This window comes from Hydractinia symbiolongicarpus, chromosome 2 (genome assembly GCF_029227915.1).
Source record: "Hydractinia symbiolongicarpus strain clone_291-10 chromosome 2, HSymV2.1, whole genome shotgun sequence".
Lineage (NCBI taxonomy): Eukaryota > Metazoa > Cnidaria > Hydrozoa > Anthoathecata > Hydractiniidae > Hydractinia > Hydractinia symbiolongicarpus.
In genome coordinates, this window is record NC_079876.1 from 13,904,944 (window position 1) to 13,958,051 (window position 53,108).

Consider the following 53,108-nt stretch of genomic DNA (forward strand, 5'->3'; position numbering starts at 1 on the left):
TGAACCCCTTGTTAGACTTAATTTGTGGAAGTCTGCATCAAGGTATAGTATTCTACTAATTGTAAAACCACTTTGGGGGTAGTGTTGGATGTTCCACACCTGTTTTGATTTGGGCAAACATCCTATCCAGCAGGTCATCTACGTTGCTACCCTGGAATACTGAGGCCATATTACTATGGAAGACCTTCTTCACCTCAATGTACTCATCGTTGGCGCCCTCTATATTTGACGGCTTCTTCCACATAATCCATAGTTACAGCTGTACCGCATAGTGACAGCTGACCCCTTCACCTGCCCTTCAACCAAGGTTTTCACGTCTGGTCGCACTATCCCTATATACACGTCAACATCGGCCCCTCCTATACCGGGAATGCGGAAACTTCGGAACGTTCTGTGGAGAGCATGCTAATGTTATTGAGGTGTGAAATCTTGCCCCGGCTGTTCATATAGATAGTCTTCCTCGGCCTCTTTTTCCACCTCTTCATGTAGTGTAGGTTTTGTCTTGGCTGTCCCATTATAGAGATTCATCACCGTGCGTTTAAGGGTGGCATATGTACTCTTGACACCCTCTTTTATAGGTTTGAGGACAGCATCTACAAGCAAATTATAAAATCCCTTAATTCCATCAATTACAATGGAACGATTTTTCGACAACTCCTGTTCCCAAAAATTTCCATGGCCTCTGGCGTTCTTAGTATAGTTACGGGCCTTACCGGCTTTCGTTATCCATCACTTCTGACCGGTCTCTGTGGTACCCTTTTAGGTGGCCTCCAAGCATACTACGGTACGTCCACCGTTGTTTTAACTGGAAGTCTTTTAGGTGGCCTCGGTGGGTATTGTGATACATTCTCCAATAGTGTAACCAATTCAGCCTTGCGTAGCTTATAATACCCCATAAGTCCACGGCTTTTGGCTTCATCACATAAATGTATTCATTCTTTATTATATAGAATTTTCACTTTGTCGGAAGATATTATAACGGTCAAAAATACCAACGCGGTTATTTTCCTTTTAACTGCGCATGCGTTGATTTTCATCACTTTTTAGGGAATTCCCGTACTCATGTTTGTATGATAGGGACTTAACCTTGATATGCGTAGACTTTTAGGAATTGCGCTAGAAAATTTTGCACTCCTACTCTGCATACTTTGATGACGTCACTACATTTGCAATGATTATTAGGGATATGTCCTTAAATTCCATAGCTCAATATGGTATGGTGCTGGATTTGCTGTGACGTCTTTGTGGTGCGCTTGCGCGACTGCGCTAGAACATACATTTCCTTATCTCTTCCTCCGCAGAGGTCAGTACAATCTAGTCCAGTTTTTTTAGGGCGAAGTTCCAACCAGTAATTTTACCTCCAACAGAGAACACTATAGAGATTTTTTAATGAATTTTTTTATGTATGTCTTGTTTAAGTAAAATATCTTTAAAATATATTTTGAGATGCGGAGAAAAACAAGTTCCCTTTCACGCATCTGTGCTACCACGGTTTTTTATATTAGACAAACAGCGGCGAAATTACGTTTTACCGTCAGAGTTGCATATTTCTTTGTTATCATGGCCACAAACAGTCCAAATTTTAAAATGAAATTCACTTTTAAATTATTATTATTATTATTATTATTATTATATAGCGTATGAAATTATAATGGTCCGTGATTCTATGTGCGATTATCTTACACCCTAAACACATTAAATACTTTACATGTTCCAATTTTTTAAAAAAGAACCATTTTTAAGGAACTTGGTGTTCTTTAACAACTTATTAAAACATTGTTATAAAAGCGGAATGTATTGTTCTATTGTTACTCACAAGACAAGAACGTGTCGTTCCCATAGGGAATTTGATGGAATTTATGTGACGGTATATATCGTTCCACTCTATTTGTTCCGTTGAATTCTTTTATATATCATAACGATAATATATGCGAAATGATTATCTTGAGGAATAGTTATTTAATTATGAATACTCTGCAGTCTAATTTATATTGTGCCACTTGAAATAATTCCGTTTTCGCTGCTACCTTAACTCTGCTATGGAGAGCGTCCTTCATTATAAAAAGGAATTGTTTTAATGAGAAGTTTCTCAACTAATACTTTGTATACGAAGTAAAGTATAAGGTAAGTTGTTCAAACTTTAAATTTATAGTTAATAGGATTCTTTTTTTATTCAAATGAATTCTTTTTTTTATCCTACTTTCTATGCTTTGTTAAAAACTAATATTGTTATAAACTTTCTATAAATTTTGTTTCTAGAGAACTTTAAAGAAATCGGAATGACAAAACGAGTCTTGCAAAAGCCTGCGTGGAAAGAGGCATTGGGAGCCTCAATGAGATCGAAAAGGCTTAAGTTAATGCCTGATAAAGATAACCGCTTTTGTTGTCCTGTGGCTGATTGTGACAGCGAGTCGTATGGAAGTAAAAGAGGGTGTAGAAAACATGTCTATAACCGTCATGGATGGTTTTATTATTTCGATAAAAGACCGAATATCGACGAAGTACTTCCCCACTTCAGTACGAGAAATCGCATAAAAGATCCCCAAAGAAAGCGCGCCTCCACATTTTCAATGCCGTCTTTTGCTAAAACATGTAATTTGGCAGTTGCATTTAGGACATGGTTAAAAAGTCCAGGTGGTGGTGGTAAAGATCATTCTCAGGCCGATCAAATAACTTGTAAAGTTTTAAAGTATGCCAAATATTGCTGCGAGGATTCTCCTTCGGTATGGGAAGTACCATTCCCTGTTATCGACTACTGTGTTGGCTCTATTAATATGCTTTCTGATTTCGTAGATTTTTTGAGAGACCAATGGAAGGTTGGCTTCTCAGGAATAATTGGCTACATGAATGCTATTGGGCACATGCTTGATTACAGACGAAGCACAGGTACGACTGAAAAAAATTTGTCGGTATTTGTTGCTGCAGAGATTTATTTGCACCGTGTTAAGAAATTCCTCCTTCGTAAAATGAAAGCTGAATGGAAGTGTATCTTAAGTGTTGAATATCTAAACAGTATAGACTGTTGGGCGACACTATATGATTTACAAAAGGTGATACCATACCATAGTGAAAAATATAAACAAATTGTGTTAAATGCTAAAAACGCAAGTGCATGTGTCGCAGCACACGATTTATCATTTTCGACTTCCTTCATAGTAGCTGTATTATTTTTAATGGTGAAGGCTTCAAGACCCATGACGTATCAAACTCTTACAGTAACAATGATTAAAGGCGTGAAAGAGGATGGTTTTATAGATCAGAATGTCTTTAAAACTGCGGAGAAATACGGATTTGACTCTCTTTATTTTTCCATAGATGTACTCACACTAATAAACGAATACATTGACAATGTACGACGAAGATTGAACCCCACCAACGATTATCTACTAGTGTGTCGAAATGGTAAGCAGTTGACGCGTATTTCGGACGTATTCGGTAGAATTGTTTATCAAGCAATTGGTAAGTATATAAATCCTACACGATATAGGCAAATCATCGAAACCGAAAGTGTTGCACACTTAGAAACAAAAGAACAAGCAATTCTTTCTCAAGATCAAAAACACACGTCGCAGGTAGCTAAAGTTCATTACCAGAAGACTGAATCGCGCAATATAGCTGCAAAAGCCAGGTTATGTATGGATAAATTACGAGATCAAACAACGTGTACTTTAACTGTAAGCGAAATCAATAGTAACACCAAAAATGTGAAAACGTCTGGAAGTACTTTGGAACACGAAACACCTGTTTAAACGAGACAGAAAAAAGTTAGTTTTAGTGCCATGGAGGACAAGTTTTTACAAGCTGGGCTACAAAAATATGGCAATGCAAAATGGACTTCCATTCTCGCAGATCCTAACTACTCCTTTCATTGTAGCCGTAAAGCTAGTACATTGGCGGTTAGAGCGAAGACAAAACAATTTATATAAGTTTAAATTGTATTTATAATAAAAATAACTTTGTAAATTTACAAAGATTTTTGAAAACCAGAATATTTAAATAGTCTTTTAACTTTGTTACAGTCAAAACCGGCGTACACATAAAGGCTTTTTTTCCTCTTACGATTTGGCCAATAATCTGGTGTATTAAGTACCCTCGTGTGTGAAGGCGGTTCGCAAAAACTTGGTTCTCCCTTCAAAGCCGCTATCGGTATAGTTAGGAAAACTTCATCATCTGATAGGCAAACAATATTTTTTTCCACGGAAATTGCCAGCGTTGAACAGGAATGTGAGAACGGTAAAACCTCCTTAGATGCTGAGCATTCGTTATCCGAAACGTTTACCACAACTGCCTCTTCATTCACCATTTTAGCGTACACATAAGCGTCCACACAATTTAGGTGAAACTTACACGCTGTAAGCCTTTAAGTATGCAAATAATGGCGCAAATGCGACATTCATTAAACGCACACTTATCCCCATTCCTACTTAAAATGACTAAAGTGATTCTTGTAACGCCTTGTAACGCATGGACGTGCTGATTGTAACGCCTTGTAACACGTTGTAACGCTTTGTAACCTATTTCCATGAAAAAATGACTGTGAAATTTTTGGAAATGGCTAGAGTGATTCTTGTAACGCCTTGTAACGCATGGACGTGCTGATTGTAACGCCTTGTAACACGTTGTAACGCTTTGTAACCTATTTCCATGAAAAAATGACTGTGAAATTTTTGGAAATGGCTAGAGTGATTCTTGTAACGCCTTGTAACGCATGGACGTGCTGATTGTAACGCCTTGTAACACGTTGTAACGCTTTGTAACCTATTTCCATGAAAAAATGACTGTGAAATTTTTGGAAATGGCTAGAGTGATTCTTGTAACGCCTTGTAACGCATGGACGTGCTGATTGTAACGCCTTGTAACACGTTGTAACGCTTTGTAACCTATTTCCATGAAAAAATGACTGTGAAATTTTTGGAAATGGCTAGAGTGATTCTTGTAACGCCTTGTAACGCATGGACGTGCTGATTGTAACGCCTTGTAACACGTTGTAACGCTTTGTAACCTATTTCCATGAAAAAATGACTGTGAAATTTTTGGAAATGGCTAGAGTGATTCTTGTAACGCCTTGTAACGCATGAACATGCTGATTGTAACGCCTTGTAACACGTTGTAACGCTTTGTAACCTATTTCCATGAAAAAATGACTGTGAAATTTTTGGAAATGGCTAGAGTGATTCTTGTAACGCCTTGTAACGCATGGACGTGCTGATTGTAACGCCTTGTAACACGTTGTAACGCTTTGTAACCTATTTCCATGAAAAAAATGACTGTGAAATTTTTGGAAATGGCTAGAGTGATTCTTGTAACGCCTTGTAACGCATGGACATGCTGATTGTAACGCCTTGTAACACGTTGTAACGCTTTGTAACCTATTTCTGTAGAGAAAACCGCTTTTCGCATGTCACTTTAGAAAAGGAGTATGTGGTGGGATATGAGGGAAGGAAAACGCAAAAAAGTTTTTTTTTAATTGTCTTCTTCGTCCGAACTAATGCAGATAACATCACAATCGAGAGAAGTGGTTGAATTATCTGCGGAAAATAGCTCTAATTTTACTGAAGAAATTTCAGGAACACTTTCATCATCTGACACGAGGTCTATAAAAGCAGTACTGTTATTTGCTGGACAAAACGGCATATATTCTTGCTTAACAGTGGAAACAGGTTTCGTCGACTGAGCATTGATTTCATGTTCTTCTGTTTCTTCTTCTTCCCTATGACCTTCCTCCTCTTCGTTTGTTTCCTCTTCTTCTTCCTCGTTCTCTTCGCGGTCGTGGCTACTACCTTCTCCTTCGTCTTCGTCTTGCTCAATTAGTTGTGCCCAATCAGGGTAGAGCTCCTTCATTTCTTTCGTCGGGAAGCAATCGCGGCAGGAGTTTGTAGCAAGCAACCACGTGTCGTAGAACGTGTCACTACCCTGCCAGTTGATCCTTTTACGGCGTTTGAATGCTACCAAGGTCTCATCGTTATTAATTAATGGGCAGATTTCCTCCCATGCCCCAGCGGCTATCTCGTACATTTTGCGCATATATTCAGCACTGTGTAACTTGTTTTCTATGTCAAACAGTTCATGATCAAAGTTAAGCGCATGGTACAAAATGCCATCCCTATCGTCGGCCGCAATAATGGCATAGTCGATAGCCTCTTGCGGAACTGCATTCTCAATCTGAACTCGTGTGCTTAGACAACTGCTAGATGCTTCCAATGTTTGCTCTTCGTCCAAGAAGACCGACGGATCGCAATCAACGTCGTTGTACACAGCGCCTACTTGATTTTTCTTCGCAACATTGGTTTCGCTGGTGAAAAGCGAGATGTCTTTCAACTGGCTGGCAACGTACACAAATACTTCCATGCAGTGCATTCTCATCCACTCTACGGGAAAAAAGTCATTACTTATTTTTATGCATATTGATTTACACCATTGTTATCATTTATTCTCATGAGATACTTACTTGTTATGCTATTGTCCTTCACTCGAAGTGTCTTAGTTTCGAAAACTTCAAGACGACGCAGGATAGCCTCACCATCTACACCATTTCCGAAGTCCGGCATTATATTAGTTGTTATAAAAAAACCCGAATTGTATTGAAAACGGGCCGGTTCTTTGTGTTTTTGCGGGATCATAACCAAGCCGCCTATAAGAGAAAGTGGTATCCCATCTGCACATTGCCACATTTTATTCAAAGTAAATGTTCATGTACTGCATCGACATCGACTTACCTTGCAATATTCTTTTTGCATCTTCACAACATAGACTGTCGCTAGTCCATTCATCCATAAATACGACTTGTGTATTTCTATTTATCAGGTGGCCTGAGAATCGACCATCCCGAACCACGCCAGCAATGTACATTTCTGGAATAATGCCTAAAAGGACAAATGTATGTCAGTAAGTGCCGTCTAAAAGTCAGAAGTTTTCACGAACTTTATTTAATTACCTTGAAATGGAGCAAACCAACTAGTCTTTCCACTATCAGGAGGACCTACCAGCAACAATTTCTTTTCTTTCATGGGATACTGACCGGCGAGCAAAATTTGGTACCATTTTTGATAAAAACGCAACCGCACATTTCTATCTGGGAAGCTATTTTCGACACCTACAAATGTAGTTCAGTGCACCTTTTTTAGAACTACGTTACAACAAGTTACAATACGTTACAACACGTTAAAAGAAAAAGAGCCAACATTTTCACTGAAAATGCGTTACAACAAGTTACAATACGTTACATCACGTTACAACTACCACCTTGATATGTTACAACGCGTTAAAAGAAAAAAAACACATTTTCTTCACTGACAATGCGTTATAACAAGTTACAATACGTTACAACACGTTACAACTACCACCTTGATATGTTACAACGCGTTAAAAGATAAAAACATTTTCTTCACTGACAATGCGTTACAACAAGTTACAATACGTTACAACACGTTACAACTACCACCTTGATATGTTACAACGCGTTAAAAGATAAAAAAAAACATTTTCTTCACTGACAATGCGTTACAACAAGTTACAATACGTTACATCACGTTACAACTACCACCTTGATATGTTACAACACGTTAAAAGATAAAAAAAAACATTTTCTTCACTGACAATGCGTTACAACAAGTTACAATACGTTACATCACGTTACAACTACCACCTTGATATGTTACAACACGTTAAAAGATAAAAAAAAACATTTTCTTCACTGACAATGCGTTACAACAAGTTACAATACGTTACAACACGTTACAACTACCACCTTGATATGTTACAACGCGTTAAAAGATAAAAAAAACATTTTCTTCACTGACAATGCGTTACAACAAGTTACAATACGTTACAACACGTTACAACTACCACCTTGATATGTTACAACGCGTTAAAAGATAAAAAAAAACATTTTCTTCACTGACAATGCGTTACAACAAGTTACAATACGTTACAACACGTTACAACTACCACCTTGATATGTTACAACGCGTTAAAAGATAAAAAAAAACATTTTCTTCACTGACAATGCGTTACAACAAGTTACAACACGTTACAACACGTTACAACTACCACCTTGATATGTTACAACGCGTTAAAAGATAAAAAAAAACATTTTCTTCACTGACAATGCGTTACAAGTTACAATACGTTACAACACGTTACAACTACCACCTTGATATGTTACAACGCGTTAAAAGATGAAAAAAAACATTTTTTTCACTGACAATGCGTTACAACAAGTTACAATACGTTACAACACGTTACAACTACCACCTTGATATGTTACAACGCGTTAAAAGATAAAAAAAAAACATTTTCTTCACTGACAATGCGTTACAACAAGTTACAATACGTTACAACACGTTACAACTACCACCTTGATATGTTACAACGCGTTAAAAGATAAAAAAAAACATTTTTTTCACTGAAAATGCGTTACAACAAGTTACAATACGTTACAACACGTTACAACTACCACCTTGATATGTTACAACGCGTTAAAAGAAAAAAAACACATTTTCTTAACGCGTTAAAAGAAAAGTAAAAACAATTACCTTCTATAAATGGCTTTGGTTCGGGATTTTTTTCCTCACGATGAAAGTACCGTACGAATGCTCGGGGAGATCCCTTTAAATTTGGCTTGACATCGAAACATTTTTTGGCGATGTTATAACAAACTCCATTTGGCAAGCATTCAATGTAATTGTAATCCAGAGTTATTTGATCAATTATTTGACACTCGCCGTCCGACAGCAAAAATACCAACTCTCGTAAATTTGGCGTAATTTCGTTGGCGATTGCTTTGTTTTTCAACGAGCGATAGAGATAGCTTTTCACCGAACAACAGTAAACGTATGTGTATCTGCTTTCTCCTATTTTTTTGTATACACCTCCATTGCACAGTCCAAAGCTATTCCTCTCCATCATCCTTCGAACTATATCCACGGATTGACAAAGTTTGTTAGTTGGCTTAACGGGAATAGTTACTTCTGTGCCTATGCGTGTAACAATGTAAAAACATGTTTTAACTTCTACAAAAAACTTGTCTTATTATTGGAGAAGTAAGTAAATTTGTTCGTGGCAACTTACCTTCCGATTTATCAATTACTTTTAAATCAAGCGATGTAAATCTGATTTCGGATAAACCACGAATTACATCTTGATATACCTCTTTATCAATATTTTTTGTTAGAATTAACTGACAGGGTTTCATCGAGTACTGTTCGCTTTCCATTACAGCAACGTGGTCAAGTTGAACACCTTCATCTCTAGCTGCACTCCTAATCATTGTGCGATGGGATATCTCAACTATCCGTTTTGCTTCTTCCCTATTGTGGTCTTTCAAGACTTGGTATAACGATCCTGAGAATGCTTGCAATGCACTGGTTTTGCCTACAAATATCAAATGTGGCGTAAAATATTCGAAAAACATTGACAGTATTTCAAGTACTAAAAGGTTCAAGTATTTACCTCTTGTCTGTATAGCATTGCACGTTGTTAAATTCAACCCGGCTTGCATAAAAGACTTCGACAAATTTGTTTCAAATTGACTTAAGGTACAGTTTGGCAAGTCGCACGCGATCCAGAAAGAAATGCCAGGAAATGTTTCAGGCGCATTTGCGCCGTTTCTGTTATCACCTTCACTGCTAGAGTCGGCTCCTTCTTCTTCCTCCCCTTCATTCCTCATCGACTTTCTCTTACGAGGTCTGGCCATATAGGTAATACAAGAAAAAAAACAGGATACTTGTTCGTTGCTAAGCAATATGTTCTCCATCTGCATTCTCTTGCCCCAAATGACCTCGCGGGCATCAACATCACTTCCCCACATCGCACGAACGGCTACTACCTGATATTTTCTTATTACCGGTTGGACGATGCATGCCTTCAGGGCGCGTTTCAAAACTTCACTTCGCAGTTGCCTGTTAGCCATGTTCTGCTAAGTAATACAAACGAATGCTGTAGCGGAACAAAAATAATCTCCTATGGTTATATATTATTATTATTATTATTATTATTATTATTATTATTATTATTATTATTATTATTATTATTATTATTATTATTATTATTATTATTATTATTATTATTATTATTATTATTATTATTATTATTATTATTATTATTATTATTATTATTATTATTATTATTATTATTATTATTATTATTATTATTATTATTATTATTATTATTATTATTATTATTATTATTATTATTATTATTATTATTATTATTATTATTATTATTATTATTATTATTATTATTATTATTATTATTATTATTATTATTATTATTATTATTATTATTATTATTATTATTATTATTATTATTATTATTATTATTATTATTATTATTATTATTATTATTATTATTATTATTATTATTATTATTATTATTATTATTATTATTATTATTATTATTATTAAACAATGTCTCTCGAAAACATAATCCTATTCTCAGGGTCACCTACATTCTCTTTGCGCAAACCGATCGTGAAAATCAACAGAATATCCTAACTTCGTTCCCAGGCGTTTGTAGACAAAAGTCCCACTGCGTGACGCGGATCTTGTCTCATTCAACATAAGGTTACAATAGTGTTGTACTATCAATAACATGTTACATGAAATAAATAATGCAATATATGTTTTTCAACTTTTTTTGTACATTGTTTCTAAGAACAAACTACAACAAAACACGATGCTCTGCCTTATGTTTATGTATCAGATTTGTGACAGGTAAAGAATATCGCTACGTAAGAATAAAGTATAAATCACATATATTTGGGATCCTTTGTTATTCATTTTAATACTTATCTCCTCTGAACAGGGAATGTTGTTCAGAGGAATGTTGTCGCTTGGTAAAAAACCTGGCATAACACGGTCTGTCATACAATGCATAAAGTTGTTTTTCCTGTGTGGTAATACTGTTTGTTTGTTTATTCTAGCAGTGTCTTAATTAAAGTGCTTTTAACCGAGTTTTATCTTCATAAATAATAGTTTTGTTAATTATAGATGTCTCGATCTCCCAGAATTTTATTGTTGGACACTTCAGGTAAATTAAGAATATTTCTTAGGTTTTCAATGCAACGTTTTTAATACGGGAAGGGCTGATCTGAAGAATTATAAGTTTTATTTCTGTGGCGTTGAATGACTCGACACATACATTGCTATTTCAGCAGGAACATTTCCCGATCACGTGATTGGAGAAGCGGTTATTGCTGACCACTTGCTTTATGCTCTCAACAAACAAAAGAACGCCAGGTTAGCTATAATACTAGTCATCGGTTTATACTATAAACTAACTTCAATAACAGTAGAGCCTTGTAATTGCTATCGATGCACAGGATAAACCAACTTAAATTACTCCTAGGTAGCCTAATATCAATTATCAAGCAAGTTTAATAAAACCAGGTTAGCCTTAATACTAATAAAAATCCCGAGCGTGAAACAACTTAATTTGGAGTTTCTTGTCTTATAACAAAAGTAAATACAACATAACTTAATTCATTATATTCTTTTATGAGTATTAACTTGGAGAATCTTTATTTCTTGTGCTTTATTTTTATAGATATTTAAAGATGTTTGCGCTAAAAGAACCGTGCGAAGAATTTGATAAAGTTATATGTTTACTAGGTCAACAATGAGATCTTATAAGGGGTAATGTGGATTTTCCCAATAACATGGCGCTTTCTTAACTGAGAAAAGACTTGGAAGGCTTAACTTTAAATTTTTTTACCTATAATTACAAGACATTAAATTTTCTACTTCGCTGTCACATGTGATTACATTGGTTGTTTCTATATTTGAGTCTCTATATTTGAGTTGCATGCTATGAAATCTTAGGTATTAGGTTACATGGTTAAATTCATAGTCGTGAAGGGTGCTAATTGTTGCTAGCGACATCAGTATACATCCATTTTTCCAAAAATTACAATGAGGGATGAAGGGCAGAATTTTTTTTTCTCTGTTTAATGGAATTATTATCACTATCATCATCATTAATTCTCGCAACGACGCTTCTATTATTTGTAACGGGTTTTTTAGAAGTTACTCATTCAACATTTTTTAAAATGTAACGTAAAATTCAACATTTTCAAAAAGTTTTAAATAAACACTCCTTAAAAGAGACGGGATTTGATTTATTACACGGGTGTCTATAGAAAAGATTGAAAATGAGGTGACCGATAAGGAGTCTCAAATAAAAGGGAAGTGTTTACCAGAGGCGGTGCAGAATTGAAAAAAGTCAAAACTATTTGACAAAAAAACTGATGTTACTTTTGTCTTGATTATTCGAGTTTAACATCTGTTAGATAAGTAAGTAACCGCTACTTACGCTGGTGACGTAACTATACTGTTTTAATTTTAGATTCTCGACCAGATTACCGACGTTGTTCGATATTGTTAATACAAGCTTTCAGAAATAAAAAGGTTTCGTCGTATTACTCTCGACGAAACGTCAATGTTACGATGGATTGTGTTACCGTAAATTCTCTAATTTTCCGCGTGTTCTAATTAACGCGTGGCACCAATTTTTTTAGGAAAAATCGTAATTTATTTCCGTGTACTTATTAACGCGTAGCCGAAATTCAGAATAATTTATTTCCATCCAATTATTAACGCGCAGCCGAAATTCAGAATAGTTTATTTCCATTCAATTATTAACGCACAGCCGAAATTCAGAATAATTTATTTCCATCCAATTATTAACGCGCAGCTGAAATTCAGAATAATTTATTTCCATCTAATTATTAACGCGCAGCCGAAATTCAGAATAATTTAATTTGTGTCTAATTATTACGCGTAACCAAACCGTAACGATAAACATTTCCTGGTTGCAAAAAAACACTCAATAAGAGATTCTTTTTTATAAATTTCAACTTTCCAATTATCAACCCAGATATTTCTGGATATTTTACAAATCAGTTAAAAATGGATCATCATTATCGTCTTCTTCATCGTCAACACATTTTAAAGCCTTTTCCCTCGAAGTTTTTAATCCCCACAAATACAAGTTTTAACGTCCCGCAAACTTCCCTGTATTTATATAAATAAAATTTTTACGATTTGTTATTCTTACACAAGAAAATGCTTTCTGTAAAATATAAAATGTATTTTTCAGCAGGATAATTAATGCTTTACATTTTCTAAATGAAACATTGTTTTTCTCACGACACAAGAGTTTAAGAGAGTTGAGAACGAGACTAGTTGACTGTAACAAAACCACATGACTTTAAACATGCATCCATCCATGATACGAAAATACATCAAACAAAATTTGTTTCACAGTACACTTGCTAAAAATACGTTATTTTATGAGAACTATGAAATTTGGCTTCATGCTCAGATGTAATTTCTATAATTTTTCGCAAAGTAAACAAACTTGAAAAGCTACAACAATTGACTCTGCGAAAATTTCTTTGCATTGAAAGATATATTTCTTCATATTTGTTGTGAAAAGAATATCGGTACAAATTCATCCTTTCCATTCTCAAAATTTGTTTTTATTTCTCAACCACATCCAGCTTCCTTGTTTTTATTAGTTGATATACAAAAATAATAGTTTAAAAGGAAAATAACATGGATTTATACTTACAAATTAAATTAATCCGTATGAAATAAATATATATATCAAATAAATACATAGAAATCGAATATACATAAAAAAATAATGTATGTACAATAATAAAATAAATAATTCGAGCTGCAATTTTTTTTCTTCATCTAAAAAATAAAAGTTCATTAAAAATGTGAAAATTTTTCCCAAACATTAAACTCAAACAGACTGGCGAAATTACACTCTCGAATAATTGATAAAACATTTTAAACTCCCAGAATTTTACGAAATTTCACTAAGAAATTATCTCACCTGGTGAAACGATTGTTATTTTTTCATATTAATTTCCTGAGACATTTATCTCCTCTTTCCATCCTATAAAAATATTTTAAAATATTTAAATATAAACTCGTAACATATAACTAGCTGTTTGATTGTTTATTCTCGTTTCATCTAGTTGATAGAGGTCTGGGTACGAAGTTTTATTTTACCTAGTATTCAAATTATTTTTTTATAACTACATGTTTTTGTTCAACATTCTATTTCATCTTTTTCATCTGTTTAAACCAAAAATATCACATCTAAATATTTAAAACTTTATTCATTAATTTAAATTATTTTTTGTTAAAATATTTTACTCCGCTCGAAAACTGATCATTCCTTCCTGTTTCTTTTATAATATTTATATATACATTTTTATTCCTTATTAGCAAGGTAACAAAAATGATTAAATTAATTAAATAAATAAGATACAAAATTTACTCTTCTTTCTAATTTATTAAATCAACTTAATAACTTACTTCGTATTCTTTTATTTTTCGTCTTATTATTTCCCGCTTTTGTTCATTCTTCAATCTTCCAGCAACATCATAAGCTGTTCTTCCAGCTCCATCTTCGATCGTCACATCAATATTTTCATGACGTAACAAAACATCAACACATAAGATGTTACCAAGCGCTGCAGCACGATGTAATGGTGTGCGGTTGTTAACATCTACACGGTTGATGTTTGTTACATCATGTCGACATAACATATCTAATCTTGTGTGACGATCATGATATGCAGCGTAATGATAACTGTTTTCTTTCCATCTATTTCCCGCCCAAACATCACTCCCATATGAGATGAGTATTTCCACCATTGATGTATTGTCGGTGTGAAATACTGTCCACATCAATGGTGTGTATTCATGTTCATCTCTCATGTGAACGATGTTTGGATGAATGGATAGTAATTTTTTCAGTTGCTCGATATCGTTAGATCTAATAATTTTCACGATATCTAAAAATAAAATAATAAATGAATAAAAAATATAAATTTATAAATTAATGAAATATCATAACGAAAAACTTATGACATCGATTTTAAGATGTTTCTTCTTATTGTAATAGATTAAACATTTGATAAACATAAAAATAGTGAAAAAAAGAATGTTAATATATTAAACATTCGCAAATAATTATAAAAACACAAAAATAAATATAAGAACAAACGAAATTCGAGTATATTATTTTGATGTCACCATTGCAGATTAATTTGCGCAAGTGTAATTTTTTTCAAATAAAAAATATTTTGAGATAATTTGTTCGTAGTGACAAAAATAAATAAATATCGAAGAAAATAAACAATTATACAAATTAATACAAACATTGATAAACAGATGAAATTAAAATTGTAATAACACTAATTTAATGACGTCATCATGTATGGGATAATTTGCAAATGGAGAAAAATTAGAAACACAAAATTAATTGTCTAAATCATGATGACATTAGAATTTTTGTTTAACTAATAAATTCTTTATCACAAAACGGTTTCATAAAAAGAACAAGTTTAGTGAGAGAAGATAATTTAAATCTTCGGTACAAAATTTTATGTCGAAAAAATAATTTACTGCATAATAACAAAAAATACGAGCGATATTTTTTCTCACAACGTTGAAAGTAATTTAGCTACCATTCAAAAACATTTAAAAATTTGTACAATAGAAATCATAAAATTTTTCTTAGGTTTCTTAAAAAAGTATTGTCTCGTTAAATTAATTCTTCTACACAAATCATTTTTAAGATGAAACGAGAGTTTTTTAACGATTAGCGAAAAACCTTTCTCACCTTATTGACGTCCTGTTGTTATCAGAACTCGTTGTTGAATGAAACATATTCGTTTTGGTTGAGTATGATATAGTGATATAAATAGAACAAATTGTACTCAATATATTCGATTTCGGCTGCACGAATATTTCAAAGATTGTTTTTCGACACGCGATCGGTTATTTATAAGAACAAGTTCTAAAGAACACGAGACTTAGGTACACAGCTCTTAGTAAATACTCCGTTAATTGTAAACGGGTTTCTCAGGAATAAAAATAATGTATAATAAAAACCAGCTACTGCTTTTATCAAAATTAAATTTTCTCTACCCTCAAACGACCAGTTTCTATCAACATTATTTGTTGAATGAAACATATTCGTTTTGGTTGAGTATGATATAGTGATAAAAATAGAACAAATTGTACTCAATATATTCGATTTCGTCTGCACGAATATTTCAAAGATGTTTCTCTGACACGCGATCGGTTATTTGAAAACATGGAGTATCCCAACCTCGTCCCCAATACCTCTTCTTCTTCGCGCCGTCTCCAATATAAAAAAGCGAATAGGGGTCCTGATGAAGATGAGGTTGGGGTAGTGTTTGTGGTGGTAGTTTCATTCTACAGACCAGTTCATTATGTGCTTTCCTTTGCCACTGATAAGTTATGCAGATGGAAACCGTCCCATAAGATTCGCACTGAGTTGTTTGTATTAGCGATAATTTTCAAGTGTAAGAGACTTTTACAAAGTAAGAACGGGACTATCTGCACCAATGTTGACAATAACTTTTCATAAAAGCCCGTTGTATGAATAACGCGCCAAAAATTGTTTACGAAAATTTAAACGAAAGTGACAACTATGGCTACTGTCACAAAATGACAACAAAGCGTTGAAGGAACTAAGTTCAAAATCCATACAGTCAAACCTTTATAGCTATGGAGAATGGGTTGTATTATACGTATTATACTGCGCCATTCAACTATAAAAATCCTAACAAGTCCTGGCAACCATCCTATAGGAACCGAACTGCTCGTCGTTTCGTAAAAGTGATCAATTTTACACGGAGGTTTAATTTTGCAAAGGTATAGGCCGAATAGACGGAACAAATTTGCAGATCAATTTTCAAAATAAAATTGATCTAAAATTGTTGTGTATATATCGTTAAAAAATAATAGAACGGTAATACTCAAACGACATAGAAACACAAATCAATTTTCGAAAATTGATCCAATAAAATCAAACTGATAAATTAAATTCAGATGTTTCTATTGTATCGTGTATGTACGCAAAAATATTAAATCAATTTAAGAATGGAATAATTATTGACCTAAAATCTTTGCGTGTATTGTTTTCAACAATATTCCGACAAATAATATTTTTCGAAAATTGATCTACAAAATTGTTCCGTCTATTCGGGCCTTATCAGATCTGCAAATTATTCTGCAACATATAAATATTGCGGAGCTACGCGTTGTAACCTAAATGTAAAGTTAAAACTTCTTTTTTAAAACTGGGCGTCAAATTCAAAGAGCCGTCGTATTACAGTAAAATTGAATCTATTATAATGTGAATTTACAAAATATACGCTTCGATTATGACAGTTAGCTAGTCCTATTGCTACCCCAAATGCTACCGCAATGCTTTTAATAACCCCACGCGAAAAAATTATTTTCATGCGAGAAGAATTATTAAATCTTTTTATGTAGGATTACACCATATTTTTACCGTTTTTTAATTTGCCACACTATCCTTATAATAACATATATTTATACACCCTAACAACTTTTCTATTAGCCTGCGATCCAAGACCCAGGACCAGAAAGAAACGCATTGTTAAGGTATCACTATTTCAAATTTTAGCCTCGTCTTTTTCTCAACCAACTCCTAGCTTGTTGTTTTTCTTCATATAAAAAACTGAGTATGTGGGATTTAATAGATGTTGCTGTGTAATGCTTATGAAAATTTCACAAAAAGGTTTTTCGGTTTTTCACTTTACTTATGTCGTCATTTTTTGTGTAAAGAAGAATACACGAAACAAGCGCTCGCAGAGAATCTGTGCCTCCTGCTTCATATTTAACTTGAATTTGGAATTACTTATGGATAGTAAAGTTGATAGTTTTTTCAGATATGGTCTTTTTTGCTTTAGTGTTAAAATAATTTATTTTGAGCTAATATGGTGGACAACACCATTCTAAACCCTCAAATTTCCGTTTATTCATATGCCTGGCCATAGCACATCTCCATATTTGTCAGTCATATACTTTAAAACTTTGAATATTGGTTTAATTCAGGCTTAACGATGTCCAAAGAATACTGTAGACTTTTTTATAGGAATAATACCTCCTAAAAGACAATTTCAAGTGCTCTAAAAGTATAGCGAGCATAGTCATACGTGTCAACAGCTAACATGCTATAAAGTTCAGTGAGAGAATTACATCCCTTTAAAGTCAGGTGATACCATCGTTCATATATTTTTAGCTAATTAGTTTAACAGTCAATCTTCAACAGTCTGAATTGTTGACTGGTACCTTAGAAGTTTATAATGCCTCTGAATTATTTCTGTAGACCAATTCTCTATTTTTTTTAGTTTTAAGCCTTACAATTTTAAAAATATTTTTTATCAGTTATACTAATGTTTAACAAACAACGTATATGGCTATCTATTTTGAATCTGGAAAACTACATTGCAATAAGTGCTTAATTAACCACCTTCCAATAAACCTTCCCTTTCATCAAGCTCTAATTCCCAAGAAGACCATTTCTGACAAAAGAACTTTATAGTATGCTAAAAGTTTGTATCCTCGTCAGCAAAAAACATTAAAGTAAAAAAAAAGACAGTGAATTGAAGAATCTGTTGGCACTAGCCTTCACCGAGTACTAACGTGGATTACAAAGGGTGTGTTTCTTATCAAAACAGTTTCAAACTGAAAACTTTCAAACTGAAAACAGTTTCAAACAAACTCTTTTTGAATCTACATAATTAATTATGCCACTGTAAATATATTTTCTTGAGTATAAATTTAACCAACCTCTACCAACGCAATTTATTGAAAAGAAAGTTAAATTATAATGAAAGCTTTAAACGTTTCCGTGCATCCCAAACACTTGCCTCGTTTTGATTAACCGCAAATGGATATGGAAAATGTGGTATTGTAATAATAAGAAACAGTTGATTTGGGAGTAGCGTTTTGACAATAGTAGCAAAGTTAGAATTTCATGATTTTATGGTCAATATAAAAGAATTCCATGTTTTACTTTAGGCACTAAAAGCATTTCCCGTTGACTTTTAAGTGGACGATATGTTACGATATGTTACAGTAATTATTAAATATTAAAATGTTTCACAATCACTTTGACTAAAATCTAGATCAAAAATATATGGCCAAGTTTCAGTTTCGTTACTATTCTTTAAAATAAATATACAGCGTTGACTAAAACTTGCTGATACAAATTCCCTGGTCTAAACACGTTACTTACGCAATCTAAAAATCTGCTCGAGTACAGAACAACTCACTTTACGCGATGTGTAAATGCCCTAAAATTGGTTCAAAGAGGTCATGCTTTCGTTTTCGGACTTTGCTGAATATCGAAAGATAAAACCGGAAGTCTGTTAAAATTGAACTTTGATGTTAAGAACGTGCAATAGTTACTTTTATCAAATGAAATCATGTATATCTTCATCATCACATCATCACATCAGATACATCTTCATCATCACATCACATCAGATGTACATCTTGTACATCTTCTGTTTAAATCATGGATTTTAACAGAAGATGAACAACTTCAACCAGCCTTCATCTGAAGACTATATTATCATCCCTTAGTTTGACTGTGCAAAGATACCCAAATTTTCATTCTTAGCAAAATCAAAACCTTTTTTAATGACACTACACGGAAAGCAATTAATTCATTTTTTAGAAAAATTAACTCTCTTAAATATTTAATACTCTAATTTAATACTCTAATTTAATACTCTAATTTAATACTGAATATTTAATACTCTAATTTAATACTAAATATTTAATACTCTAATTTAATACTCTAATTTAATACTAAATATTTAATACTCTAATTTAATACTCTAATTTAATACTCTAATTCAATACTAAATATTTAATACTAAATATTTAATACTCTAATTTAATACTCTAATTTAATACTCTAATTTAATACTAAATATTTAATACTAAATATTTAATACTCTAATTTAATACTCTAATTTAATACTAAATATTTAATACTCTAATTTAATACTCTAATTTAATACTCTAATTTAATACTAAATATTTAATACTCTAATTTAATACTAAATATTTAATACTAAATATTTAATACTCTAATTTAATACTCTAATTTAATACTAAATATTTAATACTCTAATTTAATACTCTAATTTAATACTAAATATTTAATACTAAATATTAAATAATACTCTTATTTTTTTGGAGCGCTAGTCTCCATACAATTGAACTCACCTTTAAAAGTGACAGATTTATCTACATGACCTGATGGGAGAGTATTTCTAAAAATAAAAAATGAAATGCCCAATGAAATAAAAATAACCATACCTTTAGAAAACCAATAGTAAAGCCGCAAAAAAAAACTTACACATGTCGATACGATACAACACTTTGAGCTTGACCAGAGTCGTTACTAGCCAAAACACGAAACTTGTATTTATTTCCAATAACTAAATTATTGATAACACATCCACCAAACGTGATGATATGTTCTATGTTCTGCCATTGAGATCTGTCGTTTTCCATTTCAATTACGTAACGATATCCTTCCTCATTCCAATTAATTGTACAGGAATTGTCGTTTGAAAAATTGCAGATCACGTTAATTGTTGGAGGCTGGAAACTAGAAAATAAATTTGGAGATTATAAGGGTATAACAGTTTATATTTTTTAGGAAGGATGGAAGGAATTAGTCTGATGATGATGTTGTAGCTATTTACAATATGGTTTACAATACGGAGACATAGAACAACTTTATAAAAAAAACGTTTCTATAAATCCAAAATTGCAATAATTATTATACCGACTGATAACCTCCTTATACTTCAAATAAATAACAAAGATATATTTACTTTTTACGTATGATTTGTGCGAAATTAGGCGTGTCTGATTCATCCTTTTTATATTCGATCTTCTTTATCCGTTCCATGAGACTTTTGCATCTGCACGAATTTGTATTCACATAACCTATCGATTTTCTGTCATTAACTTCCGTTTCAAAGTAATCTTCATTTGAATCTTTGCAACATTCCACAGAAACTTCATTCAGGTACTCTGGTAGCAGATCTTTAATGATATGTCCAGTTGATGAATTAATAGCAGCAGACTGTATGTTACATGCGCAAACAATTATCAGGCGTTCAGTTACTCTGGACATGCCTTCTAACGTCTTATGTCGCAACATAGTGTCATTTATGTCAATACAACATACGGTTTCACAAAATTCTGTTCCTCTACTACCTTCTAGATTAGTAATTAGATCATAACCTTTGTTTTTTGGAAGATTGGTAACGACATTGCTTCTGTCGATGATGTTCCATTCTGTTTGTTTGTTATAAACAAAATAATCTTCTCCGATCAAATCCAAAACTTTTCGAAACGTGATCATTTGTTCCACAGTGTTATGAAAAAATAATCGTTTAATATTAACACGATCTAGGTAGTATTCCAACGAGAGAGCTAACATGACAATACTTTTTTCTTCTGTTTCATTTCCATAATTAAGATGTATCAGTATTGGCTTTCTACCTTCAATGTTATGTCCAACTGCTTGGGCGGAGTTGCATTTCACTTTGGTCAAGGTTTTCACATCTTCAGAAACACCTGGGTAATTTGAGACAGCTGCAATTTCCTCTATATCCACTGGTTCTTCAAAAATCTTTTTACTTTCTTCTCCTGATTTCACTTGTGAATTTTTTATTTCTAAGACTTTACGCTGCTTTGAATTTTCTTGAATGGTAGAGCTGGTCGTTCCAGATTTTGCTGATGATGTTTCATGATTTTTGTCGTGAACAGGATGTTTGATAACTGATTCAATCCCGGAAATTTTCTTCTCAAATTGTACCAAGAAGTTAAAATTTTTCTTCGTTGTTCGCATTGCTTTATTGAGGTAAAACACACGCATACCAGCTTCTTCGTATTTGTATTTATCATGGCTTTTTGATTCTCCAGATGAAACCAATCTCCTGTGCTTTTCCAAAGATTGCAGAAACAACACAATCATGGAATTCTGTAAAGCTTCTTCCCTTTCCAAAATCTGCTTCAACAATAAAGCTTCTTGTTTGTCAAACATCGCTCCATCAACTTCGTCACTTATAAAATGAAATGACATACCACCGTGATTCTTTAACAACAACAGTAATAATTGGGATAAGGTTGGAAGTTTAGAGAGATTGAGCTCTTTTGCTAATTCAATAGCATTCTTTACTTTCAACGTGATATTTTTATTGCATTGAAATGTTAAGACGAATTCTTCGACCGCATTCAGCAGTATTGTTTTGTCACTCCATATAACATAATATATTATGCATTTTCCTTCACAACATTGGCAAAGATGTTTTAGATGAGATAAAGCAAGAACCGATTTACCACTTCCCAATGGTCCCACGATAATTTTCTTTTTAGATTCGTTAAACAAAATATTCGACTGCTCAGATGACAATAGGACAGTGCATATTTTCCCATGAATGTCATCTTTGATTGTTGGAACAGTGTTCATAGTTTCCCTACTAGCCATAAAACACATTGCTTGACCCAATATGTTCATATATTGTTCTTTAATTTTATTATCAGGATATCTTCTTGTTAATTCGAGATTCACAAAAAAAGTTCTAACCTTTGAGTCGTCTGAGAAAATAGACTGATCTAACAATTGACAGTTTGCACAAACGTCGATGTTCTCTAACTTTGGGAAATTTGGTGCAGCAACAACATTTATAAATCTGGATGTACTATCCAAGATAAATTGTCGATTGATTGCAAACAAATGTTTGATATCTACCTCACCATTTTGAAATTCTTCCTGAATAATTGTGGCACTAGTAGTCTTAGTGTATCTTATGTTGACGAAGGTATTTTGAGATGAATGGAGCAGCAGAAGTCTGTGTTTATAATCTGGAACATGATCACAATAAGTATTAAAATTTAGAAGTTTCAGATTGTCCGTGGTATTGTAATGTGTGAAAATCACAAACACGTGCCTAATTTCACTGAGAATTAACTTTAGTCGAAATGCAAAGCTGGAAATCTCTTCATTTACCATTGGTGGTGGAAATTGAACAGCTTCTTTTAGAAAATCATTGTTAGATGTGCAGTTTTCATTAACATAATTTCTTGAAAATCTTAAGTATTCGCTTCTACTTTTTTCATGTACTTCTCCACAATAGAGCAGCTGAATGTCAGTTTCAAGAACAGGGGTGCTGATAATTGACTTGATATATGCTGCAACTTTGTCACTATTATGTGTATGGAGAGAAAATTTACTTTCTTTGTTGTAATACTTGTGAGCGCAGGCAATGTTGACATCTACAAATAGTAATGACAGTGACGAATAAAATTTTTAAAACAATTTTTTTTAAAAAAAATTAAAAACCTAATTAGTTACTACTTACTGTCTACTTCAAAAATCTCTTTATTTTCATCAATGTCCAGCAACGATATGACAAGTTTTAGGATGTACCGGGTAGCTGCCTTATATATTGTTAATACAAGCTTATTGTCTCTCATTTCTTCATAAAAGTCAGATGATTCTTTCAGTTCTACCTTGGTATCACTACCGTTCTGTTGTATAGTAATTCTCTGAACGGTTTTTAAGTTTTTATTATGAAACTTAACAATGATATTTTCTTCTTTGTCTTTATACATCCAAAAACTAAAATTAAAAATATAGTTAGAACCTAATTTTTTAAAATATTTGTCAACGAACTTTATATTTCTGTATCTATATTATAATACCCGTATACGTCTGTCTGTCTGTCTGTCTGTCACACAAAATGGTACCTCAAGTATTGCCACACACGCAATTAGGTATTAAAAGGACCGAACCCGGGGATTTTTCCTCGGACCACCGACTAGTACTTTATGATATTAATTAGGAGTCTATATTGCTGTTGTAATAAAACAACGAGAAGTTTAAAGTAGATGCAAATTAAAGAGTTGAAGCTTGTTTATGATTAGTTTGAATTAACTAATGTCTTTTTTTTACTGACTTTATAAGCGTAGAATAAAGTAAGCCTTGTAAAATCATTATTATTACTATTATTACATTTCTATAGGAGGTGTTTTAGCATATAAAATCTCTTTTTCTGAATCATCAACAAATCCGCTGAATTAAAATTTCATCGGTATAAACAATCGACAACAAGGTGCGAATGTATAATCTGCTTTACATGATGTCGCCTAATGTCTTTTTATCCCGAATTATAAGGCAGTATAATGTCAGTTTTCTAAAATCATTTTTCTTACTATTATTATATTTTTAAAGAAGATGTTTTACCATTCAAAATATCTTTTACTGATGTATAAAGAACTGATGTTGCTTACTACATACTTGTAACAAGAACTTTTAACAAGAATAGACTTGTAATTAAATTTCAAAAATACGAAAGAAAGACGCTATTGTTAAATTTATATACTTTTAGGAAATTTTTCCTGGTTTAATAGATAAAGATAAAAAAAACAAAAAGGAAAACAAAAAAACATGACAAACAGAATATTTTTTTTTTATTGTAGAGAAATTTGTGACACTTACTTCAAAATGGGCTCAGTCTTTACTGGAGCTATCATAAACAAGAAAATAAATCAAAGCAAAATAGTTAAAACAAAAGTATAAGGAAAAGAACCCTAGAAATCTAAACTAAATCATTAAATACACTATTATTCAATAGAAACGCAAAGATCTAGCATTTCAACAAATTCAGTGTAACAAAATAGACTGAATTTACATGCGTTAGCTGAGGGCTCATTAACAATATCCACAATTTGTGGTTGTTATGGGTTGGCTAGCTACAGATTTATTTGAACCCTACTTCAAAAATAACCTTTTTAAAATAAACAAACATTGGTCTAATGTAGTAGTTTCTTTTTGCTTTAATCGAACAAAGACGGGGGGAAAGGTAATCAAAAAAATTCTCAAAGTTTTGCGAACTACAAGTTTCGACGACCTTTAGTATTTCAAACCATACACAAGGTGAAACAACGATAAAACAGTTTTGCAGTTTTTAAATCTACAACTGAAATGCACATACCTTCTCTTAATAGCTGTTGTGAGATGTCTTTTAATAGACTTTGAAAAGTTGTTTCATCACCTCTGTATAATTGGTAGTACATGTTATTGCCCAAGATCAAACTGAGCGCATGGTCTGCTGGAGGTTTATAACCTTTCTCAACTATTACACAGATAATTTTCTTGTGTTGCGCAGAGGCCAAGTTGTATTCTTTCTGACAGTTTTTAGATTCTTCATATCCCTTTGAAAGTAAAAGAATGATCAACTCTGATCCTGCAACGCCTTCTGCCATCCGTGCACCTAAATCTCCATACACATGATCTTCATCAGTCCAAACAGAGTAACCCTGTTTTAATAATGACTCTTTAATCCTTTTCATGTACTCCTTCCCAGACGCATGATGGTAGGATATCATAATATCCCAATTTGCTTTGGTGGCCATTTTTTTTTTCTCTTTGCTTATCTAAGAACAATATATGTTATAAAATATGTGCTGAAATGCGTTCACATTTTGTCACAGATTACTTCGTTTTTACACTGTTTAGCGTAATTACATTGTTGCAGACATATTGCGTTGGTACACATTAAGGAGAGGAGGAAAGGGGAAGGGGGGGGGGGGGGGTACAATGTGCTGACGGCCTCTTGGACTGGGCATAAGTTTTGTTGGCATGTGATTATGTGCTGAAATTTTGTGACTTTTTCTAACCTTCATTGGGACTTGTAATAAAAAATTCTATTTGAAAGATCTTCATACTTTGCGCGGGGTATCAAAATTTTGGGACGGGTATAATTTTTTGTAAATTTTATAATGTGCTGACTTGCATGCCAAGAAGATATATGGGTCACAAGGCTAAAATACAGAACAGATTTAAAGGAAATATCGTTTCACTAAAATATTGTCATTTCTAATCTCAATATTGTTTTCCTTACTTCAAACATTTATAAATTCTAACCTTGTACAAAGTTTAATGACTTAAATTGGATATTTCAGGAAAACAGATTTTTTGCTTTATCGTTAAAGTAAGAAACTTACAAATATGACGTCATTTTAAAATTATTTTTTTATACAAAATAAAAATCTTTCTACCCAGTGAATAAATCCAAGAATTGACGCCCTATCATCAGTAATCCTTGAAAAATTTAAATTTATTACCAAACTAGAAAAATAACCATGTGTGACGGCATTAGGCGTGTGTAAACTGATTTCTAATACTAGAATAACAATTACTAAAATGCATACTGATAGCATATAAGGATGATTTTCATAGTATAATTAGTACACAATATTTGAAGGATATTGATGATCGTCTAATAAAATAAAGAGTTTTTGACCTTTATTTATTCTAAAAGATTATTTAATATAAGCTCTTTTTCCATAAGTCATATTATATTACATAAGTAGTGTAAGCCTACGTGAGATTGTAAGACAAAAAATAGGATATAATATTGTAGCAATGAAGATACGTAGTGCCATAGTGATAATCCTCCTTCATCAAAATCCAAAGCATGAAACAAATCGCTAATTTTGCAAAGTTTTCTAAAATGTTTTTTCATATAAGTGATATTATAATAAATAAGTAGTATAAAACTACCTGAGATTAATACGACAAAAAAAAAACAGGATTAAAATATTGTAGATACGAAATTATGTAGTGTCATAGTGATAATCTCCCCTTTTTTTTATTGTCTACGTACGCAAGAAAAGTACTGCGCATTTCTTTAAAACGTGAAAATGGAGAGTTAAGGTTCAATTTATTGTAAGAATACTGCATAATCAATGTCTTATTATCACAGTATTCTCTTCCATTTTTCCCAATGTTGTTTTTCAACTATCAAATTAAAAAAAGATTAGATTTATGGCCACTTGAAATAAAAAAAAATTCATTTACATATCCGACGATAATTTTCTTTTTAGATTTGTGAAACAAAATATTTGACTGTTCAGATGACAATAGAACAGTGCATATTTTCCCATGGATGTCATCTTTAATTGTTGGAACAGTGCTCATAATCTCTCTACTGGCCATGAAGCGCATTGCTTGTCCCAATATGTTCATGTACTGCTCTTTGCTTTTCTGATCAAGATCTTTTCTTGTTAATCCCAGAGATAGAAGGAATTTTTGAACCTTTGTGTCATCTGAGAAAATTGACTGATCTAACAATTGACAGTTTGCACAAACGTCGATGTTCTCTAACTTTCGGAAATTTGGTGCTGCAACCACATTTATAAATCTGGAGGTACTATTCGAGATAAATTGTCGATTGATTGAAAACAAATGTTTAATAACTACTTCACCATTTTGAAATTCTTCCTCAATGGTTGACGCACTGGTAGTTTTAGTGTATCTTATATTAAGAAAGGTATTTTGAGATGGATTGAGCAGCAAAAGTCTGTGTTTGAAATCAGGAACACGATCACAGAAGGTATTCAAAAATGACGAACACGTGTCTAATTTTACTTAGAATTGACTTTAGTTGAAAGGCTAGCTCGGATACCTCTTCATTTACCATTGGTGGTGGAAATTGAACAGCTTCTTTTAGAAAATCATTGTTAGATGTGCAGTTTTCATTAACATAATGTCTTGAAAATTTTAAATATTCGCTTCTACTTTTTTTTTGTACTTCTCCACAACAGAAGAGTTGGATGTTAGTTTCACTAAAAAGAGAGCTGATAATTGACTCGATATGTGCTGCAATTTTGTCACTATTATGTGTATGGAGAAAAAAGTTACTTTCTTCGTAGGCATACTTGTGAGCGCAGGCAATGTTGACATCTACAAATATTAAAGACAAAAATGATAAGAAAAGGTTCAGTGGACATGTTAAAGAAAAAATAATTTAATTGTAATTGGGTGACTTACTGTCGATTTCAAATAATTTTTGCTTTCCTTCCATATCAAGCAGTGCTATGGCGAGCTTTGCAATATATTGGACGGCTTCTTTATATATCGTCAATACAAGTCTATTGTCTTTTCTCTCTTCATGGTAATCTGTTTCTTGCAATTCTAGCATTGTATCTTCCCCTTCCCCTTTTTTGAACGCTTTGAATGCTTTTATCATGAAACTTAACAACCATACCCGTGTTTTTATGCATCCAAATACTTAAAGTTTAATATATGGTTACAAGCTAGTGTATAAAATTTGTCGAGACACTTTATGATCCTGTAATGCCTTTTAATATCAAATTTAAGTCTATATTATAGTGATAATAAAACTAGTTAATGATGAAATGTGATATTTAAAGTCGACGCTCTTTAAAGTGTTGAAAATTTGTTTATGATGAATCTCAATAAGTTAGTATAGTAATGTACGTGGCTATCCATTTGTAAACACAGATGTAGCGCTGAAAGCAATGTTAGAAAACAAGAAATACCGATGTTGAAATAAAAATGTTTTGCCTCTCTGTCTCAAAATTTTGATGGAAATGAATCATTTAAGTTAATAATTATTATCTTTTTGTAAAGTTGGAGCCGCGCTGAGACGGTAAAATAATCGTCTGAGACAAATATTTTTCTATCGGACAGTGTACAAAATCAATTGTTGATAGAATTTTCCTTTCTTCTCGCCAATCAATAAAATTTCCAGTAATTGTCATAACTCTTTTTAGCTCATATGCCTTAATATATTTGTAAACAAATAAAAAAAAAAAGTTATAAAGGAACTTTTTAAAACTTACTTGCAGGCAGGGACATTGGTTACTGGAACTAAAAAAAAAAATGAAATTAAAATATTTAAAACAAAAGCATGAGGGGACAATAATCTTAATAATATATACTAAATTACTTTATATATACGCTTTTATTCAATAGACTAGTTGATAAAACCGTGGAAGAATCTACTTAGGCAGAAGAACAATAAAAATATCAATGGGTTGAATTTTAATGACGTTAGCAAACCCGTTAATACTCCAAAAATGTAATTTGTAGACGTTTCTTTTCCCTTCGCTGTAATTAAATAGAGCTTAAATCGCTGATCAAGAAAATGTATAGGATTATACGCTTTTGACGAACGGGTGAAGAGAAATGAAGTTTTATGACGTCATTATCCCGTTCATTTACAAACGGTTGAGTGGATAAAGCTTCAAATAATTGGTCCCATTTTAGTCCAAGGCGATTCCACTTTTTATGCTAATAGGTCTAAAACTCAAAAATGCAATGTAATGGTTTCACTAAATTTACGGCAATCTAGTTTATCTTTAGCGTCAAAGTAATTAAATGTCTCACTTTCCAAGAATATATCTATTTAGGAGCTAGGCACAAAGGTTTACTAGCCCATTTTTATAAGAGACTAGTCGATAACCAAATATTTTGATGACGTTATCAACGGTGTCTCGCCATACACATCAAAAAGTTTTAAAAGTTTATTGACCCATTGACCGTATTGTGTAGAGCTTTAAACGCTGATAAACATGTATAAATTCGTGTGCTTTCAACGAACGATTAAGGGGATAAAATAATTTGATTTTTTTTTGATGACGTCAGTAACCTATCGGTTTTGGATGTAAGGGACTGATAGAGCTGTAGAAAATTAGACTTATTTTCGTCCGAGATGGTCCTTGGCTACTTACCCAGAAGATGACATCAGTTAATCACGTCAGTTTCTAAGTTGTTAAAATTTGAAACTTAAAAGTACAACGCAATCGCTTCGCTAATTTTTAAAACATGCTATTGACGTCAGTCAAAATGACTATGAGTATGAGTCCACTTCTTAGGAATAGAATGTTTTTTAGTGACGTTATTAACCTGTATATATGTTCCGAAACGGGTGAGCTGACTGATTTTAGGAAATTGGTCCAATTATGGTCTCTGGTGGCAAATACCCACGCAGCACATGACGGCAGTTATTTCCATCCTTTTCCAAGTTATTCGGCCTCAAATTTAAAAATAAGAAGGAAAGAAAGAAAGAAGTAAACAAACAGGTAAGGAAAACTAAAATGCAAAAGGAAACAATTATTAAATCTTGCAAAGTAACAAAAGGTGATAAAACGTAAAACCCATAAACAACGAACAGCAACAAAAAGTGATGCAAGTAAAACACAAAACAAATATACAAAACAAACGAACAAACGAACAAAAATATAGAAATATATACGAATAAATTATGTGAGCATGGAGACTAGCAAATAAAAAGAAAAATATAAAAACACAAACGACAAACACAACAGTGCCAACACAAACAACAGCAAAATCATGAAATGTACCACAAGACAAGATAAAAATAAACAAATATAAATACAAAAAATATGGTAACTTAACAAAAGAACGAAAAGCAAACAATCGGAAGAATTTACCCACACGCAAGTAAGGTAAATTTTCTCTATATACTTATCGACTTTCTCAACAAAAGGTGTTCTTTACTGCCTGCTAAACCTTATCGTCCAACATTATTTTAAGTTCTACATAGTCTCTTCATTGTTTATTTTATCCAACACAACAAAATTAACAACACACAACCAATACAGCCCCTACTATATTTGTAATGCTGGTAATTATTACTGCTGAAAATTTTTTTTAGATAACATACTTTGGTTGCCTGTCGACTTTTTCGAACACAGATCTTTCTCTGATGCTGGCTAAACTTTATCGTTTAACATATATTATACAGCTCCACACCTTTACTATAGAAATAATTACGTATTGAGATTCTTATGATTTCAGTAAAGTTGATTGGTTCTTTAGGTAATTATTCCTTTGTTTTAAGCAGAGGTTTACCCTTTTAGGTATCGTAACTCAGCAACCATACTAATCAATAACCAATCATAGGAACACAAAATAATATAACGATATAATCTAAGAAGTTACATAAAGCTTTCTAAAACATGTAAAAACATTTTTTATTAATTTTTTTTTAGAATTTTACTAACGTAAAAAAGTGTTTGCCATGGCAACATTTCGTCATAATTTCAAAAAAAATAATATTAAAAAAAGTTTAAGAGGGGGCTGATTCAGCACGAATAGGGTTAAAAAATTAGACTATTATATTAACTCACTCTTATTAACTCTTTATAACCTGCGAAATATGCGAAAAAAGTGAAGTGATCAGACTAGGTTCATTTATTTCCATATGCAAATGGAACATGTTGTTCTATTTCATTCCCGCCTTTAAATAAACTTTTTTTTCGTCATATAAGAGCCAGGATACCCTGCGTTAATACTCAGGCTAAAACCACCAGTAATCCAGCATTTACTGCCAGGTTAAGAACTTAAGTAAATCAATACGCTCTATTAACCGTAATATCCTTTTCAAAAAGCTTTGCACAACTTTAGTTTTAATAAAGCTGGTTTTACATTTATTTTATTTCAGGATGATTTTTTTATCATTTACCAGTCAGTTGTTTCAGGTTAACAAATATTTTTATATTGGGGATTTTGTGGAGTAATATCGCTAATCCTTTTTGCGTTGTTTTATTTAATTTTCTCGAGTGTTATTTAAACTATCACTTTCGCAGAGCCATTCATTTTGATCACAAAATCCTTTACATGCGTCATCTATAAAAAGTTCTCACCAGACCACAGACATATACGTCAACATTCTTTAAATAAACAACTACGTTTAATTGTAGTTCTCCCCCGGAGAGGTTTTCAGTAAAGAAGAAAAAGTGATACAGATCACAAAGGAACCTTTAAAAAAATCTACAGAATGGTCAACTGACCTTTTTTGGATGAATTAAATATTCCTTTAATGTTCAATGCTGCATATAATTATGTTAGACGTTTCTTTTGCCACCGACGGAACAATTACCATTTCATAAATATTATGCCACAATTTGATCTTGATGTAAAGATGATTAAGCATCACAGAATTATAATATTGCAAATGCTTTATTTGCACTACTTTTCGTGCATATTAATTTTAACGGGTAATTTATTTCTACACACTTCTTCATTCTCCCCAAAAAGGCATATTTTCGTGCATAGTAATTTGCGCCAAAATTTCAAACATTAACAAAGTCTAAATGGAAAATTTACAAATAAGGTATAATATTCCTATTTCTTCCTAAGTCCTATTTCTTATTTGTTACAGAGATTAAAAGATTATATTAAAATATTTTACAGAAAAATACAACAAGGTCCAGAAATTTTTTTCTTCCATCGGCGCTGCAGTGTATAAAGAGACAACATGTCCCGCCATCGAGGTTGAGGGACATATTTGCACAAGAAATTGCGATTCGAAGTCCACCAGCTTCACTTACATAATAGCTAGTAGACCCCGCATAATTTTTCTTATCATCAGGAAATCGGAATGTTTAAGGTGGAAAAAATTACGCTGGGTCTCAAACGATTTTTCTGCGGTAGGAATACTTAGATTAGTTAACTAGGCTACTTACATAAATATTTTAGTTATGTTAATTTCAACCTTTGACGTCAATAAATCAATACACGTCTATTTCTATTTAATTACTCTCATTCTCCTATCGCTATCACTTTCGTCTACCTGACCACATGATATGTCCAAAGTTCATATTGCTCTACTTACGTAAACCCATAATTGCTGCAATTAAAATTATCTCCTTTTTACTTTCGTCTATCTGACCACGAAATTGTTTATGCCAAAAATTATCTAACACACTCCAAACACACTCCAAAATATCATTAAAAAATTACCACTTTTAGTACACACCTATTTTTAATTTTGTACCGTAATGCTTTGAATATACGCTTGCTTCTATTCTTTAGACTTCTCCAATCTCTGTATATGTAAAAAATCTATCACTATTACTTTCTTCTCGATTATCCATGACAACTTATCGCTATCACTTCGTCTTATTACAAGCTCGTGAGCTTGTATTAAAACGCAAATGTGTCCTACAAGAATGGAAATTTTTTCCTCTCTGAGCACCGACACGGGAGTCGTCGTGTGTTCGAATCTCATCTTAGTAACTATTTTTACTTTTTTTTTCTTTTTTCTTTTTTAAAAAGATAAGACAAGTGTTCAAAACACTTGTTTAACTAACTAGTAAATAAAGGTGTTTCCACCAAACTTTTTAAAAGTGAATGTAGGCAGAATTAACTGAATTAATGAATTTCGCAAATTTTGGGGTTTGTGGGTTTGTGGTCTTTCTTCTTCCTGTCAGTCGGTTCACCCAAGACGGACCCATCGAATATTAAAAGTTCGAGGAATTTTCTGAAATCAATTTTGAAAAATAAGTGTGTAACAAATATTATTGCGTATCTGAATAGTAAAATATGTCGTGTCTAACTTCGTAACAAAAATCTCAATTTGATAGACAGCTTTTTGTAAACTTTATTCGCGAGGTTGTTTGCGTATATCATACGTCTTGTTGACTATATAATGATGTGTTTTCATGATACGCAAAAACATTTGATCACATGGCTATTTTTAATTTTCTGATACATTGGGCATAGCTACTTTTAAAATATTATTTAAGACGTATTATAAATTTTAATTCTTTAAAAAAAGGACGCAATATTGTTTCTTCGAACATACTAAGTGTTTCCACGGAGAAGGGAGTAGTTTAGAATGCAGATATGTTCAAGTGTTTATTTATTTAGTTACACAACTTGTCATAACCATTTTCATGCCAGTAGCTACTTGTTTTACTGGTTTCTTTTAAAAAATAATATATACCTTAATTCCATAATGATATAATGATAGCCAAAAATGTTATTTTCAGTTTTTTATATAATTCACTAAAAATTCAGTAAAGTTGCCCATAAATCAGATTTTTCTGATTTTAACTTAAGAAAATCGGGAAATCCGGTTAATAACATGTTTAAACTCTACAAAATTATTCCCCTTGATGAAATCATATGATGAAATAAAGTTGTGTTAAGAGTTTCAAGTTCTTAAGAAAATCATAAAGAAAGTTATTTCCCTGATTATAAGAACTTCTTAGAAATATGTGGTGTATTTATGAGTAATAGCCAAATTTTATTACTCTGAGAGGGTTAAAAAGGGTTTTTGGCACTTTGTTTTTTCTACGTAATAAATAGGCTACTTTTCGTTACAAGAATTCACATATATTTAAATGTTTATTTATTTAATTGCACACAACTTGTCATGAGATGACATGATGAGTCAGTTCTTGTACTTTCTGTATCAATTTCTTTTATCAGAATCTCTACTTGGCCGAATTTTTTGCTAGTTTATTAAAACATGCCACTTAATTTCCATTCTATAATTACAGTTTATATAACCTGCCATGACAACAACAACGACAATAAGTTTGTACTTTTGTTTTATTTTCAACCTCGTTATAGTATATTTCGAAAAGTGTTATTCAAGTGTTTATTTATTTAATTGCACACAACTTGTCATGAGATGACATGATGAGTCAGTTCTTGTACTTTCTGTATCAATTTCTTTTGTCAGAATCTATAATTGACCAAATTTTTTTGCTATTTTAAAACGTGCCACTTAATTTTCCAATATTCTTTAATTAATGTTTCTATAACCTGTCATGCCAACAATTACAATAAGTTTGTACTTTTGTTTTATTTTCCACCCTGTTGGAGTTTATTTCGAAAGTGTTATCCACTGAGACTAACCATAAACAAAATAGAAGAACAACATAATTCAATACAAATAAAAGAAGTTGTCTGAAATGTAAACATATATAAGTGTTTATTTACTTACGTAACATTTGTCATGAGATGATGACAACACATTTATTGTAGCTACTTTGTACCTAGTACCCTTCTCACGAACTAAGTTTGAAATTTGTGTGGACGAATTTATGTTTTTCAACGTTACTCTACAATTCTGCATAATAAACATGTTTTTATATGTCATTGTGCACTCAAAGAAAAAAGGTAAATGAGACGGTTGGAGTAAGCGCTTTGTCCTTAGTATTTTCTCTCTATCCGTTCACATTTTAAATTTTATTGCGTAAAAAAAACAGCTCAAAAAATAATACACTTTAGTAGTACGTAGATTAAAAATAATTGTTTTATATGATAAACTTTCTATTTTTTATTTCCCTCTCTTTTATCATTTAGCTAAGACTGTTTAGCAGTAAAATGAGCTACGTTCACATTTTAGTGAAAACGAAAGTTTGTTTCGCCGATAAAGTGAATATAAAACATGTTCTTTTTCTTATAAAATACTTTTTGTTAGCTTTACATATGGGAGAAAGAGTGTATAGAATTTATTTTTATTTAAAAGTTCCACCTATGTGGAACAAAATTTTCAGTTTCTTGACAAGCGCCAGATAGTGGCAGTCAACAGTACCCTCGAAACAATTTTAAAATCTTTTATGTTGCCTCAACTAGCTTTATTAGCCATATTTTGTATACTTTTACGAAAACCTCAGAATACACAGCCAGTTTGAAAAATGGTTATATGGGTACCAAATATATAATAAGCCGTGTCCAATATCACATTCAAGATGATAAAAGATTTTTTTTTTATTCCAATACCCATGAAACGTTTCCCTGCGTTTAGCTTGACTTTCGTGGAAGCCACTAAACTCCGAAGTTCATAGTTGTTTGAAAGTACATTTCAAAAACTCGACATCCCTGCAAAATAATGCTATAACTCGAAAGATGAAAATAATTCACTTTCTCTATTGCTTTGTGAGTTTTAAAAATAAAATAAAATCGCTTAAACTTTCTTGTTAAATATTCATAGCTTAAAAAATTAGACTCCGGATGTTCTTAAGTTTTCAAAAATTATCAGCAAATGTGTAAGACTAGAAAATATCAAAAATTATGTTCGGGTTTAAGTACAGCCACAACTAGAGACAAATAGACAAACAAATGAACAAATACACGAACACATAAAGATAAACAGAAAGAAGAATAAAAAAAATAAAAATAATAAACCAGAAAACTTGCCTGTGACTTTAAGCGATGTTTGTTTCAAAAAATCTGTATGTCTTTCCTCACTGAAAGGTAAAGTTTTTTCTACCAAGCCCATCTGATTTTATCGACTGTCGCGAGTTATTTGATTGGTTCTATAGATAGCTATCTCTTTGTTCACAAAATTATAAAAACATTTTTAGCAACGTAATACAAAACCAATTGTCAATTTTATAACCAATCAAATCTCTTTCATATTTACGGTAGCCGTATATTATTTTAAACAGAGATCACAGAAGTTTTATTTTTATTTTTGATTTTGCTATATAATGTTAGCTAATTAGGATACGCAGTCATTATCGGTTATAGTATCTTTTGTTAATTTACCTTATTGATAAACAAGTGAGGTCAAAAAGTGACCAAATTCTTGCTAAGTAACTATTATTTTTTGTCGACCAACCATATTTACTGATTTGTTTAACTGACCAAATATTTTTGCTGATTTTACTTGTACCAGTCACTGCGTTAAATAACATTTCAAGTGAGTGTAATTGAGCAGAGGAAAATGAAAGCTGAGAAGGAAGAGCGAAAAAGAAATGGAAAACCAAAGCAGAAAAAGTGTGTAAATAAAAGAAAAAGAGAAAAATAATCATTGAAATTGACGGATTTATATACAGTTTTCATTTTCCTTCTGTTTAAAGTTTTTTTAGACGGAAAAATCATTAAAAATTCAAACTTTTTTTTTTTTTTTTAAGAAAGCCAGAATCGCTATTCATATTTGTAATCTCTATGAATCTAGAAAACCAACACATAAAAAATCCGTTTTTAATGTTTTTTAAAATTAAACACTTTTCTCAGCCAGAATCACACTGAAAATAGTTTCAATTAGTTAAAGCTAAAGATAGTTAAATATCTACGTCACGTCTTTGTGACTTCACTACATTAGTTACTTTCAGTTTACTTAAAAAAATATGACGATAATTTTTAAGAACAAGTGCAATATCTGGTTAATCCTATAAACCGAGCATCATTGTAATTTGATATAATCGTCAGATGATTGTTCAACTGTAGTAATCGTTCCATATTGCGTTTATCTCACAAAAGTATTTAGGTATGCTTAATAACTACCGCTGAGGTATAAGTTAAGCAATCGAATTAAACACAAAACTCCTTAAATAAATATAACTTCACTAACCTAAAGTGACAGTTTAACTCAAAATCTCTACGGTGGAGGGTACTGGCACTTCTCTTTAATAGCTTTAATGTCTGAACAAAAACAAAATTGAACTGTAAATATTTATTCTGTCTGTTTCGCAAAAATAATTACCGACAAGTTCTCGATTTTCAAGAAAACAATCACACTGTAAGCATAAGGAAAAAATATCAGGTGCCCGCGGCAATTTCAATTGAGCATATCTTTTTTTGTGCATGATATTGAATGTTCAAATTTGATGACTTTTTCTAACTTATATTATAGATTACGGCAAAAAAAATTTCAATTTCCTGGAATGTCCCGCCATTTTTGAACACATGGTGTGTTTTATTTAGAATTTTTTTTTCAGGAAGTCAATATAAAGCAGTTTTGTTGCGTTGTCAGAATTTTTGTATTATCAGGAGGAGAAAATTTTATATATATATGACGTCATTTATGATCCCTATGACGTCATCAATTTTTTTGCCTGGAATGAGTTTGTACTAAGACATTCTACAACTGTGCCAAGTTTCATCACTTAAGCGTAAGTGGTTCAGGATTTATGACCCGCGGGCGCTTTGTCACCCCCACAACAAACTGCTGCTGTCAAAATATATAATCACCAATATTTACTCACTAATAGAGTTGCTAAAGTTTTGACTTCATTATTGAGTTTGCTGACAACTGATCTAGACGTAGTTTGAAATTTTGACTTCAATAATGTATTTGTTGACAGCTAATCTGAACACATGACAACTAGAATCATTTACGTAAAGACGCAGTATGTTGTTTTAAATTATATCAGTCAAAAGCGTTGGTGTTGGAATGCTATTGTCTGGATCTGTTAATTAGAAATTTAGTTCAGATTTTTATCTCTATCACGAAAATATGTTGCAGAGTTTAGAGTCAAAGTTGCTATTAGGCAAGCCTTCAAGTCCCTATTTTCAATAAAAGCTAAAACATGCCTATTTTGTTATCCTTAAGTACTCATAAATATTTCATTGCCATTAGCTCAACTCCTTCGAATGACAACAAAAAACTGCTATTGCCAAAATATTTAATCACTAATAGAGTTGCTGAAACTACGGACGCAGTTTGAAATTTTGACTTCATTAATGAATTTGATGACAGATAATCTGAACACATGACAACTAGAATCATTTACGTAAAGACGCAGTATGTTGTTTAAATTAGATCATTGAAAAGCGTTGGAGTTGGAATGCTATTGACAAGATCTGTTAATTAGAGATTTTTTTCTTTATCACGAAAATATGTTGACAGAGTTTGTGTAGAGCCAAAGTTGCTATTATGTGTGTATTCTTTTAACAAAATTAAAAATGCGGTAACTCCTTGTGACTCGTGTTTGTATATCTCAATTATGACAAGAATATAAAAAAGGTTCAAACTTGAGTCCTTTGTTCTCGTTTATAACAGGTAAATCAACCCTTGCAGCTAGAAAATTCTTTTCTTTTCTGATAGCAAAATTTTCAAAAGTAAATTGTTACAGTAATAATTTCTTGATCTACATCATATCAAAAAAAAGTAGTGAATAAAACTACTTATTAATTGTATCATGCCAAAACTGTCCGAAAAAAGAGTCTGGGAACAAGATTGATTTTAGCATTCTAAAGAATTCGCAACATGTTTGAATTATTTCCTAATGGTTGAACCAAGCCAACATAACAAAAAAATAATTTTGCAGGAATATTGTACCAGTCGTTGAAATATCAGAATTATTTATGCAAAATTTGCGTTTTTCATTCTCCCAATTATGTTGTTGTAAAAGAAATGCTTTTTGTATGCTTTCCTTTAAATTAAATATTTGGGAATTTTTATAACAGTACCGAAATACAATTCACTGCGGAAGTCATTTGATTCTCTGATGTATTTTAGTTTTTAATATTTGTAGGCCTAAACACTCTTCCTCCTTTTATGCAAAACTCATGTATAGAACACAATACAGACTACCTTCCTATGCATCAAAATAATAACAAATCTTTGCAAGTTTGAAAAAGGCTGAGGTATTTCGAAATGTACTTTTCAACTTACAGCCTCTTCCAGAACACCTTCCTCGCCAACCAGAGAAATCATAATACCGCTTGCCTTATATGCTACGACCAGAATCTTTGCAGTCTAGGTTTCAGTATTATACGCGTCTGCGGTATTCTCTGATGAAATATAATGGGAACAGACAAAAATAATTCTTAGGAGAAGATTTAAAAAGTTATTATAAGTGTAGCTATAAAGACTAAATTCTTAATATAACGTGGAAGAAATTTATAGACCCAGCAGAGAAGAAATCCGAATGGTCTTATGAGAAGTTAGAAGATCAGCGCCAATATTGTTTGTCGGATGAAAACTAGACTTTTGCATGATTTAACTGAATTTATGTGACCCGAAAATATTCTCATTTTTTTGATGGTTTTATCTTAAAATGCTCTGAGTGCCTTGCCCGTCGTCGCTCTAGGTTGATGTAGGTGGCCTGTATAAAATCCTTAAACTAAACCATAACATCGGAGTTAAACTCATTAGACTTTTGTCCAGCAACAATGTCCCAATCATTTTTACATCATATTTATTTCACCTAGTGTTTTATTAACGCCGGCGCGATTTCCTTTGTGTATTACAAAAACCGTCACAAAAACAACTCATTGGCTTCAAAAAGGAATGTTCCAGGACACCGGGCGACTTAAAACGTCCTTTAAAAATCTGCAGAGACAATGTTTATCTTTTATAATGAGAAAGTTTAGCTTGGTTAGTATCATGACGTATATTTCGGCGATTCTCAGAAGATCATGTTTTTATCAGTATAAGAGATTACGTAACTTCGTTCCCAGGACTTTTTTGTCATTTGGTGTAATAGGGCGCTTGCTTATAGGATAAACGACCCTAAAAAAATTGTGTAAAGCCTGTACACATCTTATATAACTCGAAATTCGTGGAAGAAAATTCTAGAAAAAAGAGTTCCTAATTATCCCCCGATGTGCTAACAAAAGTTTTTGCCCGGTTTTTTAGTAATAGGTTCACTCTTTCGTCACTTTCAGGGGAAGGGGACAAGCCTCGGTCATACGGAGAAGTACCGGCTTAAATGCGTTCAAAGAACAGAAAACTTTGCAATTTTGCAATTTTTATCCCTCTCAGTAAAGTTTATGTTTTTGAACATTCTAAAAAAAATCGCGAAAAAATATAGATAATCGTCGACTCGCAAAGGTTTTTGTTCTTATCACATAAGCAGTCCTATCTTATCTCTTACTCCCCTTCCCTTTCTTAAACGTCTGATTTACAACAAGAGTGGCGTATAATAGAAAAAAATAGAGATGATTGACTTGTATTTCGATATTCTAATGAGGTTGCACAGTAGCTGACTGTTTTCAGTATCTACCCTCTCATACCAAAAGGCGAAAAAGTTAACACGGGTGTGTCGCTATCAATATATATATATAAAGGTATATATAAAGCTATATGCATAGTTCTTTTTAAACATGTTTACCAAAAAAATACAAACATGTGTAAAGCGTACTGAAGCGTACTAGCTTTTCACCCATTCTGGTCTTGGTTTCTAGTCTTTACGTCATAGACACGTATCACATTCGCCTACGCATGCGAAACAAGCTGTAATGATGGTCGTTTAAGCCAACTCATGGGTACAATTATGTCATTTTTATTTTCAAATATCTAGAGAAATATTATGAAGTAGGCAAAATAAAATGTTTCTTTTATTGTTTAATAATATGAACTTATTCACATTTATTTGTTTTTTCCTGAGGTACAATTCAATTTGATCTCACATGTATAAATACTTAGAATAATACTAGGCGGTACCACGAATTTACACTAATTGCCAAAGTTTATTTTATATTTTTGAACATCGACATTTTCTCATGTCACTCAGTGTGTTTTTTATAAAATCTGCTGACACATAATCTGTTTACTCTATTAAAATTGATCATTAAATTATAATGTATCATTAAAAATTATATATCAATTATCATTAAAAAGAGTTGGCGTAAGGAATGCTATTATTTGGCACTGTGTTAAAGTTATCCATATGTCTAGTGAAGCCTCTTATATTGTAAAAAGATGTTAATAATCTGTTACGTAGAACATATTCACTAATTACTTTATAGGCAATATAAAATTCTGCTACGTTTAACGGCTCTATGCTTTCCTTGAGTGGATAAAAACATTCAGTTTATTTGACATGCAATGAGATAGTAAACTTAAAATTAAATTTTGTGCGTCATGCAAATTTTCATATCTCAAATAAACAATCGAGCTTGGACTTATTTTTAGGATATTCCTAAATTCTGACATATTTTTGGTAGTGTATCCTTATTAAAAAGTCCGTACACAAAGCAAGCTGAAGAAAGCAGGCTCAAGACACAAAAAGGAACTTAATATTAAAGGGAGAGTTGAACTCTTAAAGTTGAAACGGCTAAAAAATCGTTTCACACCTAAATTTATCTCTCTAAGCAAAACTGTAAACAACTCACTTGCTTTTCTTTGGTTTTCTCAGTAGGTAGCTAGCTAGCGTTCTTTGGATTAAAGTACAATCATTGTCTGATATATTTTCAATTAGTTCTCTTTGTGACGTTATAACATCGAAAGTTTCTCTTCTTTTAAAAAATATTACTAACAAACAACATCAAATTTTTATACTCGCTCAAAAACACAGTTAGTTTTTTGCATTCTAGATTCAAGTTAATACTCGAATGCGATAGTTTTTTATAAAACTAAGCAACCTCGGTCCCAGAACACAAATGGCAAACTGTGCACAAAACGGCTACTGAATAAAAGTTCATGATGATAGTGTTGACTTTGCAGACCAGACCGACTGGCTTGGTCTGCTCCATAATAAATCAATTTACATGTTACAGCCATCATAATAAACTGAAACAAACAAATAAGAAGTTTTGATATTAAAAATATTCGTAAAGTTAAAACAATTTGTCGCTTTTCGCATAAAAACGGTAAATATTTACTTAAAACTTTGCAGAACGACAACACGGTAGAGACCTAAAATATAAAACAGTCTGTTAAAAATACCAGTATTGTTTACATCTTTGTGAGTGCTGAATTATTTATAATTTAGTATTCTTACTCATTTGCCAAACAGGTGGCTGAATTAAAAAACAATACGATTTATTTCTCCTCATTTGAAAGACAATATAGTTGTATGTTCGGGTGTATCAAAAGTGAAATCAGCCATTATATATATAATATAACTTGTATGAACATCATGATGCAATAAAGGTAGTTAACTTTACTTAACTTTAGTTAATTGCTAAACGACATGGACTGACATTAGTACGGTAGCACGTAGCTGTGGTTGCCATTTTAGTTTCACAGGCCTGGGCTCCAATCTTAACTTTGTTCGTTCGTCTCTTTTAGTCACGGTCTAGCTTCACGGTTCCTCTTTCGCTCGTGCTAGCCAGCAGTAGGTGTGGTTTTAATCGGTTTATTTAATCTTTTGTTATCCTTTTAATTGGTTCCGCAAATAATCATTTACGTGACGAAAGATGTTTATTGTTAGATTTACGTACCTTACGATAATGATAGTTCTTTGCGTCGCTGTTCGACGACGTTCTGGAGTAGCCTTGCCAGTGCCAGATGCAGACAAAAAGAGTCTGGCAGAATGGACCACATTGCCCGTGCAAACATTACGGTTAGTGTGTAGCGCATTAGATTTAATCGACTCGGGGTCGCCCCAAATACTTGCTCGTCGCCTGTTTTCGCTCTACAATCCGCCAAATTCGGTGGCAGGTACGTCGGCGACGACTACATGTATGGCATCAATTCTGTCAACCAACGTGGCCACGAGATCGACCAGACTCCGCACACGTGGTCAGCCGATCAACACAGCAACGGGCGTCGAGTCAAACTCTGTCGAGTCATCAATTGTCTTCACTGGTCAGGCATCATCTACTTCGACCACTGACGTTGTCGAGTCATCTATCCTCACAACAGCTGTTGTGACTGATTTGATCAGAGAAGAATTACGACGATTCTTTTAAGGTCACGAGGGGGGGGGGGGGGGACAAATCACAGGAAGAGCTCCTGACATGGAACGAAGTCAAGCGACAGGTGACACCTATAATAATAACTCTATTGTTGAGCCTCCATTACTTGTAAATAATTTTGTATCTGAGCCTTTTTCTGAGGGGGGTTGAGTTTCCACAGGGTCTTCCTCGTCCAGCCCAGGTTGGGTTTACGGTCGCAACCACAGCGCGCCCTGCCCCCTTGCCGGCACTTCCTCAGGCTGTTTTGGACAAGGTTAAAAAAGGTGAGTATGTTAATTTCGATAGGTTGCTGCCTGCTTCCGCCTCATCTTCCGACGAGTTTACGTTTAAGGTTCTAGGTGAGTCTAGCCCGTCAGTTGCATTAATGCCCAAGCAATCAAACCGGCCAAAGGTTAGTAACTTCTCATCTTGAATGTTAGCATGGAATAATTTTATCCGGTGCTTCACTTTTTTCTTTCCACATCGGTCAGCCGAGCTTTCACACTATCAGTCCGTCATGTGTGACTTTGCCTCGCAGTTTACGTTTACAGCATGGTCGACATACGATCGCATGTTTAGGTACCAAATAGCTTTCGATTCAGGTTTGTCATGGAACCGTGTAGATGACGATCTTTATAACCGTCATCTCCGGAGTGCCTCACTGCAGGTCATGTGTTCCCGATGCCGGAATTATGAACATCTTGCATCAAGCTGCCCCCTTCGTACTGAGTCAGCAGCTGGGAACGAATTAGCGCCCTCAAACTTCGCATGCAGTGGGCAGCCCTTTCGTGCCCCCCACCCTTCTTTAGTTTCATTTATTGTATCTGGTTTATTTTCTGGATTTGACATTGGCTTTCATGACCCATGTACGGCTACCCGGCTACGTAACCTACTATCTGCACGCTCAAATTCTCGACCAGTGTGGGAGGCAATTGCTAAAGAATTAGCGCGAGGCCACACCTCAGGACCTTTCTAAGCCCTCCCATTACACCTATGCATTGTTCACCTTTAGGTGCAGTACCAAAAAAGGACGGTTCCTACAGGATCATTTTAGACCTCTCCTCACCTAGAGGTAATGCTATTAATGAAGGCATATGCAAAGAAGAGTTTTCGGTGCGATACTCTACTTTTGACGATGCCCTAAAACTGGTGTCCGGGTTGGGTCCCACTGCATTCTTAGCCAAAATTGATATCAAGCATGCTTTTCGCCTTTGCCCCGTTAAACCAGCTCAATGGGGTTTATTAGGCTACTGTTGGCAGGGTAATTATTTTGTGGACACTCGCTTGCCATTTGGCAGCCGCTCCTCACCCTTCTTGTTTAACTGTTTTGCAGATTTGCTATGTTGGATCTTCCTCACTGAGCTTGCTATTCCATTTGTGATCCATTACCTAGACGATTTCTTCCTTTGTGGGAGGTCTGCAGCAGAAGTAAATAGTTACATGGAATCCATTCAGTCCATGTGCACTATATAGTATAGGGAGTTACACGAATCTTTATTGGCTTGGTCTGGTAGGAAGAAGTGCACTAAACGTGAATTGCTTTCCTTGATTGGCTCATTATCTTTTGCTGCCAAAGTAGTAAAGCCAGGTAGAATGTTCCTCCGTCGGTTGATTGATTTGTCTACCACAGGTGCATCACTCAATCATCATATTACATTAAACGGGGAGGCACGCTTAGACGTTCAAGGTGGGTGGATTTTCTACCTAGCTGGAATGGTGTCTGTTTTATACAAGGCGACCCAATCACAGCTTCACTTAGCCTCTTTACGGATGCATCAGGGGTAGGGTTTGGTGCTGTCTTTCGCAATAGTTGGTTTTGTGCTCCGTGGCCCACGGCATTTCATTCTTTTCACATTAATATATTGGAGCTTTTCGCAATTGTAGCAGCGGTTAGGACGTGGGGTCACGAATGGCGCAATCTACATATTATTATTTACACGGACAACGCGTCCATAGTCCGTGTGTGGCGTTCAGGCACATCGCGGGATAAACACATCATGTCGTTAATTCGCCATTTATTTTTATTCACGGCGCGGTTGAACATTAATATTTTGCTTCAACATATTCCTGGATACAAGCTGATCTTCTCTCTCCGTTACAGGTTCGTCGATTCAAACAACGCCTTCAGTCTGCAGACGAGTCACCCACACCAGTCAAAACAACCATCTGGACCGTCTTAGCATAGCCTCACAGTACTTTCAATCTAAAGCTTTGCCACCCACCACTAGGTCCACGTATTCTACTGGCCTTGCCCCATATCAGCGATTTTGTTACAGGTGGTCTCATCCTCCCTGGCCGTTGAACGAGGATATTCTAATTCGCTACACTTCTAGTTTGGCACATAGCTTATCTCACACTACCATTCGTGTTTACATCGCAGGCTTGCAATATCACTCCATCATGGCCGGCAACTAATGCTCGAATAGCAGACATAAGTCGATTGTTTTACACCCTATGGGGAATCAAAAGAGTCCAAGGCGCTTGTCTCACTCGGCCGCGCAGGCATCCAATTACGTACCAGAATTTGTGTTTAATTCATTACCGTATTCAATTTCTCCAAGCTACAGTCTATGAACGTCTACGTTTCAAAGTTGCTACCTCTTTGGCCTTCTTTGGCTTGTTGCGCTGCTCTGAATACACATATCAATCCAGTCGTCACTTCGACCCATCCACTAATTTATTGTTCGGGTATATCCAATTTTCCGCAGACAATTTATCCGGTCGTCTAAAACTGATCCATTTCGTGTTGGTTGTCAGATTAGGGTTGGCGCAATCAATACCGAAGTTTTCCCGGTTTAGTGTATGAACCGTTTCTTAGCTGGTCATCCAGGCCCAGGGTGGCCATTATTCATTTACAAGGACTTTAAATTTTTGACTCGTCAGGATATAGTTAACCTCCTGGCTTAGTGTTTGCCTAATACTCCACACATCAATACACATTCTTTTTGTATCAGTGGCGCCTCTGCAGCAGCGTCAGCAGGGGTGCCTGACAGCACTATCCAGATTTTAGGCAGGTGGACCAGTGATGCCTATAGACGCTATCTACATATTGACGATGCACAGATAATTGGCCTTTCTCGAAGTCTATGCACCACTGGGCCACCTACTCGTGGGTGGAACCATCACGTACCTTCTTCATTTTTGTTATAGTTTGTCAAGTTTGGTGGTGTGTTGTGTATTTGAAACTCATGTTTGTATTCTTAATTAATATTTTACTATTCATGACCTATCAATCTTACGCTGTCCTTGTTGGCAGTTTGTTAGAACCTGTCTTTGTTGACAGTTTGTTTAGAACCTGTCTTTGTTGACAGTTTGTGTTACTTATATTGATTGACAGTTTGTTTCTGTGGTCCTTGTTGACCCTACTACATTTACGAGAAACTGTCTTAGACAGTTTGTTATGGTCTTTGTTGACCTCTGTTGCAATTATATACAGTACACACACATCCTCCGAGACCCCTCATATCCGCCAAACCTGCAGTTTTTATTGTTGTTTTTCCCTGCGCGTTGTCAGAAATTAAAGCCTCATATATGTAATGAAGTCCATCATACAAAAAGTGAAGAAAAAACAGCTAATTTCAGCTAAAGAAATTTGGTCAAACACGTAAATTACGTTCCAAGTTTTTGTTGGTTTTGATGAAGTTGAGGCTAGGATTATTGTTTAAAAACTTAGCAGACTGTTTCAAAATTTCAGTGGCAACAACTTCTAAAATATTTGCCTGTTGGATTACAGCTATGTCTAAATTTTTTAGCTGTATGGTTTATATTTCAGACCAATAAAGAATATAAGTTCAATGATCTTGTTGCAATTATTGATTGCTCAAAGATTTTTATAGAGACTCCAAAGGATGAGGAGCTGCAAAACGCTACATGGTCTAATGATAAATTGATAATGCGATGAAGTTTTTCATTTCAGTCACCAACTTCATTTATAAATTTTGTACAGAGCCTTGTACCGGACTAATTTCTGACTAAGCTCTCTGCGAATTTTTAGTCATAGTGCCACTCTATTATCGTGCTTTGCCGACAAAAGATTTAATATTGCCAATTAATGTGGCGCCCGTGGTACATATTTTACTGTACCACCCGGAAAACGCGAAATGTCACAAATGACTTCCTCAGAAGTAAAATAGTGAAGAAGTAACTTTTCTATATACTCTTTCAGTATCAAACGTTCTTGATGTTTCACTTCAACATCAACAACAGGAACAACTTCTTCATAAGCAGAAAATGCTCCAAAAGTAGAGAAGTGAAAAATGTAGTCATATAGCAAGAAAAGCTTGCCCAAAGAGAGAAGAGAGGCTATAGCTCTAGTATCGAACGAACCACTTAAAGATTTCGATCTGATAACTAAGTACTGTTTAAGTGCATTCGGACAATTAAATTTAAAACGTCCAACAATTTGATTTCAAGCTCAAGTAAATTAAATTTTTTTGACATTTTAAACATTCACTTTCGTTCGTTTACATATAGCAATTTAAAGTTTTACTCGAAATTTTTTCCCGGTATTTTTGTGGTGTATTTTGAAGAACGAGTTTTCATTTCGACAAAGTTGTATTCTTTCGTTGTCGTTAAATTTCTTCAACAAGTGTCAAAGTCGTTAATAAACCAAGGGTGTCGAATATTGCAGCTGTTTACTTCAAGAAGGACAACGGCGAATCTGAATGAGTTCTAGTTTTAAACGACTCCGCCCCTCTACGTATAATGGTTTTATCTGGACTGTCTTCAGTAGTAAATCAGGTTAGATCAATTTTCGGTTATATCCAAACTTTGTAGCCAGCAGAGGATTTCTGTCAAAATAGTGGACTGTATGCATATTGTACACCATCTTCACCCATTCTAAATTCTTGCACATCATTGCAGCAAGTACGTCATCTGTTATCGTTGTCAACGTCGTTCAGTTTAAGATCCCAGAGATAAACCCATTTAGCTTCCGTGGTTATTACTACTGTTTGTCTAGCCAAGTTAAGCTCTTGTCGTCTAATGATTAGACATGATCACTTATGGATGAGAATTCACTATTCATGCAGGAAATTTTAGGATGACTAATTTGTTTGATAGTAATTGATTGTCTTTGTAGTCCTGAGGTTTATCGTGGAATTTTAACACGAAATCGACCAATCGCTCCGCTTTTCCGGAGAATACAGGCAACTTCTGTCTCCACAGCCTTTGCCGAATTAAAATTTCCATTTAGATGTTCGTTAATATCTTTGTTTTTGAAAAAAAGAAGAAAGTTTGGAATAAGCTCATTATTCTATTCTTCAATTGCTTTCGGATAATACAAATTTAGGTTATGAAGTTGTAGTATTGGCATATCTTTAACGATGTATGTGTTTAGCATGTTTTTACTCATTTCTTTTCGTTTGATGATAACTGGGTGGTGATAAATCCTTATATGTTTCTGATTTCATTTGATGACATGCGTTTTTTAGAATATGACTTTTTGCTCTTTGCTTATTGTTGTTTCTGTACTCAGTTGGCTTTCACACGATGAATAGTGGGTTATCTTCGCAGAACTTGGCAGATTTAGTTCGCTTTCATTAATTGTTACGCCTTCGGCGAATGTCAGCTTGACTGCGTCAAATTTGTTATGATATTTGTCATGATGCAAGGTTGTATTGTAGCGTAAACTAGGCTTAATGTAAAGTCATGAAAAGTTTATGTTATTTCATTTACAGTTGAATATTGGTCATTTTATATCATTCTACAATAATACATCAATAAAGGCGATGTGTCTTATTTATAACTTTGGTCATCAAAGGAGGATCGTGCAGTATATATTTTGAACACGTGATTAATCTGATTTCTCGAATTTTTACAGATTTCACTGAAGAACCAGGAAAAATCTGGGGTAATTTTGGTAATTTGTGCGTTTTTAAGGCTGCTTAACAAAGGTTGAGTCGATAAGATCCGAAAATAGCGAAAACACAACTCGCGATCATGTTGATGTAAAGTCTGAACAAGAACATTCTACTCTTTCTTTACTTTTCTTCCCTGATAGAATTTTCACACCCATATAGATTTTTTATATTTCCTTCTTCTTAAGAGGTTTCTTTTTAGAATAAGCAGTATCAAAACTCTCTTTTTGAAAACAGACATAATTGTTTACTATTTGATTTCCCGCTTTTTGTCTGTGCAAAGTGGAGTTTCAGTTATGAAAAAGATTCCATGGAAAATCTTCTTTCTGTGGAAGATTTATGCTAAGTTGAAAACAGCTCATCGAGTTCATTCATGAACGTTATAAAAAAACTAAAATTACATCAAATGATAAAAATAACCATGACATAAAAATAACACTAACAGAGGGAAATATCCTGCGATGAGATAACTGTTTGCAATTCTCTTAATTAGACACGACAGGAGCAACCTTGGCATGATATTTTTCATCCATACTTATCATCGCATAAGCAGAATTCTATACATTATTTTTATTGCTGAACACAGCTGTACTCTATTACTTTTCAAGGTCCAGGACATGTTTAGAAGTTTGTTCGATTTGTTGCAAAAAAAGTTACTTAGGATGCGGTTAAAATTTCCTGGTATTAGTAGCGTGTGCGGATGAAAAAATACGTAATTTTTTAAATATCTTGTTAGTGTTTCTTCAGTGAACTTTTTGAGACGGTTAAAAAAGTCTTAAGACTTATCTGGGCTATAGCTTTTAAGTGGTTGTTAGGCATCGTACATTATTTCAATCAGCACAGGCAGCCGTACCAAATTACGATGCCTTAAAGAGTACTTAAATTTGACTCTTTGGAACTCGACAACTTTTGACAAAGTAATTATGGTACTTCTTGATGACAAAGACCCCCAACTTATGGATAAATGGATTGACGGATTCTCATTAGAGACCAACACATACTTTGCAGGCATTGACGAGTGCATGACCAAAAGAGAAAAAGGCGGTATATTTTTTTTAACGAAGGAGAGAATACAACAATGGCGGGAGAATTTCTCACAAGCCATTTCAAAATATTATTATCCTCTCGGCAGCTTAAGTAAGTTGTTGTTGTAGAGTGATACATCAGGTACATGCATTGACTGGTTGTTCTTCTTTTTCAAACATGCGTTTTCTCCTTTTTTTTCTTGACATTACAATTTAAATGAATACTAAAAGAAAATGTTTTCTTTTTGCAAGAAATAGCAACAAAAAGTGGCAAATACATCATAAAAAGTAATTATTCATAAAAAGGTTGTCTGAAGTAGTTATGACGGGCGTATAATTTCTTAAATTTTACATTTTGAGTGGTCTGTTGATTACACACTGTTATTTACAATGCGCGAGAATAAAGAGTAACGTCCACGACGGAGATCTAATTCGAACACTTTTGTAACCCCTTAAATGTTATTTGCAGCTTTGTAGATGAGAAAAAGAACGTTCAATTATCGGTTATTTTGTGGGGAATTGCAACAAAATTCTTATTTGTTTTTTCTTTTTTGAAGTCACAATTCAGAGTTTTGTTGTTCTTTAAAAACAATGATTTAACTCAGAGGATGTCCTCTTCTCTTGTAATTTTTGGACGAAATCGTAGAGTTGTGTTTTAAAAAGTTAGTACGTTTGGTTGTTGTTTTTGGAAAGGATATCAAACCTATTTGACCACTCAATGGAGCAACTCATAGCTAGATAAATAATCTCAAAATCTAAGCCTTTTACGTGAAATGGAAAATCTAAGTCCTTTAACTAAAAAAGGTCTTCGAAATTTGACAGCACTTTCCTAGAAAAATTAAAAATAACTTTTTCTGGAATGTTTTTAAGTGACTGTTATTTCATAAGAATAAATTTCTTATTTTCTTGAATTTTCTTTGGTTTATCTTACATAACATCTTTACCTCCAAGGGAAACAGATTAAATGTGTACGAAATTAATATTGTTAATTAAGCTTTCCTCAAGTAAGATTTTATGACATATTCGTGTCGGTGTTCTTTACGTTTTGATTGCGAATCGAAATTGTAGAAATTTAGGAGTAATTCCATTGTTTTGACAATGTTATAGACAATCCAGATCGGATTTTGTTTTTCTTCACTTCAAGCCAGTTTTTTTAAATTCTCGAAAACCATATATCTTTTAATACAATATGTTTAATTAACTCGGTTTCGACTTCATATAAGCTGTCATCAATGCAAACTAAACACAATTGTCTACCATGGTGATTAATTATGTGGCCATGGATATCATTTGCATTGCAATGTGCCTGTTTGGAGTAGGAAACAGTTCTGGAGGTGTTACTGTATCAAAACGCTGCGTACATATTATCAGTCTGATTGATTTTATTTAGAAAAAAAAGGAAATAGCAGTAACCGATGTTAATAGGCGGAACTTCGTTCTGCAGCACGACGATTGTCCAAGAACATCATTTTGCTGAAATTATATGCCTTCTCCGTATTAAATACACCCTTCGCTGCCTTAAGATATCAAAAAAGTAAAACAGTTTAGAAGCGTTTGCCTTGATTAACAACGAACGTAGCCGATATATGAAAATGACATCTATTAATTCGTGAGCACTCAACTTCAAATATGAAGATAAAAGCCCTTATGAAATTTCACCAACGTTTTGCAGTAGGTGGCAGAAAGTTGGTTAAAATACGAAAAATTGTCGGAGAAAAACGATGGATGATTCCAGTTTTTAGAAAAACGTCTGTAGCGTCTACGGATTAATAAATGCTTATTATTTGTGCGTGTTTATCCCTAAACATTGCGCAATGATTTATAGGTAACACATAGGAAACATAAGGTATAAACGATAATTATTATTATTATTATTATTATTACTATTATTCGGAATATTTATACAGGATATAGTCACTTCAGTGTTAGAAACACTGTTTTCAAAGTGGGTCCTGTGTTCAGAATGTAGTAATACCTACCCATTTTCCCTCACATGACATGGGTTGACCCGTAGCTGTGATAAAGGCACTTGCTAAACATGCCCGCGCTGTGGACCGAACCCGAACCTTCTGATTGCGAAGCGAGCTCCCATAACCACAAGGCCACGCGCCATAAATTTTATCCCGTCGTACATTTTTGCTGCACTGGTATTTTGCGCATTTTTACTGGCTAGTTAACAAAAAGTAATGGAATTACTCTGCGCGGCTTTCGAAAAAAATCTGTGAGTAAACCATTTTAAACAGAACACGTGTATAACTGCAAAGATAACATTTATTTTGTTAACCATAAATCATGCTTAATTGCTATACTATGTCTGGTACTTAAGCATGATTTGGTATACGTCTGGTATACGTTGAATCCATCACATTTTAACAACTACTTTCTATTACGTCAGAACGCTGTGTTTTTCTTTGAGATATATATGTACAGTTTACACAACTGCCTAAGTTGGTCACTTCGTTTACTAAAAATACATAGTAATATCACTCAAATTATAAGCTGTCAGATCGTTATTAGATATTAGCTAATAAAAATAGTTTCCAATTAAAATCACTGCTGCGTTTTTTTAAAATAAGTGACACATCTGAAGTCCAAAGTATGTAATTAACGACGCCATTTGATATTTTCTATTCTTTCAACAGCCCGTTATTTGAAACAAAAGAAGTTACATCAATACTGAGTAATAATCAGTCCACTTCTAATATTATTTTGGTACCATATATACGGGGGAACAAACTTAAATAACTTAGCAGGTAGGGAAATACTCTAATTCAAAATTAAGTAACTTTAATACAATAATAACCGATTACCCCGGGCTGTACCGCAAAATATCGCCCAAGGTCTAAGTGTCGACCGAGCTTGCGAGGTCGGTGCAATGACTGAGGGCGATAATTTCGGTACAGCACGGGGTAATCGGTTATTATTGTATTTGTTAACCGTCTATATATATATACCGAAATAATTAATGTTCTTATATATATATATTTTTTTTTTGTCGTTGACTTTTGATTTCTTACCTTTTACTGTATGCAATATATTAAATAGCTGATTTTGGTATGTGTGAACTGTGGTATATTCATGACAAAATTTCGAAAAATTTGTGAAATTCTGCTAGCTTAACAAAATATGTTAGGGTTTTTGATTGCCTTTAGTATACTTATTTTTCCCTGATGTACTTTTGACAAAGCAAGTATGTGTTTTGCAGATTTAGTCTTTTACTATGCACATGCTTAGGTTATCATCATTGAATAAGACAGATTGTAAAATCCAAACTACTGCGTGTTTACTTTACTGTATGTGTATCCGTTACATGGATTAAATGAGAAATAAAGTGGATTCTTCCACGGGCATACAGCTAGTCGTACAAAAAAAATAGTTTTTTGATAACGTTGCATATTCTCCTCCC

General features: G+C 33.4%; 4 protein-coding genes and 1 long non-coding RNA gene across 6 annotated transcripts; 2 read left to right on the forward strand and 3 right to left on the reverse strand.

Annotated features, from left to right (window-relative positions):
• The first annotated feature begins 1,612 nt into the window (after nucleotides 1–1,612).
• Nucleotides 1,613–3,991, forward strand: LOC130629546 (uncharacterized). Of its 2 annotated transcripts, none has more exons than XM_057442799.1 (2): nucleotides 1,613–2,886; nucleotides 3,316–3,991. In XM_057442799.1, exons 1-2 carry the CDS (start codon nucleotides 2,280–2,282, stop codon nucleotides 3,747–3,749), a joined length of 1,041 nt encoding a protein of 346 aa, XP_057298782.1. In that variant the 5' UTR covers nucleotides 1,613–2,279; the 3' UTR covers nucleotides 3,750–3,991. The 2 variants fall into 2 exon arrangements, with proteins under 2 accessions (XP_057298782.1, XP_057298781.1); XM_057442798.1 differs by having other exon boundaries at nucleotides 1,613–2,124; nucleotides 2,260–3,991.
• A 4,335-nt stretch (nucleotides 3,992–8,326) lies between these two features.
• On the reverse strand, nucleotides 8,327–9,986 carry LOC130629547 (uncharacterized). The gene is made up of 2 exons (XM_057442800.1): nucleotides 9,070–9,986; nucleotides 8,327–8,975 (listed from the first exon to the last, which is right to left on the reverse strand). Exons 1-2 carry the CDS (start codon nucleotides 9,908–9,910, stop codon nucleotides 8,452–8,454), a joined length of 1,365 nt encoding a protein of 454 aa, XP_057298783.1. The 5' UTR covers nucleotides 9,911–9,986; the 3' UTR covers nucleotides 8,327–8,451.
• Nucleotides 9,987–10,843: 857 nt separating this feature from the next.
• Nucleotides 10,844–12,396, forward strand: LOC130629550 (uncharacterized). The gene is made up of 4 exons (XR_008981976.1): nucleotides 10,844–11,028; nucleotides 11,153–11,237; nucleotides 11,545–11,633; nucleotides 12,343–12,396. It is a non-coding gene; the product is annotated as an uncharacterized LOC130629550 (long non-coding RNA).
• A 669-nt stretch (nucleotides 12,397–13,065) lies between these two features.
• LOC130629548 (uncharacterized) lies at nucleotides 13,066–41,462 on the reverse strand. The gene is made up of 11 exons (XM_057442801.1): nucleotides 41,314–41,462; nucleotides 28,545–28,572; nucleotides 24,890–25,331; nucleotides 24,394–24,421; nucleotides 23,255–23,514; nucleotides 20,717–23,168; nucleotides 20,233–20,487; nucleotides 20,100–20,146; nucleotides 14,331–14,812; nucleotides 13,843–13,905; nucleotides 13,066–13,697 (listed from the first exon to the last, which is right to left on the reverse strand). The coding sequence occupies exons 3-10, from the start codon at nucleotides 25,308–25,310 to the stop codon at nucleotides 13,888–13,890; spliced, it is 3,963 nt and encodes a 1,320-aa protein (XP_057298784.1). The 5' UTR covers nucleotides 25,311–25,331; nucleotides 28,545–28,572; nucleotides 41,314–41,462; the 3' UTR covers nucleotides 13,066–13,697; nucleotides 13,843–13,887.
• LOC130629549 (uncharacterized) lies at nucleotides 26,761–28,538 on the reverse strand. The gene is made up of 2 exons (XM_057442802.1): nucleotides 27,730–28,538; nucleotides 26,761–27,642 (listed from the first exon to the last, which is right to left on the reverse strand). The coding sequence occupies exons 1-2, from the start codon at nucleotides 27,926–27,928 to the stop codon at nucleotides 27,284–27,286; spliced, it is 558 nt and encodes a 185-aa protein (XP_057298785.1). The 5' UTR covers nucleotides 27,929–28,538; the 3' UTR covers nucleotides 26,761–27,283.
• Nucleotides 41,463–53,108: the final 11,646 nt, after the last annotated feature.

Excerpts from the sequence above, each read along its gene's own strand:
- LOC130629549 (XM_057442802.1), bottom strand. The coding sequence starts at position 27,928 with ATGATAAAAGCATTCAAAGCGTTCAAAAAAGGGGAAGGGGAAGATACA. Across the intron at positions 27,643-27,729 it reads AAAATTATTTGAAATCGACA|ATGTCAACATTGCCTGCGCT; the intron begins GTAAGTCACCCA and ends TAATATTTGTAG.
- LOC130629548 (XM_057442801.1), bottom strand. The coding sequence starts at position 25,310 with ATGGCCACCAAAGCAAATTGGGATATTATGATATCCTACCATCATGCG. Across the intron at positions 23,169-23,254 it reads AGAGATTTTTGAAGTAGACA|ATGTCAACATTGCCTGCGCT; the intron begins GTAAGTAGTAAC and ends TACTATTTGTAG. Across the intron at positions 14,813-20,099 it reads TAAATCTGTCACTTTTAAAG|ATATCGTGAAAATTATTAGA; the intron begins GTGAGTTCAATT and ends TTTTATTTTTAG.
- LOC130629546 (XM_057442798.1), top strand. The coding sequence starts at position 2,280 with ATGACAAAACGAGTCTTGCAAAAGCCTGCGTGGAAAGAGGCATTGGGA.
- LOC130629547 (XM_057442800.1), bottom strand. The coding sequence starts at position 9,910 with ATGGCTAACAGGCAACTGCGAAGTGAAGTTTTGAAACGCGCCCTGAAG. Across the intron at positions 8,976-9,069 it reads AGTAATTGATAAATCGGAAG|GCACAGAAGTAACTATTCCC; the intron begins GTAAGTTGCCAC and ends TTACACGCATAG.